We start from the raw sequence: 72,089 nt of genomic DNA, 5'->3' as shown, positions 1-72,089 counted from the left end.
GTGATTCCTATCAATGTAGATGTTATGGAATTAATCCAATCTATTTTGGAGCATTGAAGTCTGAGAATAAGCCCAAGGATTAAATTGGGATCATGTTAGGGGATCAACATATGATGGTGCACTTAAAGAACGAAACGAATAATCGAGAAGGACACCACCTAGGTGCACGAGTGCGCGATGGGCGCGCATGTGAGGCAGGATAGTGTGAAAAATGCGCCGTCATATGCGCAAGCACACTCCCATATGTGCGACCGTGCACGTCCAACTTCGGAAAGTGTCATGTTTCACGTAGGAAAAGGTGTCTTCGCTTGGGCCCGACCCTACTTGGTACATATACATGCAAAAATAATATTTTTGGGACTTTGGACACATGTAAGACCTAAGGAGGCTTAGGAGAAGTTGGAGAAGAAAGAGCACAAGGAATCCATCATTCAATCTCAACTCAAGATAAGGGTTTGGATTGTTTTATGTTTTTCTTTACTTTAAACTTAATTGTGATGAATTACTCCTTGTCTATGGAGTAGTTATCTTTAGGGTTTGATGGATTTGGTGTCTTGATACTTATTTGTGGATTATAACTCTAGTTTTAATGTATTGAATCATTTTGGATATCTTAATCATTGCATCTATATTCACTAGTTCACGCAATCGAGAGAGACATAACTTGTGATATATTTGCATTATATTTTATTGGTTAAAGTCATTAATTCTTCTTAGTAATCGGAAGAGGTTAGTTGAATTGTTGATTAAACCTAGATAGGAGGATAATCGAGAGAGGTTCTCCTAAAGACCAATCCACTATGAATTCTTGCATATCTTCACGTACTTGAAATTGGTACATCTTGTGAGATTGAGACTTAATCGAGAGAAGAGTTTCTACTAAACAAATGAATTAATAACCAAGTGAATTCGAGAGACTCACTTGAATATTAGAAGTGAATTATCTAGAGGTAGATCCCAAACATTTGTCTTGCACCTATCCTATTAACCCTATCTTCTCCCAATTGATAACCTTCTTTGCTCATTATTTGTGTCGATTGTCATTAGCCATTAGTTTAGATTCTTAGTTAATTTTTGTATTAAACACAGAACACTAAATTGTTGATCATCTTGGATAGCAATCTAGCTATAAACTACGATAATACTGTTTAACTCCAATCCCTGTGGATACAATATTATTATACTAAATTTGACTAGCGAGCATATTTAAGTGTGCGTTTTGCGCTCATCAAATTTTTGGTGCCGTTGTCGGGGATTGGCAATCAACAATGTTTGAAATAGTTTGTAGTGTTAATTCAGGAATTTTTCTTTTTATTATATTTTAATTTTTTCTATTTTTACGTTTGGTGTTTTTTTAATGTACGCAGGCTACATGTTAGATTGGTGCATGACTCAATATTCTAGGAAAAAGTGCAAGCATGCAAACTAGAAATCGAGAAACAACTGCGACAGTTGAGGAAGGGAAGAAATCTCCCTAAAAATATAGACAAGGTTGGGCAATCCTCAACCAAAGAAACTATGGTGGGAGATGATGATAATGTTGATTTGGCTGTGAGAGAGGCAGCCCAACATAGAGAGAAAGCTGCAAGGGAGAGGGCTCGAAGAATGGCTCAGGTTCAACCCTTGGGTGTAGACCAATTCGGAAAACATAGCTCCCAGATAAGGGAGACCACTTGGTGATTATGCTAGACCGGTCTACAACCAAGGCTTATCAAGTGTGAGACCACCTCTAGTTGCAGCTAAAAATTTGAGCAGAAGCAAGGGTTGCTCAAAATAGTTGTGTTTTCAGAGGAAAGATGAAAAAAGATCCTAACAATCATTTGATGGATTTCGAGGAGATTATGAACACCTTTCAATATAATGGTGTGTCACAAGATGCAGTCTACTTAAGGGCATTCCCCTTCATACTTAAAAATGATGCAAAGCACTAGCTTCAAAGCTTGCCCTAGGGATCAATTAGAACATGGAAGGAGATGACCAAAAATTTCTTGCTAAGTATTTCTCCTCAGCTAAGACGGGCAAGTTTAGAAGAGAAATCCATAACTTCTACCAGAACGAGACTGAAACTGTGTTTGAAGCTTTGGAGAGGTTTAAAGAGATAGTGCGAAAGTTTCAACTTAGAGGAATTGAACTCTGGATGTGACTTCAGGATTTTTGGGATGGACTGACACCGGCCTCATGCAGAACATTAAGCAATGTAGCTGGAGTCCCATTGATAAAGAAGACTCTAGAGGACATAGTCACTATTCTAGGTGAGTTATTTGAAGATGCAAATCACTGGCCCTCTGAAATTGTTGAAAGAAGAAGATTAACTGGTGTTCACCTAGTGATACTAATACATTTGTGCAAGTATAGCTTGATTTCATGGCCAAAGAAATAAGGAAGTTGACCTTAGCCTAGATACACAGTGAGCCCCACGCAACATGTGACATATGTGGAAGAGGACACCTTACTCATGAGTGTCAAGCCTCAAAGGAGGAAGTGAATGCAGTGGGTAATTATAACTTCAATGCAATGGGTAAGAAGCACTCCGATTTTTCATGGAGTTCACCTGGGGGTACTGCAAATGCATGGCAATAAAACAACCCCAGATTTTAGTGATAAGGAGCTCCTGGTTTTGTAAATCAGTCAAGGCCGCAGTTTCAACCTCAATAGCCAATTCAGTATGGGCTAGAAGATCTGATGAAGTCCTTTATTGTCAAAAAGGATGAGAGGCTAGATGCTCATGGTGCAACTATCAAAGAACTTAGCACAGGTTTGCGAAACATGGAGAAGAAATTGGGACAAATTGCAACTATATTGTCTAAGAGAATCCCAGGTACTCTCCCATTTAACACGTAGAGAAATCCCAAAGAGACAGTAAATTTTGTGACCTTGAGAAGCAGGAAAGTGATAAAGAAGCCCACTCCAATCCAATAAGAGGTTGTACCTGAAAAAGAAAGTGGGAAGGAGCTGAAAATTGAAGATTATATGAAGAAGAAAGACATGAAGGGAGTAGAGCAAAGAAGAAGGAAGAAACTTCAAGAGGGGATGAACATGATGTGAGCAAGCATATGCCTGCTCTAACTTTTCCCTAAAACCTATATAGAGAAAAGCTGGACAAGCAGTTTGAGAGATTTCTGGATGTACAGAAGTCCTCCCCCAAATGCAAGCTTATACCAAATTCTTGAAGGAGATCCTTACAAAGAAAAGGAAGATAGAAGAGACCTCAGTGGTGAAGCTCACAGAGCATTGTAGTGCAATCTTACAAAATAAACTCCCACAAAAGTGTGGCGATCCAGGGAGTTTTACTATACCTTGCTCTTTAGGCACTCTCATCTTTGATAAATCTTTATGTGATTATCGTGCCTTAATTAATCTAATGCCTTTGTCTATTTACAGGAAGCAGAATAATGATATTGGAGAGATAAGGTCTGCACCAATATCTTTGCAGGTATCAGACCAAACGACTATAATACCCGAGGGGATAGTCGAAGATGTCTTAGTGCGGGTAGATAAATTCGTATTTCCTGTAGATTTCATAGTGATAAATATGGGAGAGAACAAGGAGGTACCCCTTATCTTAGGAAGAACATTCTTATCTACGGGTATAGCTATATTAGACAAACATGATAGAAAACTCATGCTTAGAGTAGGTGATGGGATCGTAACTTTTGAGATAATGTAGAAACGGGGGTGAAAAAGGAGAAGCCAGTTGCAAGTGTTTAGTTGAAGGTGAAGAGTTCAAAAGAGAGTGCTCTAGTGATTGAGAAAGACAAGTGTGGGGTATACCCCAAGAAGAATGAGAATAAGTTGTCTACATGGATGTGTGCACTAGTTCGAGCTAGAAGAATGAAGCCCGACTTTGATTCAGACCTCGACTAGAGATTCAAGGAAGTTTTATGTTACAACCCATATCCACATGCATTAGTTCATGTCATATATTAGATAACATAAATCCAAGAAGGAATTACCTTTGAGATGATAAGAAGTTAATCCTATTGGTCTTAAGTGATACAAGGGTGTATAAGGGTGATTAACAAGTATTAGAAGTTAAACGAATCAAGGATGTTGTAACTCGTGTTTTCAGGTAAACCTAGAGGTTCTTAATACACTCAAGAGGTCATGTATTAAGGTATTTGAATCATATAATATCCGTATCATAAGTCTTGAAGTCAAAAGAGTTATGAAACAAAAGTCGACAAACGTTGTCGCAACTTAGGTTCATAATTTTACTTAAATATTAGGTCAAATGTTTCTAAGCTTTTCTCTCAATTTACAAGGAATTACGGGGTGATCTACCCATAATAATAAATATCTATGAGTATAGTTTTCAATTCATTAAACCATTTGTCAATACGATCTCGAAGTATATAGATATTCGTATTTTCGCAAGTCTACGCAGATTGGTAGGTGACAAGTAGGTGCATCACCTACTTGCCAAAATGAGAGGACAAAAGTAAAAGTCCCAAAGTCGGCAAAGAGAGGACTTTTACGGGATTGTAAACTCAGTTATTTCACCCTTATTTCAGACCTTCAAAACCAAATCCCTACAACTCCTCCCCAAAAATCCCACACAAACCCTTTTCGATTTTCCCTCTCTTTCAAGTTCTAATTGAAGATAAAACCTAGAGTTTGAAGAACCAAGGGAAGGGCTGAGTTATCCAACAAGTAAGGTAAGTTACTACTCTCTTTCATACATTTTGTTCTTCTATGAATTCATGGTAATTCGTTCTATACATGTAAGAATTCATGGGACGGTGATCGGAAGCCGTGAGTTCAAGTTATTCACTTGTAGCGGACTGTTTTGTGGACTGTTTTGTGTTGTTGTTGGGCTGCATGGTTTACTACTATTTTGTGGAGTTTTGGAGGTGGAAGGGGGTGGAGAAACACCATATATGTGTAGGGTTGTGGGCTGATAGTTCTTCATAACATTTCTGGGTCGTTTTACACGACTATGGTGGCCGTCGTATGTATGAAGTGATTAGGTTGTGTGTGGACTGTTTTGGGAGGCTCATTATGATTATTATTGATGTTGTTTGTGCTGTTTGGTAATTGTTTTGAATTGTGTGAAGTCATATATATAGGGGAGGTGTTGTCCGTTTCATCATAAAATAGGTTGTGGTCGATACATAATAGTTATGACACTTAAATGATAACGATAGTATTGTTTATCTTATTGTAGACTAAGGAGTTGTGACAATTGCATAGCTTGAGATTGGGGCAGTATATACAAGGTATGTGAGGCTATCACTTTCCTTCTTTTGCACGACTCCGATTGTACATAATGCAATGAACGAGCTTCCAAAGATACTCTACTCTTAGAAGCTAGTAGTACTTACATTGTTTTCCCTCTTATGCAACGATTGATGTTAATGTTGCTTCTGTTATTCTTATGTTATCAATGTTGTTGGTACTTCTTGATTCTTATAAGGTTCATAGTGAAGAGTTAGTCCTAATAACGTGTACAGAGGTTACCGACCTTACATCACTCCGAAAGGTTGAGAATTTGATTCCATGAGTTGAGCATGCATTATATATATATGTATCTATTTTACTCTACCGAGCCGCGCTATAGTCGGCCGGGTACGACACCTATTGTGCAACCACTGATCAGTTGGATTTTACCGAGCTCCACGTGGCCGGGTACGATACTACCGAGCCATATGATGGTCGGGTACGTTTGTTTTACCGAGCCTATTACGGCCGAGTAAGATATGCTGATGATGATGCCCACAGAGGCATATGATTTTAAAGTTTATGTATTTATATATATGTATCATGCATTTAATGTCAGTAGCCCTCAGAGGTACTCAGATGTTACAGGTTGTATATTCTTTATCCCTGCTTACATTACTGTTCGTATTTATGATTCCCTGCCTTACATACTCTGTACTTTATTCGTACTAACGTCCTTTTGTTTGTGGACGCTGCATGTCGTGCTGCAGGCCCTGATAGATAGGCAGGTGCAGCTCCCCACCATAGTAGGCTGTCCAGTTCAGCAGTGATTGGCGAGATCCCTTCTCCGTACTTGTCGTGGTCTTGGTATGCATTTTTGTTATTGACATTATGGGTATGTCGGGGCCCTGTTCCGGCTATGTTGCAGCACTTATGTTCATTTAGAGGCTCATAGACATTTGTCGACTCATGTGTAGTTTGGTATGCCTTGTTGGCTGGTTTTTGTTGTATAGTCTTTCATGGTAGCGTGGTAGCTCGTACCTTATATGTAGTTTCTTGATTGTCTGGTCATCCCATATTATGTATGTTCATGCCATCATATTTTATTGTTGGTTGTCCATGATCCATGTCTACCATTTATATTGATCTCGTCAACCCTAAAAGATAATAAAGAAGGTTAGATAAAATGTATGTTGGTGCTCGGCAAGTATGGTCGGGTGCTAGTCATAGCCCTCCAGTTTGGGTCGTGACAAACTTGGTATCCGAGCAAGTGTGTCCTAGGGGTTGTCTATGAGCCGTGTCTAGTAGAGTCTTGATTATGGATGTGTAGCGCGCCACATTTATACTCAGGAGGCTACATGACATCTAGGGTTGTTAACTTCTTCATGAATCTAGATTGTGCGTAGAGTTGAGTTGTAAGTGTTCGTCTCTAATATTCACCTTATTTTCTTTCAGTGATGCCTTCGACTAGGAAGCAAACGATTAGTACACGGCTTGATACAGCAGCGGGAGAGGGTACCAGTCAGGTGCCCCAAGCTAGAGCAGGACAAAGTGAGGCTCAGAGTGAGATGCCCTCTCATACCTCATCTACTTCGTCTTCTCCAGAGGATATTAGGAGGCACCCAGCACCTCCAGTTCCTCCGTCTGGCACTACAGACCAGGATATGCAGAGTGCTTTGCCGTTGTTGACTAGCTTGGTAGCTTCTCAAGCTCATAGGCAGAATACAGGTGTTGCTGATAAACCAGTTAGTACAAGAGTTTATGATTTTATTAAATTAGACCCTCTAGTGTTTACCGGATCAGACCCCAAGGAGGACCCGCAGACTTTTATTGACCAGGTTCATCGTACACTGCGGGTTATGCATGCTAGAGATACGGAGGCAGTAGAATTGGCTTCTTATCATTTACGGGATTTAGTGGTTTTCTGGTATGATAGTTGGGAGAGATTCAGGGGTCTGAATGCTCCTCCAGCTATGTGGAAGGAATTTTCTGAGGCCTTTCTTCGTCACTACTTGCCAGTTGAGATATGACGAGCTAGAGCTGATAAGTTCTTGAACCTTCGATAAGGTAATATCAGTGTGTGAGAGTATAGTATGCAGTTTGATTCTTTGGCAAGGTATGCTCCCCATATGGTGGCCGAGATGAGTGTTACGGTGCATCTGTTTGTGAACGAGTTGGGACCACATCTAATAAATGAGTGTACGACAGCCTCCTTGGTGGGGGGCATGGATATTTCCCGTATTCAGGCTTATGCCCAAAACCTAGAGGATCGTAAGCGCCAGCAGAGGGCTGATAGGGAGAAGGATAGGGGCCAGCATAAGAGGGCGAGATTTGCAGGGTATTCTGATGACTTTAGAGGCAGCGTCGGACCCCGGTCTTCAAGGAGTTCGGTGCCACCTGTAGCTAGTGATCCTCCATAGTTTTAGAGGCCTCGATATGATCGATTTACCTATTCTAGTCCATGTCAGAGTTCGCGGGCATCAGGCTCACAACATCATAGGCATACTAGTTAGACGAGACCCCCAACACCACGTTGTGATCAGTAAGGCAAGGCCCACTTTGGACTGTGTCGTCGAGGTTCTGATGCCTGTTATTCTTGCGAACAGCCTGGCCATATGATACGGGATTGTCCTAATAGAGAAGGTGATGGTATGGCCCAGCCAACTGGATCTGTGTCAGATTCTTCTTCATCAGTTCGACCTCCAGCACGGGGTTTTTAGTAGTTGACAGGTCGTAGTAGAGGTAGAGGTGCAGTGCCGAGTTCGAGTGGTGCTCAAAATTGAACTTATGCTCTAGTAGGTCGACAGGATCTCGAGTCATCTCCAGATGTTATTACAGGTATATTGTCTGTGTTTTCTTATAATGTATACGCGCTGATTGATCCGGAATCTACATTATCATATGTTACACCCTTTGTGGCTAATAAGTTTGGCATTGAACCTGAATTGATAAGTAAATCCCTTGCGGTATCTACTCTGATATGAGATTCGGTGATTGCTAGAAGAGTATATAGAGATTGCACTGTGATGATTTATAGTCGTTAAACCTCGGCAAATTTATTTGAGTTGGAAATGGTTGATTTTGATGTGATAATGGGAATGGACTGGTTGGCCTCATGCTATGCAAATGTTGATTGTCGTATGAAGATAGTTAGGGTTCAATTTCCTAGTGAACCCGTCATTGAATGGAAATGGAACATTGCTACACCGAAAGGTAGGTTTATTTCCTATCTTAAGGCAAGGAAAATCATCTCAAAAGGTTACATATATCATCTCATTCGCGTTAGGGATGCGGAGGCGAAGCCGCCTATTCTACAATCAATCCCCGTGGTCAACGAATTTCCAGATGTTTTCCCAGATGCACTCCCAGGCCTTCCTCCTGAAAGGGAGATTGTGTTTAGCATTGATGTGTTGCTTGACACTCAACCGATCTCTATCCCTCCATACAGAATGGCTCCGGCAGAGTTGCGAGAGTTGAAAGTGTAGTTGAGGGACTTGCTGGATAAGGGCTTCATTAGGCCTAGCACTTCACCCTGGGGTGCACCAGTCCTATTCGTGCGGAAGAAAGATGGGTCGTTACGGATGTGTATTGACTATTGACAGTTGAATAAGTTTACTATAAAGAACAAGTATCCACTTCCAAGAATTGATGACCTGTTTGACCAACTCCAGGATGCCAAGTATTTCTCCAAGATTGATTTACATTCAGGGTATCATCAGGTGAGGGTTAAGGAGAAGGATATTTCAAAGACGGCCTTCCGGACAAGATACGGGCACTTTGAGTTCTAGGTGATGTCGTTCGGGCTAACAAATGCCCTAGAAACTTTTATGGATCTCATAATACTGTATTTAGGCCCTATCTTGATGTGTTCGTGATTGTATTCATTGATGACATTCTAGTATATTCTCGTTCGGAGGCAGAACATGCGGGCCACTTGCGGATAGTATTATAGACACTTCAGGATCGTAAGTTATATGCTAAGCTCTTCAAATGTGAATTTTGGATGAACTCAGTAGCGTTCCTTGGCCATGTGATATCTAACGAGGGTATTAGTGTCGACACTCAGAAGATCGATGCAGTAAAGAATTGGCCGAGACCTACAACACCATCAGAAGTCCGCAGCTTCCTGGGGCTAGCAGGAAATTATAGGCGGTTTGTAGAAGAGTTTTCCTCTATATCATCACCATTGACTAAGTTAACACAGAAAGCTACCAAGTTTCAGTGGTCTGACACTTGTGAACATAGTTTTCAGGAGCTGAAGAATCGATTGACATCCGCACCAGTGCTCACTCTCCTTGAAGGAACATAAGGTTATGTGGTATATTGTGATGCCTCAGGTATAGGTTTGGGATGTGTATTGATGCAGCGTGGGAAGGTGATTGCTTATGCATCAAGACAATTGAAGAAACATGAAAAGAATTATCGAACCCATGATTTGGAATTGGCTGCAGTAATATATGCTTTGAAGATATGGCGGCACTACTTATACGGCGTCCATGTTGACATCTACACAGATCACAAGAGTTTACAATACATCTTCAAGCAGAAAGAGTTGAATTTGAGGCAGCGTAGGTGGCTTGAATTACTGGAAGACTACAACGTCGAGATATTGTGTCATCCCGGTAAAGCCAATGTTGTGGCAGACGCTCTCAGCCGTAAATCAATGAGAAGCTTAGTACATATTGAGGTAGGTATATGGGGGTTGACTAAAGAGCTTCATCAGCTAGCCAATATGAGAATCAGATTGTTAGACTCTGATGACGGATGTGTTACTGTACAGAATACATCAGAATCATCTTTGGTAGCCGAGGTAAAAGCACGACAATATGAAGATCCTATCTTAGTATGATTAAGATAGAGCATTCAGCAGTGTAAAAGTACAACTTTTGAGATTGAAAGAGATGGGGCACTGAGATACCAGGGCCGATTATGTGTGCCTAATGTGGCAGGGTTGCAAGAGAAGATTATGAATGAGATTCATCAATCTCGATATTCCATCCATCCCGGCTCTACAAAGATGTATCATGATGTCAAGGAGCAGTATTGGTAGGATAACATGAAGAATTCTATTGCAGAATTTGTAGCCCAGTGTCCCAATTGTCAACAAGTAAAGATAGAACATCAGAAACCCGGTGGATTGCTTCAGAATATAGAGATTCCGACCTAGAAATGGGAGGTGATTAATATGGACTTCATTATTGGATTACCTCGCTCTTATCATAAGTTTGACTCCATTTGGGTGATAATTGATCGACTTACAAAATGTGCCCATTTTCTGCCAGTTAAGACAACTTACACGGCTGAAGATTATGCGAAGTTGTATATCAAGGAGATTGTTAGGCTTCATGGTGTACCGATATATATTATATCAGACCGAGGAGCTCAATTTACAGCTAACATTTGGAGGTCTTTTCAGAAGGGTTTAGGAACACAAGTGAATCTCAGCACTGCATTTCATCCGCAGACTGACGGACAGGCTGAACGTACCATTCAGACACTGGAAGATATGCTACGAGCATGTGTTCTAGATTTTAAGGGAAATTGGGATGACCATCTTCCACTCATAGAATTCGCCTACAATAATAGCTACCATTCCAGTATTAAAATGGCCCCATACGAGGCACTATACGGGAGGAGATGTAGATCACCAGTTGGATGGTTTGAAGTCGGTGAAACAGAATTATATGGGCCAGATTTGATTCACCAAGCTATTGAGAAGGTGAAAGTGATACAGGAGCGATTGAGGACGGCACAAAGCAGGCAAAAATCTTATTCTGATGTCCGACGTCATGATCTGGAGTTTGAGGTTAGTGATTGGGTTTTCCTGAGGATCTCACCAATAAAGGGTATTATGCATTTTGGGAAGAAAGGTAAGCTGGGTACAAGGTATATCGGGTAGTATAAAATTCTTCGACTGATTTGACAGGTTGCTTATGAGTTAGAATTGCCATCCGAATTGGAATTTGTCCACCCGGTATTCCATGTATCTATGTTGAGGAAATGTATTGGAGACCCTTCTCGAGTCGTCCCTATCAAAGATGTACAAGTTACAGAGGACCTATCATATGAAGAAATGCCATTGGCTATATTAGATCGACAAATCCACAAGCTGAGAACAAAAGATGTAGCTTCTGTCAAAGTATTGTGGAGGAACAAGAATATGGAAGAAATGACATGGGAAGTAGAAGAGAAGATGAAGTCTAAATACCCGTACCTATTCCAGAATGAAGATAACAAGGATACTGGTGGAACACATGATATATTGGAAGGTAAAATGGCTCTATGAGGTAAGCAATAACTTGAGAATACATGTCCATAATGCTTTGCATACTCTTGTAAAGCCATACGTTGAGTTAACTGCTTGCAAGTTCATCCCCTATTTATGGGAGAAACTTGGTTGGAATCCACGATGATTTAAACTCCCCATGAATCCTTACATTCGAGGACGAATGTTCCTAAAGGGGGGAAGGGTGTTACAACCCATATCCACACACGTTAGTTCATGTCATATATTAGTTAACATAAATCCAAGAAGGAATTACCTTTGAGATGATAAGAAGTTAATCCTATTGGTCTTAAGTGATACAAGGGTGTATAAGGGTGATTAACAAGTATTAGAAGTTAAACGAATCAAGGATGTTGTAACTCGTGTTTTCAGGTAAACCTAGAGGTTCTTAATACACTCAAGAGGTCATGTATTAAGGTATTTGAATCATATAATATCCTATATCATAAGTCTTGAAGTCAAACGAGTTATGAAATAAAAGTCGACAAACATTGTCGCAACTTAGGTTCATAATTTTACTTAAACATTAGGTCAAATGTTTCTAAGCTTTTCTCCCAATTTACAAGGAATTATGGTGTGATCTACCCACCAAATTAAATATCTATGAGTGTAGTTTTCAACGTATTAAACCGTTTGTCAATATGATCTCGAAGTATAGAGATATTTGTATTTTCGCAAGTCTGCGCAGATTAGTAGGTGACAAGTAGGTGCATCACCTACTTGCCAAAATGAGAGGACAAAAGTAAAAGTCCCAAAGTCGGACAAGAGAGGACTTTTAAGGGATTACAAACTCAGTTATTTCACCCTTATTTCAGACCTTCAAAACCAAATTAAACCCCTGCAACTCCTCCCCAAAAATTCCACACAATCCCTAATCGATTTTCCCTCCCTTTCAAGTTCTAATTGAAGATAAAACCTAGAGTTTGAAGAACCAAGGGAAGGGCTGAGTTATCCAACAAGTAAGGTAAGTTACGGCCCTCTTTCATACATTTTTTTTCTGATGTGAATTCATGGTAATTCATTCTATACATGTAAGAACTCGCGGGATAGTGATCGGAAGCCGTGAGTTCGAGTTATTCACTTGTAGCGGACTGTTTTGTGGACTGTTTTGTGGACTGTTTTGTGTTGCTATTGGGCTGCATGTTTTACTACTATTTTGTGGAGTTTTGGAGGTGGAAGGGGGTGGAAAAACACCATGTATATGTAGGGTTGTGGGCTGATAGTTCTTCATAACATTTCCGGGTCGTTTGACACTACTACGGTGGCCGTCGTATGTATGAAGTGATTAGGTTGTGTGTGGACTATTTTGGGAGGCTCAATATGATTATTATTGATTTTGTTTGGGCTTTTTGGTGATTGTTTTGAATTGTGTGAAGTCATATATATAGGGGAGGTGCTGTCTGTTTCATCGTAAAATAGGTTGTGGTCGATACATAATAGTTGTGACGCTTAAATGATAACGATAGTATCGTTTCTCTTATTGTAGACTAAGGAGTTTTGACAATTGCATAGCTTGGGATTAGGGCAGTATATACAAGGTATGTGAGGCTATCACTTTCCTTCTTTTACACGACTCCGATTGTACATAATGTAATGAACGAGCTTCCAAAGATACTCTACTCGTAGAAGCTAGAAGTACTTACATTGTTTTCCCTCTTATGGAATGATTGATGTTAATGTTGCTTCTGTTATTCTTATGTTATCATTGTTGTTGGTACTTCCTGATTCTTATAAGGTTCATAGTGAAGAGTTAGTCCAAATAACATGCACAGAGGTTACCGACCTTACATCACTCCGAAAGGTTGAGAATGTGATTCCATGAGTTGAGCATGCATTATATATATATGTATCTATTTTACTCTACCGAGCCGCGCTATAGTTCGGCCGGGTACGACACCTATTGTGCAATCACTGATCAGCTGGGTTTTACCGAGCTCCACGTGGCCGGGTACCATACTAGCGAGCCTTATGATGGCCGAGTACGTTTTTTTACCGAGCCTATTACGGTCGGGTACGATATGATGATGATGATGCCCATAGAGGCGTATGATTTAAAAGTTTAAGTATTTATATATATATGTATCATGTATTTCATGTTAGTATCTCTCAGAGGTACTCAGATGTTACAGGTTGTATATTCTTTATCCCTGCTTACATTATTGTTCGTATTTATGGTTCCCTGCCTTACATACTCAATACTTTATTCGTACTGACCTCCTTTTTTTTGTGGACGCTGCATGTCGTGCTACAGGCCCTAATAGACAGACAGGTGCAGCTCCCCCACCACAGTAGGCGGTCCAGTTCAATAGTGATTGGCGAGATCCCTTCTTCAAACTTGTCGTGGTCTTGGTATGCATTTTTGTTATAGATATTATGGGTATGTCGGGGCCCTGTTCCGGCTATGTTGCAGCACTTATGTTCATTTAGAGGCTCATAGATAGGTGTCGACTCATGTATAGTTTGGTATGCCTTGTCGGTTGGTTTTTGTTGTATAGTCTTTCATGGTAGCATGGTAGCTCGTACCTTATATGTAGTCTCTTGATTGTCTGGTCATCCCATGTTATGTATGTTCATGCCATCATATTTTATTGTTCGTTGTCCATGATCCATGTCTACCATTTATATTGATCTTGTCAAACCAAAAAGATAATAAAGAAGGTTAGATAAAATGTACGTTGGTGCCGGCAAGTATGGTCGGGTGCTAGTCATGGTCCTCCAGTTTCGGTCGTGACATTTTCTCTACCTTGTGCTTTTTAACTGTGTGTCATGGGGACATGCCACAACTTAAAGTGTGGGGTGGGGGATATATTTGTATGTTGTATGAATGTTAGTGTTATTGTTAGTTTTTAATTTTGTAGTTAGTAGTTAGAGATAGTTTAAAAAAATGAAAAAAAAAACATAAAAATTTTAAATTTCCGATTTTCCCGACGATGGATATCATTCGATAGGTTTCTTGAGGGATTAAACTCGAAAGAAAAATACAAAAAAGATTTTTATTTGTTAGGTAGTGTATTAATTCCCCCTTGGTTTTTTTGTGCAACGATTCTTTTTCAAGGGTTTTGTTTGAATCGGGTGTAGGTAGTTTTTATTTTTGTTAGGAGTGGGAAAGATTGTGCTTTGATTTAAATGGAAGCAACATCTCTGAGCTTTGTTATTCCTTGAGAATAGTGAGTGTTTTAGTTGTGATACTTAGGCTCAATTTTTGACTCTTGTGTAAGTACCTTTAATTGTATGATTTTAACTTTGCTTAACTGCTTTGACTATAGTGTCTTGGTGAGTCCAATACTGAGTATGTGCAATCTGTGTGAGAGGTTTTGTGTTATTCTGTGCATTGCATTTGATGTCTATAACTTGCCCTATGTATTTGCAAAGCGAAATAGTAGTTGTATTCAGTCTTGGAAGTGATGTAGGCATTTCTTTGTTGAGCCAGTTATATGCTTTTACCCACCTAATTGTTATGTATCTTAGTTAACCCCTTTGGGGTCTGTAATTTTATTTGTTTGGCAACCACATTACAAGCCTTACTCATTTGTTTGAATTGACCATAAATTTGAACCTTGTACCTCTCGTGAGCACTTGAATTTGTTATGAACTTTGTAAAAGTTGAGGTGTGGGGTGGTTTGTTTGGTTTTTGAGTGGAACTAATAAAATAAGGAAGAAGGTGCATTGTTTCAAAGTAAGAGCCACTTGAATTGAAAAAGAAAAAAAAATATATAGTTGTATTGTTGTGTAAAATATTCCTTGATAGTGGTGACTCTTGTTATATTTGTTCTTAAAGAAGAAGGGAGTTAATTGTATATTGATGTGAAGGTGGAATTTTGGTTTGACATAGGTGTGGGGTTTTGACTGTTAAAGTGTATGTATTAAAGTGCTTAGGGAGGTGTAGTCACTCTTATATCAAAATGTAACCTACCTGTCCCACAGCCTACATTTGTAACGAACCAGCTGGTCGTTTTAAGAATTAATGCTCCAATCCCCTATTAACTACTTTCCCCGTGTTTCTTTTTGCTATTTTGATTTGCTGGGATGTTTGATTTAGAGTTTCGGAGAGTTTTGGGACACTTAGTTCCTAAATGATAGTTTAAGTTTTAGAAATTGGACCGTAGTCGAAGCAGTGTGAAGACGGCCTCGGAATGGAATTCTGTTGGTTCCGTTAGCTCCGTTGGGTGATTTTGGGCTTAGGGGCATGTTCGGATTATGTTGTGGAGGTTCATAGCTAATTTAGGCTTGAAATGCCGAAAGTTCAATTTTTGAAGTTTCTGGTTCGATAGTGAGATTTTTATATTAGGGTCGGAATGGAATTCCGGAAGTTGGAGTAGCTTCATAGTGTTGAATGTGATGTGTGTGCAAAATTTCAGGTCATTCAGACGAGGTTTGATAGACGTTTTGATAGAAAGCGTAATTTGAGAGTTTTTGGAATTCTTAGGCTTAAATCCGATGTAAAATTGGTGTTTTGATGTTGTTTTGAGAATTCCAATGATTGGAACAAGTTTGAATGATGTTTTAGGATTGGTTGTCATGTTTGGTTGAAGTCTCGGGGGCCTTAGGTGTGTTTCGTATGCTCAACGGACCATTTTTGGACTTGGAGAAGGATAAGATTTTTGCTGGTTTTTGTTGCAGACTTTTCTTCATCGCGATCGCGTGAGGTCATCCACGATCGCGAAGGCTTGGATGAGGCAGAGGGGATTTTGTTCTACGCGATCGTGGGAAGAGGAGTGTGAACGCGTAGTATTGGCATAAGTTGAATCGCAAACGTGTGGGCTATGTCGTGTTCGCGAAGAGGAAGAAGTGAGGCAGATGAGGAGTGGAAGTTGCTCTTTGTGATCACGTGAGGTCATCCACGATCGCTTAGAGATAAGCAGCGGAAGCATCGTGTTTGCATAGGATAAATCTGGGAGCCAGCAAAGTTTCTCTTCACTATCGCGTGAAAGCTTCCGCGATCGCGATTAAGGATTATCTGGGCAGAATATTAAATTTCAAAGACGAGGGTTTGGTCATGTTTATCAAAACTAAGTTTGGGAGCTCGGATTTGAGCGAGGTTTTGAGGGATTTTCAGAGATATCGATTGGGTAACAATTCGTAACTCCTTTTTGCTTGTAACCCATTAATCTAAACCTTAATTCATCATTTAATTTCAGAATTTGTATAAAAATTGGGGGAAAGTTCTTAGACCAAAAAATTCGAGTTTTGATTGGGGAATTGACATTGGATTTGGATAATTTTGGTATGGATGGACTCGTGAGAGTATGAGGATTCTGAAAATGTAAATTTTACCCGATTCTGAGACGTAGGCCCAAGGGGAGTTTTGGTCAATTTACCTAATTTCGCGTATTAGCTTAGAATTTATTTGTAGAATCAGTTACTTGAAGTGTTATTTATATTATGCAATTGAATTGAATAGATTTGGGTCATTTGAAGTTTAGTACTCGTGGCAACAACGTGGTTTCGGGTTGATTTTGAACTGGTTCGAGGTAAGTGGCTTTCCTAACCTTGTATGGGGAAACTACCCTTAGGATTTGGTATTATCTATATTTGAAATGCCTTGTACGTGAGGTGACGATTGCGTACTTGTGCTAATTATTGAAAATCCGATTTTCTTTAAGTAAATTTAATTATGTTTCTTTTTCTGTGTACACTACTTGCAATGTAAGCCTGCTGTTAGCTTAGAGAATCATGCCTAATTGACTTAATTGCTTTATTTACTCAAACTGTCTTATTTGGACTATGTGAAGCATGCTAGGTTAGAAATACCTGTTTACCTTGGTGTGAAATTGAATTTAATTGAGTGTTTCTTCATGTTGTTGCTGCGTGTTTACTTTGCGACTACGGGGCGGTACCCCGGGAGATCTCCTGCATATATATATATATTGATTTGGAGTGTAGTGCGGGATACCAAGAGATCCCCGGCACGCATTGATGATACTAAGAGATCCTTGGGATACCGAGAGATCCCCTGCATAGATATTGAGGATACTAAGAGATCCCCGGCACACATATTGAGGATACTAAGAGATCCTCAGGATACTAAGAGATCCCCGGTTGTTATCTCCATGTTGAGCTGTACTTTCTTCCGCGATTATTCCATTTCTGTTGGAGTTGATGTTGTTCTTTCTATTCTATATTATTTCTTACTGTTGCACTTAATTTTATTGTCTTATTCTATACTGTCATTCCTTATATTTCATTTAATCTCAGTAGGGCCCTGACTTTCCTCGTCACTATACGACCGAGATTAGGCTTGGCAGTTACTGAGTACCGCTGTGGTGTACTCATGCCCTTTCTGCGCATGTTTTTTATGTGCAGATCCAAGTACTTCGAATCAGTCCTATCACCCTTGAGGCGAGGTGACTTTCCCAGAGACTTCGAGGTATATCTATCACGCCCGCAGACCAAGGAGTCCATTTCTATTCTCTCTTTAAGTATTAGCCCTTCTGCACTTACTTTTGTTAGACATTCTGGAGTTAGAAACTTGTAGACATTCGAAGGCTTGTGGTTTCATGAGATTCCAGATTTTGGGAATTGTTGTTAGTTTCAAGAGTTGTATTGTATATGCCGAGCGGCATCTTAAATACTGTTTCATTCGGTTATTTTGGGTTTTAATTATTTATTTCCGCATTTGTTAGGCTTATCTAATCGTACAAACTAGGTGCCATCACGAGAGTTCACGGAGGGCGATCTGGGGTCGTGACAAGTTGGTATTAGAGCTCTAGCTTCATAGGAGTCATGAATCACAAGCCAGTTTATTAGAGTCTCACGGATCGGTACGAAGACGTTTGTACTTATCTGCAAGAGGCTATGTAACTGTTAGAAAAAGTCCACTTCATTTGATTTCCTTGTCGTGAGAGATTTTGATGTCACAACTCTAAACTTCTATCTTTTATTCTCTCACAGATGGTAAGGACACGTGCTACCCGAGATAATCACGCACCTGCACCCCCTACTGTAGCCGTTAGAGGCCGGGGCCGGGGTAGAGGCCAAGGACGTGCACGTGCTGCAGCCAGAGCATCCGCGCGAGCTACCACCGAGGTACCACCAGCAGTTCAGCCGAAGTCCAGGCACCTGATACACCTACTGCTACTACTACTCCAGCTCTTCAGGAGACTCTTGCGTAGTTCATGAGCATGTACACCACTCTGGCTCAGGCAGGGTTGCTTCCCATTGTTGCAGCCATATCTCAAGCTGGGGGAGGAGCACAGACTCCCGCCATCCGCACTCCTGAGAAGTGAGTGCATGTTGATCAGGTTCCAGAGATTATTCTTGTACAACCTGTAGTCCCAAGTCAGCCCGAGGACAGGGCAGCGACTTCAGAAGATGAGCAGCGGAGGCTTGAGAGGTTCAAGAAGTATGATCCTCCTGTATTCAGTGGGTTAGCATCAGATGATGCCTTGGGATTTCTGGAGGAGTGTCACCGTATCCTCCGCACTATGGGTATATCAGGATCGAGTAGGGTTTCTTTCACTGCCTTCCAGCTTCGAGGAGCCACCTATGAGTGGTGGCGTACCTATGAGTTAAACAGTTCCAATGAGGCTGCTTCACTGACTTGGACTAGGTTTTTAGATATTTTCCTAAGAGAGTTTGTGTCTCAGAGCCTCAGGGACGCATGGTGCGCAGAGTTTTAGAATTTGCGCCAAAGTGTTATGACTGTCTCGGAGTATGCTATTAGTTACACTAGCTTGGCTAGACATGCCCCAGCCTTGGTTTCTACTGTTCGCTATAGGGTTCGCTGGTTTATTGAGGGTTTTATTCCCAGCATCAGGTCTAGCATGGCTCGTGAGTTGGATATGGATATTTCTTATCACCGGGTGGTGAGCATTGCGAGGAGGATTGAGGGTATGCATGCTAGGGAGAGATAGGAGAGGGAGGCCAAAAGGTCTCAAGAGTCGGGCCATTATTCAGGTGCCCTTACCCTAGCTGCAGGTCGTCATGATAGGGGTTATATGAGTCGCCCTGTTCATTCAGCTCTTCCAGAAGCTAGTGGTATCCTGCGTGGGGTGTTTTCAGAGGTCAGTCCAGCAGACCTGGACCGAGCTAGTCACAACCGCCACGTCCTCCCAGAGCTTGTTTTGAGTGTGGTGACATACGCCACGTGGTGAGGGATTGCCCTAGACTTGGGAGGAGTACGCCTTTACAGACTTCTCAGCTACAGCGTGCCCCACAAAGTTCTCAGGCTATGGTTAAATCTTCAGTTGCTACCCCATCTGCTCAGCCAACTAGAGGTGGAGGTCGGGGAGGTAGAGGTCGCCCTAGAGAGGGAGGCCAGGCCAGATACTATGCCCTTCCTACCCGTACCGAGGTTTTTGCCTCTGATTCTGTCATCACAGGTATTGTACTGGTTTGTCATAGAGATGCATCGGTTCTATTCGATCCAGGCTCCACTTATTCTTATGTGTCTTCTTATTTTGCTCTACATTTGGGTATACCTCGGGTTTCTTTGAGTTTCCCTATTTATGTTTCTACTCCTATGTGAGATTCTCTTATTGTGGACCATGTTTATCGGTCGTGTTTGGTTGCTCTTAGTGGTTTTGAGACTAGAGCCGATTTATTATTGCTCAGCATGGTGGATTTTAATATTATCTTGGTCATGGACTGGTTGTCACCCCATTATGCTATTCTTGATTGTCAAACCAAAATCGTGATGCTGGCTATGCCAGGTGTACCGCATGTTGAGTGGAGGGGTGCTTTAGATCACACTCCTAGTAGAGTTATTTCTTTTCTTAAGGCTCAGCGAATGGTTGAGAAGGGGTGTGAAGCGTATGTAGCTTATGTGAGAGATGTCAGTATTGATACCCCTTCAATTGATTCAGTCCCAGTAGTTCGGGATTTTTCTGATGTGTTTCCAGCTGACCTTCCGGGCATGCCGCCCAATAGAGATATTGATTTTGGCGTTGATATGTTGCCAGGCACTCAACCCATTTCTATTCCTCCGTATTGTATGGCTCCTCCTGAGTTGAAGGGGTTGAAGGATCAATTACAGGAATTGCTTGATAAGGGTTTTATTCAGCCCAGTGTATCACTTTGGGGTGCTCCTATCTTGTTTGTGAAGAAAAAAGATGGATCTATGCATATATGTATTGATTATCGCTAGTTGAACAAAGTTACAGTGAAGAACCATTATCCTTTGCCTCGTATTGATGATCTGTTTGACTAGCTTCAAGGCGCATGAGTGTTTTCTAAGATTTACTTACGCTCAAGTTACTATTAGTTGAAGATTCGGGAGTCAGACTGCTTTTAGGACTCGGTATGGTCATTACGAGTTCCTTGTTATGTCATTTGGGCTGAACAATGCCCCAACAACCTTCATGCATTTGATGCACAGTGTGTTTTAACCATATCTTGACTCATTCGTCATTGTCTTTATTAATGATATTCTGGTATACTCTCGGAGTTGGGAAGATCATGGGCAGCACCTGAGGACAATGCTTCAAACCTTGAGAGAAAATAAGTTATATGCTAAGTTCTCGAAATGTGAGATTTGGTTGGATTCCGCGGCATTCTTAGTCCACGTGGTGTCGAGTGAGAGTATTCAGGTGGATTCGAAGAAAGTAGAGGCAGTGTAGAGTTGGCCCAGACCATCCTCAGCTATAAAGATCCATAGTTTTCTTCGCTTGGCGGGTTAGTACGGTCATTTTGTGGAGGGGTTTTCATCGATTGCAACCCCTATGGCCAGGCTGACCCAGAAGGGTGCTCCGTTCCAGTGGATGGAAGAGTGTGAGGCGAGCTTTCAGAAGCTCAAGACAGCTTTAACTACAACCCCAGTTTTGATATTGCCTATAGGTTCGGAGTCTTATAACGTCTATTGTGATGCCTCGAGGACTGGCCTAGGAGCGGTATTGATGCAGAACGGTAGGGTGATTGCCTACACGTCCAGATAGTTAAAGGTACATGAGAAGAATTACCTCATCCATGATCTCGAGCTAGCTGCCATTATTCACGCCCTGAAGATCTGGCACCATTATTTGTACGGTATTCCTTGTGAGATTTATACTGATCATTGGAGCTTGCAACACCTATTCAAGAAAAAGGATATTAATTTTTGCCAGAGGAGTGGTTAGAGTTGCTAAAGGACTATGATATCACTATTTTGTATCATCCGGGCAAGGCCAATGTGGTGGCCGATGCTTTGAGTCGTCGTGTAAAGAGTTTGGGGAGATTGGCTTATTTATCGGCATCGGAGAGGTCTATGGCGATGGATGTTCAGGCCTTAGCCAGCTAGTTTGTGAGATTGGACTTTTGGGGCCCAGTCGAGTTCTAGTTTGCGTGGTTTCTCGATTTTCCTTATTTGATCATATCAGGGAGCGTTAGTATGATGACCCTCATTTGCTTGTCCTCAAGGATAAGGTTCAGCATGGGGATGCCAGAAATGTGACTATTGGTGATGACAGGGTATTGAGGATGCAGGGTCGGGTCTGTGTACCCAATGTTGATAGGCTTCGGGAGTTGATTCTAGAGGAGGCCCATAGTTTGTGATATTCCATTCATCCGGGTGCCGCAAAGATGTATCAAGATTTGAGACAGCACTATTGGTGGAGGCGGAAAAAGAAAGATATAGTTGGATTTGTAGCTCGGTGCCTCAACTGTCAGCAGGTGAAGTATGAGCACCAGAGATCGGGTGGGTTGCTTCAGCAGATAGAGATTCCGAAGTGGAAGTGGGAGTGGATCACCATTGACTTTGTAGTTGTGCTCCTACAGACTTTTACAAAGTTCAATGCTATTTGAGTGATTGTGGATTGGTTGACCAAGTCCGCGCACTTCATTCCTATGTGTATTACTTATTCTTCGAAGCGGTTGGCGGAGATTTATAGCCGAGAGATTGTTTGTCTGCATGGTATCCTAGTTACCATCATTTCAAATAGGGTATTCAGTTCACATTACGATTCTGGAGGGCCGTTCAGAATGAGTTGGGTACTCGGGTAGAGTTGAGTACAACATTTCACCCTTAGATGGACGGACAATCCGAGTGCACTATTCAGATTCTTGACGATATGCTCCATGCGTGTGTGATTGAGTTTAGAGGGTCTTGGGATCAGTTCTTTCCACTGGCAGAGTTTGCTTACAACAATAACTATCAGTCCAGCATTCAGATGGCATCGTATGAGGCTTTATATGGGAGGCGGTGTAGTCCCCGGTGGGTTGGTTTGAGCCGGGTGAGGCCATATTATTGGGCACAGACTTGGTTCAAGATGCTTTGGAGTAGGTTAAGGTGATTCAGGATAGACTCCATATAGCCCAGTCCAGGCAAAAGAGTTACGCGGATCGGAAGGTTTGTGATGTTTCCTATATGGTTGGAGAGCGGGTTCTGCTTTGAGTTTCGCCTATGAAGGGCTTTATGAGATTTAGAAATAAAGGGAAGCTAAGTCGGAGGTTTATTGGTCCTTTTGAGATATTGAGACATGTTGGGGAGGTTGCTTATTAGCTTGCCTTACCTCCCAGCTTGGTAGGAGTTCATCCGGTATTTCATGTTTCGATGCGCTGGAGGTATCACGGTAATCCATCGCACGTGTTGGATTTCATTTCAGTACAGTTGGACAAGGATCTATCTTATGTTGAGGAGCCAGTGGCAATATTGGACTAACATGTTAGAAAACTGAGGTCAAAGAATATTGCATCAGTGAAGGTTCAGTGGCGGGGTCAGCCGGTCGAGGAGGCGACCTGGGAGACCGAGCAGGATATGTGCAGTCGTTACCCTCATCTTTTCATTACTTCAGGTATGTCTCTATGCTCGTTCAAGGACGAAGAATGTTTAAGTGTGGGAGGATGTAACGATCCGGCCGGTCATTTTAAGAATTATTGCCCCGATCCCCTATTAACAGCTTTCCCTGTATTTGTTTCTGCTATTTTGATTTGCCGGGATGTTTGGTTTTGAGTTTCGGAGAGTTTTGGGACACTTTGTCCCTAAATGAGAGTTTAAGTTTTAGAAATTGGACCATAGTTGGAGCAGTGTGAAGACGACCTCGGAATGGAATTTCTTTGGTTCCGTTAGCTCCATTGGGTGATTTCAGGCTTAGGGGCATGTTCGGATTGCTTTTTGGAGGTCCGTAACTAATTTAGGCTTGAAATGCCGAAAGTTGAATTTTTGAAGTTTCCAGTTTGATAGTGAGATTTTTATATCGGAGTCGGAATAAAATTTTGGAAGTTAGAGTAGCACCGTAGTGTTGAATGTGACATGTGTGCAAATTTTCAGGTCATTCGGACGAGGTTTGATAGACCTTTTGATCGAAAGCGTAATTTGTGAGTTTTTGGAATTCTTAGGCTTGAATCCGATGTAAAATTGGTGTTTTGATGTTGTTTTGAGCATTCCGAAAACTGGAACAAGTTTTAATGATGTTTTAGGATTGGTTGGCATGTTTGGTTGAAGTCCCTGGGGCCTCGGGTGTGTTTCAGATGCTCAACGGACCATTTTTGGACTTGGAGAAGGATCAGATTTTTGCTGGTTTTTGTTGCAGACCTTTTTTCATTGCGATCGCGTGAGGAGGCTCGCGATCGCGAAGGCTTGGATGAGGCAGAGGAGATTTTGTTCTACGCGATTGCGGGAAGATGAGTGTGAATGCGTAGTATTGGCAGAAGTTGAATAGCGAATGCGTAGGCTACGCCACATTCCCGAAGAGGAAGAAGTGAGGCAGCTGAGGAGTGGAACTTGCTCTTCGCGATCACGTGAGGTCACCCGCGATCGCATAGAGATGAGCAGCAGAAGCATCGCGTTTGCATATGGACTGTCGCGTTCGTGTAGGGTAAATCTTGGAGCCAACGAAGATTCTCTTCGCGATCGCAAAGCTTCCACGATCGCGATTATGGAATATCTGGGCAGAATATAAAATTTCAAAGATGAGGGTTTGGCCATTTTTATCAAAACTTAAGCTTGGGAGATCGGATTTGAGCGAGGTTTTGAGGTATTTTCAGAGATATCGATTGGGTAACGATTCTTAACTCCTTTTTGCTTGTAACCCATTAATCTAAACCTGAATTCATCATTTAATTTCGGAATTTGTATAAAAATTGGGAGAAAGTTCTTAGACCAAAAAATTCGAGTTTTGATTAGGGAATTGACATTGGATTTGGATAATTTTGGTATGGTTGGACTCATGAGAGTATGAGGATTTCTGAAAATGTAAATTTTACCAGATTCCGAGATGTGGGCCCGAGGGGCGTTTTGGTCATTTTATCTAATTTCGCGTATTAGCTTAGAATTTATTTGTAGAATTAGTTACTTGAAGTGTTATTTACATTATGTAATTGAATTGAATAGATTTGGGTCATTTGGAGTCGAGTACTCGTGGCAAGAACGTGGTTTCGGGTTGATTTTGAGCCGGTTCGAGGTAAGTGGCTTGCCTAACCTTGTGTGGAGGAAACTCCCCTTAGGATTTGGTATTATTGATATCTGAAATTCCTTGTACGTGATGTGACGAGTGTGTACTTGTGCTAATTGTTGAAAATCCGATTTTCTTTAAGTAAACTTAATTATGTTTCTTTTCCTGTTTACACTACTTGCAATGTAAGCCTGTTGTTAACTTAATGAATCATGCCTAATTGACTTAATTACTTTATTTACTCAAACTGTCTTATTTGGATTACGTGAAGCATGCTAGGTTAGAAATACCTGTTTACCTTGGTGTGAAATTGAATTTAATTGAGTGTTTCTTTGTGTTGTTCCTGCGTGTTTACTTTGGGACTACGGGGCGGTACCCCGGGAGATCCCCTGCACATATATATATATTGATTTGGACGGTAGTGCGGCATACAAAGAGATCCCCAGCACGCATTGAGGATACTAAGAGATCCTTGGGATATCGAGAGATCCCAACATAGATATTGAGGATACTAAGAGATCCTCAGGATACTAAGAGATCCCCAGCACACATATTGACGATACTAAGAGATCCTCGAGATATTGAGAAATCCCCAGTTGTTATCTCCGTGTTGAGCTGTACTTCCTTCCGTGATTATTCTATTTTTGTTGTAGTTGCTGTTGTTCTTTCTTACAGTTGCACTTAATTTTACTATCTTATTCTATACTATCATTCCTTATATTTCATTTAATCTCAGTAGGTCCCTGACTTTTCTCGTCAGTACCCGACCGAGGTTAGGCTTGGCACTTACTGAGTACCGCTGTGGTGTACTCGTGCCCTTTATGCGCATGTTTTTCATGTGCAGATCCAGGTACTTCGACTCAATCCTATCACCCTTGAGGCGAGGCGACTTTCCCAGAGACTTCGAGGTATATCTACTGCGACCACAGACCAAGGAGTCCCTTTCTATTCTCTCTTTAAGTATTAGCCCTTCTATACTTACTTTTGTTAGACATTCTGGAGTTAGAAACTTGTAGACATTCAAAGGCATGTGGTTTTATGAGATTCCGGATTTTGGTAAATGTTGTTAGTTTCAAGAGTTGTATTGTATATGCCGAGCGGCATCTTAAATACCATTTCATTCGGTTATTTTGGTTTTTAATTATTTCTTCCGCAAATTATTTATTTCCGGATTTGTTAGGCTTACCTAGTCGTAGAGTCTAGGTGTCATCACGACAGTTCACAGAAGGCAAATTGGGGTCGTGACAATATTACAACCAGTTAAAAGTCCTACTTGATCCTTGACTGAATGAGCTTGAATTAGTAGAGTAGTACACTACGGGAAAGCCTATGGTTCATCTTTTGTGGCATATGAATGTTGTTTCTGAGAATGAGTGAAGTCTTTCTATCTTGAGTTCCTGATTGTTCTTAAATATTATTGTGTGTGGAACTACTCTGTATTGTCGTGTGAGAGCACATGATTCATGAAGGAAATGTAACGTCGTTGACCTCTGTGTTAGAGTAAGTGAGTAAGTTGTGAATAATGTGTGGTACTTGTGATTCAATTCTTGAGGTGAAGATGTTACACTAACGTGTTTAGTCTATTTTAAATATTCATGGTGTGATGAGTTGGGAGAGTTGTTTAATAAGGTTGTATATTTATGAAGTGTAGTTTGATTTCTCGAGGACGAGCAATGGTTTAACATCACGACTAGTTAGATTTTGGGTCATGACATATGTGTAGGAACATCGGAAGAAATATTCGAATGAAAGTTGCACAAAGAAAAGAGCGCAAAAGCATCAAGTATTCAAATAGTGCTACAGACCAAGTAAAGCTTGTTCTATAGCCAACATGACTGCGCTACAGACCAGGCTTCGCGGAGTGTATAGCCAGCTTGACCGCACTACAGACCAGGCTTTGCGAGGTCTATAGCCAAGTTGACCGCGCTATAGACCAGGCTTCGCAAGGTCTATAGCCATCTTGACCACGCTACAAACCAAGCATCGTGAGGTCTATAACTAGGTAATTAAAAGTCACGGGTTAAAAGATTCCAACATGGATTTGGACTCAAGGACATCAACCCTAGCCTATAAATACTCTGTATACATGTCTGAACGGGGGAGAGCCATTTTTAGGGCAGATTCAACCAAAGAGTACATTTTTGGAGATGGGATTTCGACCTTAGGAGGCAAGAACACACCAGGAGCGAGGCAAAGAATTCTTCTATGAGTTTTTCATTTCCTTCTTCCTATTTACATTATTAGTTATGAATTCTAGTATTTTAGTTTTACATACTGTTATGAATAGCTAATTTGTTATCTAGGGTTTTGATAGAACCTTTTGTAGGATAAATTCTTGTTATGTTTTTATATAATTAAGCTATTGGATTTCTCTAATTGTTCAACTACATGTTTATTGTTGTTGATTGAATGACCATCAATTAACTGTGCCTATTTAGTGTGTATATTGCGAGAGAGAGAGAGTACGCATTTAGGTAGTTGTTGAACAAAATCACTGCTAACGTATGTGAGAGATCAATATGGAGGGTTTAAAGGTGGTATTACATATGACGAAACCTAGGTGGGATCGTAGTGAGCGGTGAATTAGTGCCGGCTAGCTTAGTTCAAGAGAAGACGTCTAGTAAATTGTGGTAGTTGCTCGAGAGAGAATTACGACACCCGAAGTACTCACGATCGGTAGAGAATACTTAGGTGAAATTACAAAAGACGTAGCGGAAAGGATTCCGACAATTGAAAAAATTATAACTCTAGACCTCTTTAGTCTTGTCACAAATTTCATCCTTGTTAGTTGATAATTTTCCTGTTTTACAATAGTTTTTAGTTAATTAGTTAGAAATAAATATTATAATCTTTATAATTAGAAAATTGGTTGGACCTGTGTTTCTTAGCAATATTGAGAAAACTGTAGCTAAGCCTTAGTTCTTTGTAGGATTCGACTTCGGACGTGTAAACCGAATTATATTTGCAACGATCACTTAGTCCTTTTTATATGACATAGTTGGGTGTGATCAGTGCTCCTTCCTCTGCATACATGGAGGCTTCTTTCCATTAGGTTTGGTTGTGTTGCTGAAGGGTGCTGGCGACTTCCTTAGCCTGGGGGATGGAGTAGGGGTCATCGCTTCATCCTGGATTTCGTACCCTTCATTGATGGAACTCATTATATTGAGCGGGATATTGTCTGTTATTCCAGGTCCCTTTCTTCGATCGATTCATCCCTGGTTACCTGTCATGGAGTTTTTGTATACAAAGAAAAAGGGACAGCCTTACAATGTACTAGGTTAGCAAGTTATGAACATTGTATATCTCAATGAAAACTAATAATTTGACTATGAAATTCCAATAGACGGCGGCAAATTGTATGACCCAAAAAATAGATCTTGATTTTATACAATTAGATTTGTCGAAAAACAAGGTTAATCATAGCCAATATTAATATTTGATGATAGATCTAGCACTTTACGGCGGTATTTAATGTTTAATACTAAATAGGAAAACTTGAAATTATAATGGAGCAATAAATGCTTAGAGATATAAAGAAGAGTAATAAATGATAATAAATGACTTCCAAATAATAAATAAGATAAAGATAACCCGACAAGGATGACATCCTCAGAAGGGTTTTCAGACAATGATGGAAGATGATAGGTAATTGTGTATTCCAATCCTTCTTGGATCGAGGGAGAGGAATAAAAGGAGGAAAGTCTAAAGTGAGGCTTTGTTTCTAATCAATAAAGTGAGAATCTTGTACAGAGAATGTTGATGAATTTCTTTACAAAAGGTCCCCTCCCCATGTGATCTACCTCTCTTCCTACGGCCTACCAAACCCTAGATAGTACAATATAAGAGAATATCTATTAGAATATTCTCTAGGAAATCTAAATCCTAAGACTGCTCATCACTTCTCACTGAGAATAGATGCTCGTCCTCGTCTTCTGCCAAGCCATTTCGACCTTGGCACCACTTTATCTTTCACATCTAACCACTTTATTAGCGTTGATCAGGTCAAACGTGTTAAATAAAGTTTTCACCCATACAGTTGATTTATTAATAATTTAACACTTATAATATGCTAGTCTTAGCGTACATGCATTGCGCGTATGGCTCATATTAATATATATAACTTTAAAAAGCACATTAATATTATATTAATTAATAGTGTTTAAACTATAAAATATTACACTAAAAGAGTAAATCCTAGAAATACTGATTGTTAATCCCATTTTGCTACATTAATAAAGAAAGATACAGTGATGCATAGAGGCCCTCAATCATCTTGGTCAATATGTTCAACTACAAAATTATTCTATTTTTATAATTTCATTACTATTTTCACAAGTTTTCATGTTTTTTTTTAAGTTTCAACAAGAATAAAAGTTTAAAATTTTTTATGATTTTTCAGAAATCACTTTTGAAAGTATACATTCTTAGGTTCATTCAGGGTTGACAATTTGTTTTTCCTCGAGAACAAAATACAAACTATTCTATTTTTTAATCAATAAATAATATTATCTTTCGAGAGTTTTGCCGAACATGCACATGTAATGTTGAAGTCGTAAAGCCTAGGGTGGGGATCAATTAAAAATCAAGTTTTTATCAAGCTGGAAAAATAAATATAGATCATCAAGGTGCATATTTATTTTATATGTTCCAAGATTGTAAATTATTGTGGGATTCATATCCCTAGCATCTCCAATAATAAGTCCAATTTCATCTCTTCGGTATTCTTTAGACTTGTATAGCATCTACCGTACTAATTTGTTATATCTTTCTCTATGAAGTTTGATTACTTTTTTCTTAAATACTTAAGGCTCATTATTTTTTTATTTTCACGTAACTACTTTTTTGGCAGAAATTTTAAAAAAAAAAAAAACGCAAATACATGTTCATGGAAAATAAATATGCTAAGCGCAGATATTTCTCATGTACTATTACACATAATAACCAACAAGAATATCTATTTAATTAATATAGACTTGAACAACTATTTAAGTTTTAAATTACATACTTGAATTGATAGTTATGTAGAAAACTGCAAGAACTTTTGTCACTATAAAATTTAAACAATCTAAAACTTAAAAAAGTTTACCTCAAAGCACAAGCAAATTTGCACCTTCGCATACATGAAAAGTATCAAGAATACATGATAAAGAATATGAAATTGGGCTTCTTTTATAAATGTCTTTTTCTAAATGATTTTGGTTCAAAATTCTAATTTAAGAAGTCTAGCAACAAACAAAGTGGGTATATGAAATGGTATACTAACTGATTTTTTCTTTTTTCTTAAACTCTTTAATAAGGGTATATTATTAATGAATGAGCTTCCTACTTATTACTACTATCTTATTCTTCTTTTCCTTTTTAACCTATGGGGTTCGACCACTTTAATATGGATATTAAATAATGAGTTTCCTATTTATTGTCTTATTTTATCGTTTATAACCTACAGAAATTTTCACCATTTTAATAGGAATATTAAATAATAAATTCCTTTATGTTGTAAATAGTGTATGGATGTCACGACCCGGATTTCCCACCGTCGAAATTGTGATGGCGCCTAACTTTTCAAAATGCTAGGCAAACTAATAGACAAAGATCTAATATGCTGACTACTATCCAAAACAATAAATAGCAATAATTAAACTGAAACAAAGTAAAGAAGTGCAGAAATTTATAATAGTCTAAATACTAATATACAACTACTCAAAATCTAGTGTCACAATTCACGAACTTCAAAGAGTTACTACAAATACTAGTTTAAAAGAAATACATCTGTTCTCGAAATACATGAAAACAGGGAAACTAGGATATAAGGAAGGGGACTCTAGGGTCTGCGAACGCCGATAGAACTACCTTGAGTCTCCTGATGGACTGAAGGTAGCAATCCAACTCTGATCAATGCGGTCCAGTACCGAAATCTGCACAGAAAGCGCAGAGTGCAGTATCAGTAAAACCGACCTCATGTACTGGTAAGTGCCGATCCTAACCTCGGCGAAGTAGTGACGAGGCTAGGACACGACAATAACATGAACCTGTGCAGTTAAATCATATACGAGAAAATAACAACAAACGAAAATTTAGCAGATAATAACGCGAAGGGGAAAAACATGCTGGGGGAAATATCAAATCCTGAAAATAGTATAGTAAAGAAACACAGTAAAAATCATGATTTGCACCAACGAAAATAATAACATAGTAAAACTTGTGCATGACATCACCCTTCGTGCTTTTAATCTCGTCCTTACCATAAGAAATAATAGAAACGGCACGGCATCACCTTTCATGCATTAACTCTCTCATAACATGGCACGACATCAGGATAAATGATGAAAAGTGCATATTTCTGAGTATATTTGCATATTAATTCTTGTGTGAGTCGCGGGAGATTAAATAATTTTTGAAATTAAATATACTCATTATTTTTTCTTATTTATAGGAATGAGCTTGAATGATAATGGAGCAAAAGATATCAAATTATTGCAAAAAAAGAAAAAAACAAAAGGATTGGGAACTCGTCTTGTGATGACCTTTTGGTCATCACTTGTTTTAGAAATAAATTTTATTTTTCGAGACCTTAAAAACCTCTTTCTGTCTCACCTCGATTTGTGTGTGCAGTCCGGACGCATAGCCGGAAAGCCATTATGTGAAAATCTGTGAAAAATGATAAAAAGTGCCTTTAAAATAAATTTAAGTTGACTTCGATCAACATTTTAGGTGAACGGACCCAGACCCGTGAGTTGATGGTCCCGAAGGATCTGTAGGAAAATATGAGACTTGGAGGTATTCCCGGAATTAAATTCCGAGGTCCCAAGCCCGAGAAATGAATTTTTAAAGAAATTGTTTTCTGGAATATATATGAGTTTTTGAAAATGAAAAATGTGTGGAAGTTGACGGTATCAGGCCAGTATTTTGGTTCCGGAGCCCTGTACAAGTCTTATATATGATTTAAGTCGAGCCTGAAAAATTTGGTAAGAAACGTACTTGAAATGACGTGATTCGGAACCGTAGTTGAAAAATTTTGAAACTTTGAAAGTTCATGAGATTTCCTTTGATTTTGGTGGTAAATTCATAGTTATTGATGCTATTTTGAGGATTTGATTGCATGACCAAGTCCGTATGACATTTTTATGTTGGTGTGCATGTTTGGTTTGGAGCCTTGAGGGCTCGGGTGAGTTTTGGATAGGCCACAGGGTGGAATTTTAACTTAGGATGTTGCAGGTTTTTTAGCAGGTATGTTGTAGGTCTGCAGGCTTCGCATTTGCGAAGCTTGGCTCGCAAATGTGAGAAAATCGTCACAAATGCGTAAAGACTTGGTCTGCCTTGGGGTTGCAAATACGACGCATTCATCGCAAAAGCGATGTCGCAAATGTGAAAGGCCAATTGCAATTGCGAAGTGGCCTGGACTCCTTCAGTGTCGCAAATGTGACAATTTCATCGCAAATGCGAACATCAGTCGCAAATATGAGAGTAGCAGTCTGAGGGAACCCTGGTCGCAATTGCGACACCTGCAACCAGTAAATTCATAACTTTGACGCATTTCACACATTTTTCAAACCCTTTCAAAACCAAAACACTCTTGGGCGATTTTTCAAAGACAAGTACTCTTCCAAATCGATTGTAACTCATTTCTAACTTGTTTTAGTCAAACTTTAACATCTTTCCTCATGATTTCAACTCAAAATCAAATGTTTTCATAGGGGGAATTGGGTGTTTTGGGTAGAACCTAGGTTCTTCAAATTTTGGGGATTTGGACCTCGATTTGAGGTCCAATTTTAAAATAAATCATATATTTGGGTTCGTGCAGGAATGGGTAATCAGGTTTTGATTCGAAACTCGGGTTTTGACCATGTGGTCCCGGGGTTGATTTTTGACTTTTTTGGGGAAAACATTGAAAAACTTATTTTCATGCATTAGAATTGATTCATTTAGCATTTATTGATATAGTTAAGTAACTTGTGGCTAGATACGAGAGAATTGGTGGTGGAATCAAGAGGTAAAGCGGTAGTTGAGGCTTGAATTATGTTCGTGGCATCGAAGTAAGTGTTTGGTCTAACCTTAGCTTAAGGGATTAGGTGTCGAATCCTATTTGCTACGTGTTATTTGTTGAGAACGACGTAGAGGCATGGTGACGAGTATCTATGCGTCGTTGTCAAGCATGCATGTGAGTCTTAAATTAGTCGTTGTGTTCTTAATAAGTACTGCAAATGCCTAAGTTGTTGATTCTCTGTGTTGGGCAAGAATTATGATTATTCTCGTGGAAATTACTTATGGTTGAGTATTAGTGCTAGTTGAGGTTTCTTTTGTGAAGTTAAATGTTGGAACAAGTTTGGTTATAGCTGATTCCCTTGACGTATTTACTTCTTACTGTCGATTTCCTTGACGGGATATTGTTGTTCCCTTGTCGGGACTCTTTTGTGATTGGTGTTGAATTGTACATTGGGATCGGGTTGCACGCCACAATAATATTATATGGGGTCGGGTTGCACGTCGTGACAATATTATATTTGGATCGGGTTGCAAGCCGCAACAATATTATATTTGGATCGGTTTGCACGCCGTACCAATCCTATATTGGATCGGGTTGCATGCCGCAATAGTGTTTTATGATTGGGATCGGGTTGCACGCCGCAACAATAAAGGATGAAAGTGGATATTGATTTGTTACAATTTCCTTATTCTTTCTGCTGTGACTTTTAGATTGTTCTTTATGCTTTTCCCCTGAGTTATTGTTGGTAAATGATATTTTCCCACAGCATGTCCCCTTTCTATCTTTAATTGCTAGTTTCCTTTATCATTACTTGCTTTAACTGATAGTTTCCTTTATTATTACTTGCTATATATATATATATATGCTTTAACTGCACAAGTTTAGTTAGTAGACTTGTCCTAGCCTCGTCACTACTTCGTCGGGGTTAGGCTAGGCACTTACCAACACATGGAGTCGGTTGTGCTGATATTACACTCTGCACTGTGTGCAGATCCCAGAGCAGCAGCTTTCACACCGTAGTTTTAGGTGGCTGCCTTCAGTCCAGTCAGAGATTCCGAGGTAGTCCTGCAGGCATCCGCAGGCCTTAGCGTCTTCTCCTATCCCTTTGTCTGTTTCTTTTACATATTTCAGAGACAGTGTTGTAATAAATCTTTCAGACTTTTAATTGTAGTATTCCTAAACAATCTGTGAAATTGTGACACCAGTCTTGGGTAGTTTTTGTATGGATTGGTATTGGCATAATTCTTAAATTATTACATTTCAGTCTTCCGCTTATTAGATTTCTGCTGCTTATCAATTGTTGGTTATTCATTATAAAAGGGCTAAAATAGGAGAAAGGAAATAATTCGAATGGTTGGCTTGCCTAGCTTTCACCAGTAGGTGCCATCACGACTCCCAAGGATGGGAAATCCGAGTCGTGACAAGTTGGTATTAGAGCTCTAGGTTACATGGGTCTCACAATTCACAGACAACCTTAGTAAAGTCTGAGGGATAGGTATAAAGACATCTGTATTTACCCCCCAGATGCTACGGAGTTAGATAAAGCTTCACATCTATTCTTTCATGTCGTGCGATTTGGTTTCTCAATGCTAATTGAATTGCTACTCTCTTCTTTCATAGATGGAGAGAACACGCGCTTCCTCATCAATCGATCAGCAGCCCGAGCTCCCAGCAGCAGCTGCCATGAGGGGTAGAGGACGAGGCCGAGGCCGTGCTAGAGGATGAGGTAGGGGCAGAGCGCAGCCTAGAGCAGCAGCACCAGCGACGGAGCCTGAGGTTGAGTTTGATGATGAGGTTCCAACTCAGACAATTCCGGTAGGCCCAGCTCAGGTCCCAAAGGGGTTCATTGCTACCCAGTACTTCGGGATGCTCTAGTCCATCTACTGGGCCTTATGGAGAGTGTCATCTAGGCAGGCTTGCTTCCTGTAGCACCAGTCGCCTCTCAGGCTAGAGGAGGAGCCCAGACTCCTGCTACTAGCACTCCGGAGCAGATGGCTCCCCAGTTTCAGACTCCAGCAGCTCAGCCAGTTGGAGTAGTTCAGCCGGGTGTGGTAGCTCAGACCGGTGATGGAGCAGCTATGTCTGCCGATGCTTTATGGAGATTGGACAGGTTCACCAAGCTATTCACTACTACTTTCAACGGTGCATCTTCTGAGGATCCCCAGGATTACCTAGACAGCTATCATAAGGTTCTCAGGAACATGGGGATAGTGGAGACCAATGGGGTCGACTTTGTTACTTTCGCTTATCTGGATTCGTCAAGGCTTGGTGGAATGATTATTGCTTGGCTAGACCAGCCGGATCATCAGCTTTGACTTGGGAGCAGTTTACTCAGCTATTTCTGGAGAAGTTTCTCTCTATCACTCAGAGAGAGATCTATCAGAGGCAGTTCGAGCGTCTCAAGCAGGGTTCTATGACTGTCACTCAGTACGAAACCAGATTCATCAACTTGGCCCGTTGTGCTCTTATTATACTTCCCACTGAGAGAGAGAGGGTAAGGAGGTTCATTGAGGGACTCATTCAGCCTATTCGACTTCAGATGGCTAAGGAGACGGGGAGTGAGATTTCTTTTCAGGAGGCGGTCAATGTGGTCAGGAGAGTTAAGATGGTTCTATCGCAGGGAGGTGGTCAGGGGTTTGACAAGAGATCTCGTCATTCAGGTAGATTCAGTTGTGCCTCGTCTGAAGGCAGAGATTTTTATGGTAGAGGCCATCCTCCCAAGCCTTTTCATTCAGCACTTCGGGTTTCTCATGGTGCTTTAGGTGGTCGTGGTTCTCATATGCAGTATTCTGATCAGCAATCCTACAGTGCACTACAAGCTCCTATCAGTGCACTGCCGCTCCAGAGTTTTTGGGGTGGTCATTCAGGTCGCCAGGGTCAGTCTCAGTTTCCTCAAACGTAGCACTCAGGTGGATACTTTGAGTGCGGTGAGTATGAGCGTATCCGGAGGGCTTGTTTAAGATTAGTGGGTATTCAATCGTAGCAGCAGGGTTCCCGTACCATGGTTCAGGTGCTAGGTGTTCCCCCGCCCGCTCCGCCAGCTAAGGATGGGGTAGAGGTGCTAGAGGTGGATGTAGAGGTATTAGAGGTGGAGGTCAGGCAGCTAGAGGTGGAGGCCAGCCAGCAGCAAGCCGTCCTAGAGATGTAGTTCAGGGTGGAGGGGCCCAGTCCCGATGTTATGCTCTTCCAGCCAGGCCTGAGGCTGAGGCTTCCGATGCAGTTATCACAGGTACTGTTCTGGTTTATAGTAGAGATGCTTCAGTTTTATTTGATCTAGGATATACATACTCCTATGTGTCATCTTATTTTGCACGGTATCTAGTTATGCCTTGTGATTCTTTGGGTGCTCTTGTATATGTGTCTACACTGGTGGGTGATTCTATTGTGGTAGATCGAGTCAATCATTCGTGTATAGTTGTGATTGGGGGTCTTGTGACTCATGTAGATTTGTTACTTCTGGACATGGTTGATTTTGATATCATATTGGGGATTGACTGGTTATCACCTTACCACGCTATCTTAGACTGTCATGCCAAGACTGTGATCTTAGCCTTTCCGGGTGTACCTTATTTGGAGTGGAGAGGGACTCTTGGGCATTCTACCCGTAGTGTTATCTCATATATGAAGGCTCGATGTATGGTCGAGAAGGGATGTTTGGCCTATTTGTCATATGTTCGTGATTCTAGTGCCGAGGTTCCTTCTATTGATTCTATGCCTGTTGTTTGTGTGTTTCCTCAGGTATTTCCTTCAGACCTGCCAGGTATGCCACCCGACAGGGATATTGACTTCTGCATTGATTTTGCTCCAGGCACTCAGCCTATTTCTATTCCGTTGTATCATATGGCCCCGCCTGAGTTGAAAGAATTGAAGGAGCAGTTGCAATACTTGCTTAAAAAGGGCTTCATTAGACCTAGTGTCTCGCATTGGGGCGCGTAGGTATTGTTTGTTAAGAAGAAGGATGGATCGATGCGAATGTGTATAGATTACCGGCAGTTGAACAAGGTTACAATTAATAATAAGTATCCATTGCCGAGAATTGATGATTTATTTGACTAGCTTCAGGGTGCCGAGGTATTTTCGAAGATTGACTTGAGATCTGGCTACCATTAGTTGAGGATTAGGGCATCCAATGTCCCTAAGACAGCTTTCCGCACTTGGTAGGGGCATTATGAGTTCTTGGTGATGTCATTCGGGTTGACAAATGCCCTAGTAGCTTTTATGGATTTGATAAATCAAGTGTTCAGGCCTTACTTGGATTCGATCTTGGTATTCTTCATTAATGATATTTTGATCTATTCCCGTAGCCGAGAGGAGCACGAGTAGCATCTTAGAGTGGTTCTTCAGACTTTGAGAGATAGTCAGTTGTATGCTAAGTTTTCGAAGTGTCAGTTCTAGTTGAGTTTATTTGCATTCTTGGGTCATGTTGTATCAGTAGAGGGTATTCAAGTAGATCCGAAAAAGATAAAGGCAGTAAAGAATTGGCCTAGACCAGCATCAGCTACAGAGATCTGGAGTTTTTTTGGATTGGCAGGCTATTATCGTTGGTTTGTAGAGGGGTTTTCGTCTATTGCAGCCCTGATGACAAGGTTGACCCAGAAGTGTTCCTAGTTCAGGTGGTCGGACGAGTGTGAGACGAGCTTTCAAAAGCTTAAGACAGCTTTGACTACGGCGCCAGTGTTGGTTTTGCCCACAGGTTCAGGGCCATATACAGTTTATTGTGATGCATCTCATATTGAACTTGGTGCAATGTTGATGTAGGATGGTAAGGTCATTTCCTATGCTTCATGGCAGTTGAAGATTTATGAGAAGAATTATCCGGTTTATGATTTGGAGTTAGTAGCCATTGTTCACACGTTGAAGATTTGTAGGCATTATCTGTATGGTGTTGCATGTAAGGTGTTCACGGATCACAAGAGTCTACAGTATTTGTTCAAGCAGAAGGAGCTAATTTGAGGCAGAGACGGTGGTTGGAGCTATTAAAGGACTATGATATCACCATCTTATATCATCCGGGAAAGGCCAATGTTGTGGCCGATGCTTTGAGTAGGAAGTCAGCCAGTATGGGCAGTCTTGTGTATATTCTGGTCGGGGAGAGACTGCTTGCTTTGGATGTTCAGGATTTGGCCAATCCATTCATGAGGTTGGATGTTTTTGAGCCCAGCCATATGTTAGCTTGCACAGTCGCTCGTTCTTCATTATTGGAGTGTATCCGAGATCGACAGTATGATGATCCTCATTATGGAGTTTTGAGGATGCAGGGTCGAGTTTGTGTGCCTAATATGGATGGGCTCCGGGAGTTGATTTTAGAGGAGGCCCATAGTTCCCGGTACTCTATTCATCTGGGCGCCGCTAAGATGTATCAGGATTTGCAGCAGCATTATTGGTGGAGGAGAATGAAGAAGGACATTGTTGCATATGTGGCTCGGTATTTGAACTGTCAACAGGTTAAGTAAGAGCATCAGAGGCCTTGTGGTTTGTTCTAGAAGATTGAGATTCCTGAGTGGAAGTGGGAACATATCACTATGGACTTTGTTGTTGGACTCCCACGGACTCAGAGGAAGTTCGATGCGGTGTGGGTTACTGTTGATAGGCTGACCAACTCAGCACATTTCATTCTGGTAGCAGTCTTTTATTCTTCTGAGAGGTTAGCTAAGATCTATATCCGGGAGATTGTTCGTCTTCATGGTGTGCCCGTGTATATCATTTCAGACCGAGGTACGCAGTTTATCTCGCATTTTTGGAAAGAAATTCAGTGAGAGTTGGGCACACGGGTTGAGCTGACCACAGTGCTTTATCCTCAGACGGACGGGCAGTCTGAGCGGACTATTTAGATTTTGGAGGATATGCTCCTAGCGTGTGTCATTGACTTTGGAGGATTGTGGGATCAGTTTTTGCCTTTAGCAGAGTTTGCTTACAACAACAGCTACCAGTCGAGTATCCAGATGGCTCCTTATGAAGCTTTATATGGTAGGCGGTGTCGGTCGCCGGTTGGATGGTTCAAGACGGGAGAGGCTCAGTTGTTGGATACATATCTAGTACAAGATGCCTTGAACAAGGTCAGGATTATTCAAGATAGGCTTCGTTCAACTCAGTCCAGGCAAAAGAGTTATGCCAACCATAAGGTTCGTGTTTTGGCACTCATGGTTGGTGAGCAGGTATTGCTTCGGGTGTCGCCTATGAATGGTATGATGAGATTTAGGAAGAGGGGAAAGCTTAGCCCTAGGTTCATTGTCCCGTTTGAGATTCTTGATCGAGTGGGAGAGGTGGCTTACAGACTTGCGTTGCCGCCGAGCTTATTAGCCATGCATCCAGTGTTTCATGTGTCCATGCTTTGGAAGTACCACGGCGATCCATCCCACTTGTTAGACTTAAGCACTGTCCAGTTGGACAAGGACTTGTCCTATGAGGAGGAGCCAGTAGCTATTCTAGACCAGCAGGTTCGTCAGTTGAGATCGAAGAGTTTTCCTTTTGTTTGTGTTCAGTGGAGAGGTCAGCCTGCTAAGGCATCGACCTGGGAGTTCGAGTCTGATATGCGGAGCCGTTATCCCCATCTTTTACCCGACTCAGGTACTTTCTTCTTATGTCCGTTCGAGGACGAATGGTTTTTTTAAAGGTGGAGAATGTGATGACCCAAAAGGTCATCACTTATTTTAGAAATAAATTCTGTGTTTCGAGGCCTTAAAACCTCTTTTAGTCTCACCTCGATTTGCGTGTGCAGTCCGGGCACGTAGCCGTAAAGCCATTATGTGAAAATCTTTGAAAAATGATAAAAAGTGCCTTTAAAATGAGTTTAAGTTTACTTCAGAACATTTTGGGTAAATGGACCCGGACCCATGATTTGATGGTCCCGGAGGGTCCGTAGGAAAATATGGGACTTGGGTGTATGCACGGAATCGAATTCCGAGGCCCCAAGCCCGAGAAATGAATTTTTAAAGAAAATTATTTTCTAGAATATATATGAGTTTTTGGAAATGAAAAATGTGTGGAAGTTGAGGGTATCGGGCCCGTATTTTTGTTTTGGAGCCCGGTACATGTCTTATATATGATTTAAGTCGAGCCTGTAAAATTTGGTAAGAAACGGACTTGAAATGACGTGATTCAGAACAGTAGTTGAAATTTTTGAAACTTTGAAAGTTCATGAGATTCACTTTGCTTTTGGTGTTAAATTCATAGTTATTGATGTTATTTTGAGGATTTCATTGCATGAGCAAGTCCGTATGATGTTTTTAGGTTGGTGTGCATGTTTGGTTTGGAGCCCCGAGGGCTCGGGTGAGTTTTGGATAGGCCACGGGGTAGAATTTTAACTTAGGTTGTTGTAGGGTTTTTAGCTGGAATGTTGCGAAGCTCACAAATACGAGAAAATCACCGCAAATGTGAAAAGACCTGGTCTACCTTGGGGTTGCAAATGCGACGCATCGCAAAAGCGATGTCGCAAATGCGAAAGGCCAATCACAATTGCGAAGTGGCCTAGACTCCTTCAGTGTCACAAATGCGACAATTTCATCACAAAAGTGAGTTCGCAAATGCGAACATCAGTCGCAAATGTGAGAGTAGCAGTCCGAGAGGTACAACTGCAACACCTACAACCTGTAAATTCATAACTTAGACGCATTTCAACTATTTTTCAAACCCTTTCAAAACCAAAACACTTTTGGGCAATTTTTCAAAGACAAGTACTCTTCAAAATCGATTGTAAGTCATTTCTAACTTGTTTTTATCAAACTTTAACATCTTTCCTCATGATTTCAACTCAAAATCAAAGGTTTTCATGGGGGAAATTGGGTGTTTTGGGTAGAACCTAGGTTTTTCAAATTTTGGGGATCAAGACCTCGATTTGAGGTTCGATTTCAAAACAAATCATATATTTGGGTTCGTGGGGGAATGGGTAATGAGGTTTTGGTTCAAACCTCAGGTTTTGACCATGTAGGCCCGGGGTTGATTTTTGATTTTTTGGGGAAAACATTGAAAAACTTATTTTCATGCATTAGAATTGATTCATTTAGCATTTATTGATATAGTTAAGTAACTTATGGCTAGATACGAGTAAATTGGTGGTGGAATCAAGAGGTAAGGCGGTACTTTAGGCTTGAATTGTGTTCGTGGCATCGAGGTAAGTGTTTGGTCTAATATTATCTTGAGGGATTAGGAGTCGAGTCCTATTTGATACGTGTTATTTGTTGAGTACGATGTATAGGCATGGTGGCGAGTATCTATACGTCGTTGTGAAGCATGCCCGTGAGTCTTAACTTGAAGTCGTTGTGTTCTTAATAAGTACTGCAAATGCCTAAGTTGTTGATTCTCTGTGTTGGGCAAGAATTATGATTATTCTCGTTGAAATTGCTTATGGTTGAGTATTGGTGCTAGTTGAGTTTTCTTTTGTGAAGTTAAATGTTGGAACAAGTTTAGTTATAGCTGATTCCCTTGCCAGGACGTATTTACTTCCTACTGTCGATTTTCTTGCAGGGATATTGTTGTTCCCTTATTGTTCCCTGTTAGGACTCTTTTGTGATTGGTGTTAAATTGTACATTGGGATCGGGTTGCACGCCGCAACTATATTATATTTTGATCGGGGTGCACGCCGCAATAATATTATATTTGGGTTGGGTTGCACGCCGCAACAATATTATATTTGGATCGGGTTGCACGCCGCAACAATATTATATTTTGATCGGGTTGCACACCGCAACAATCTTATATTAGATCGGTTTGCACGCCGCAACAGTGTTTTATGATTGGGATCGGGTTGCGCGCCGCAACAATAAAGGATGAAAGTGGATATTGATTTGTTACTATTTCCTTATTCTCTCTGCTGTGAGTTTTAGATCGTTCTTTATGTTTTTTCCCTGATTTACTGTTGGTAAATGATATTTTCCCACAGCATGTCCCCTTCCCATCTTTAATTGCTAGTTTACTTTATCAATACTTGCTATATATATATATATATATATATATATATATATATATATATATATGCTTTAACTGCACAGGTTTAGTTGGTAGTCTTGTCCTAGCCTCGTCACTACTTCATCGGGGTTAGGCTAGGCACTTACTAGCACATGGGGTCGGTTGTGCTGATACTACACTCTGCACTGTATGCAGATCCCGGAGCAGCAGCTTTCGGACCATAGTTTTGGGTGGGGCCTTCAGTCTAGTCGGAGATTTCAAGGTAGTCATGCAAGCGTCCGCAGGCCTTGACGTCTTCTCCTATCCCTTTTATCTGTTTCTTTTACATATTTCAGAGATAGTGTTGTAATAAATCTTTCAGATTTTTAATTGTAATATTCCTAAACAGTTTGTGGAATTGTGACACCAGTCTTGGGTAGTTTTTGTATGGATTGGTATTGGCATCTTTCTTAAATTATTATATTTCTGTCTTCCGCTTATTAGATTTCCGCTGCTTGTCAATTGTTGGTTATTAATTCTAAAAGGACTAAAATGGGAGAAAGGAAATAATTTGAATGGTTGGCTTGCCTAGCTTTCACCAGTAGGCGCCATCACGACTCTCGAAGGTGGCACGAAAATGGACACGAAAAAGGAGAAAAATGAAAGCGCAAAATAGCGAAGAGAAACAAAGTCACGGATCGCTTCGTGAAATGGTAGAATTTAAAAGCTGAATATGCGTTAAAGTACGCGCGTTGCGCGATGGCAGACATGGATTCCAACTTGCCCTAGCCGAAATGGGATTGGAAAACTCCGCCCTTTATCAACCCTAAGTGATAAAAATACATTAAAGAATGACTTTTGGAGGGTTACACAATATTTTGAGATGCAACAATACAAAAGGAACAAGACGGAGAATCCTCTACGATTTTTTTATCATCTTCTTCTTAATTTCATTATTGGTGATGAATTTTTACATTGTAATCTTGTTTAATAGTATGAGTAGCTAAACCCGTCATCTAAGGTTGATGGAACCAATTGTTGGATGAAGTCTTGATTACGTTTTGATATAATTGAGCCGTTTTTACTCTATAATTATTCAACTATGTGTTTTCTTGTGATTAATTGAAAGGGCCATTGATTAATCGTATCTAGTTATCTTGTGTTGCTTGAGAAAGAACACTTGATTAGATTGTTGTTGACCAATGCCACTTTCGGGTAAACTAAGAGATTAAATACTTGAATTTAAAAGCGGGATTAGAGATAATGAATCTTTGGTGTAATAATTATGAGTTGTTTAAATTGTCAACTAGAGTAGTTTGAGAGAATGCTTCTAGTAAATTATCGTAATTGATTGAGAGATAATTACGGTAACCAAGAACTCATCATCCTTACAGTGTATTTGCGGTGAGATTATAGCTAATGTGTCAGGAATTAAGTCGACAAATGGGGAAATCAATAATGCTAGATCCTTTTACCATTGAATTCAACTTCATTCTTGCTTATTGATAGTTTTTATTGCCATTTTTCCTTATTTAAATAATTCCTACTCATGATCAATTAAAATCTTGCATCCAGAAATTGTCTGAGCTTATCATTAGCGGTACTAAAAGTTGTAGTAAATAGATTAGTTCCCTGTGGGATTCGACTCCGGACTTGAACCAGACTATATTTGCAGCGACCGCGTAGTCCTCTTTGCAAGGCGTAGTTGGGCGTGATCAAATTTTGTCGTTGTTGTCGGGGATCTAACGGTGTTATTTATTACAACTTAAAAGAATTGCTAGGATTTTTAGTTTAGAACAATTTTCTGTGAAATTTCCATTGAAATTCTCACGTTTGAACACTTTTGTGACTCAGGTGCATGCCTAGAAGCTCCTTGGGGACTGGTGAACTTTTTGAAGGACTCTCAGATCCCAAGAAAGCATTCAGGGCATTGAATCGGGCTAACAAGAAGGACAAATAGTTAAAATAAAAAGACCAAGTCGAAATTGAAATGGACGACGTGGACAACATCAGCGGAAACATTAGAAATGATCGTGTTGACCCAAAAAATAGAGTGGTAGCACCTCTTGTGTCGGAAGCTTCTCTTTATGATTGGGCACAACCAACTGCTGATAACATGGTCACTGCAATTGCAGTTCCTCAGATACAAGCGGAGGCATTTCAAATTACCAACAACATGTTGCACCTGTTTCAGAATAAGGTGTTGTTCTCCGGGTCGTACATCGAAGACCCACAAAAATATCTGAAGAACTTTCTATTTATTTGTGTCACTCAAAGACAGCCGAATGTGACTCCTGAAGCAATTAAACTATTATTGTTCCCATTCTCAGTGACTGGGGAGGCTCAAACATGGCTGAATTATCTCCTAATAAACTCCATTGCTACTTGGGAGGAACTAGTCATGCAGTTCTTAAACAAGTTCTATCCTCCCAACAAAACTGCGAGGCAAATTGATGAGATATTGCAGTTCAGGCAGAAACTGACTAAGACCTTACAAGAAACCTAGGAGAGGTTTAAGGGTATGCTGGTGAAGTGTCCACACCATGGCATCCCGGATCAGATGTTTGGACAGAGATTTTATATGGGTTTGGCTGACGGTCTGAAGGCCAATGTAGATGCTTCATCTAGGGGTGCATTCTTGAGCAAAACATTCATAGAGTGTAAGATTCTTCTTGACAAGATGGCTCAAAATTTAGGCTGGATGACGAGAGGTACGACACTCACACCAATAGTGCATTTTGTTGCTATTGACCTAAACAATTCAAATGCAGAAAACATAGCCACTCTTATGACCCAGATGAGCTTACTGACAACGAAAATTGATGAGATGGGTACGAAGTAGGTGCACATTGTTGATACGACAAATGGCGGCTTATGCACTCCCTGCATAAACCAGTCATATGTGTGCTCGTGGAGTGGAGAGAATGACAACCAAGGCTTCATAAAAGAAATGAATTATGTTAATAATTTCGGAGGTCAGAGGCAAGGTGGGCAACAATGGGGATCTCAGAATCAGTAGTACAGACCAAACGAGCCACAACACAGCACTAATCCAGGGGGAGCACGACCACAAGGCCAAGTCGTGCCTTATCAAAGGCAGAGGGCTATAATCAATAGCACCAGCAACAATTGGCCTACCAACCGCATCATCAACAGCAGGACAGTAACATGATAGAAATTAGGGGCATGCTGCAACAACTCATTGGGACAAATGGAAAGATGCAAGAAAAGTTAGTTTCACATGATTCGGCTATCAAAGGCATTGAAACTCAATTGGGACAGCTATCTATGGCCTTGAACAAGCGCCCATAAGGAATATTGCCCACAGATACAAACATCAATCCAAAGGAGCAAAACCCAAATCAGCCAATGGCAGTGAGTCTCAGGAATGGAAGGGATTTAGACAGAGAGTAAGAAGTTGCTCAATCTAAAAGAGAGACAATGCCAACTACTCCAGTGACATTAGAGACCGACGAGTCAGCACAGCTCACAGAGGTTATAATTGAGTAGGCCCAGGTTGATAAGGGTAAGGAGAAGGAAAGTGAACAACTCTCAGAACCAGTGATAGAAAAAGCTTCTAGTAAAGAAAAGACACAAAGAAATGGGCAGAGGTTGACTCCTGCACCATTCCCTCAGAGGTTGGCAAAGCAAAAGAAAGATGATCAATACATGAAATTCATGGAAATGCTCAGGCAAATTAAATTGAATATTCCGTTGATGGATATTTTGAGGGAAATGACAGAATATGCAAAAATGATGAAGGACCTGATGTCTCGAAAATTTGACTTCCAGGACCTGTCTACTGTAGCTCTAACTCAGACCTATAATGCGGTAGTGACAAGACCTATTGCTCAAAAATTGTCTGATCCGGGTAGTTTCACTATCCCATACACCATTGGGAGTTATGCTTTTACTAAATCATTGTGTGACTTGGGAGCCAATATCAACTTAATGCCCTTGGCAATCTATACAAAACTGGGCATTGACAGAGTTAGACCAACCTCAATGTTACTTCAACAGGCTGATCTCACAGTCAAAAGACCGACTGGAATTTTGGATGATGTGCTTGTTCAAGTGGGGAACTTTGTATTCTCTGCAGACTTCGTTCTTCTTGACTGTCAAGTGGATGCAGAGATACCAATTATTCTAGGTATGCCATTTTTAGACATTAGGAGAGCATTGATTAATTGTGAGACAAAAGAGTTAAACATGAGGTTGAATAATGAAGAAATAATATTCAACGTTCAACAACTTATGAGGAGACCTAGAGAATTTGCAAATTGCTTGCTAGTGGAGGCCATGGATGTAATACTGCAAGAAGAGGATGAGACCCTTAACATCAGAGATCCGTTAGAAGCCTACTTGATGAATTTAGAAGAGATGGATGGTGAAGAGCTGGTAGAGTGGGTCATGACCCTCGAGGTGAAGGGTTCTGAAAAAGGGAACCACAGTTTGAGCCCCTACGCTTAGAAGAAATAGCAATACTACCTGTGAAACCATCGATAAAGGAGCCACCACAGTTGGACCTGAAACCGCTTCCAGCTCACCTAAGGTATGCTTTCATAGGGCCTAATTCTACTTTACCTATTATTATATTATTTGGTTTGCTAGCTGTTCAGGTAGAGCAACTCTTACAGGTGTTACAGGAATGTAACTGCTATTGGTTGGACCATGGCAGGCATAAAGGGTATCGGCCCAGCCTTTTGCATGCACAAGATTCTCTTAGAAGAAGGGCACAAACCTTCCAGAGAACATCAATAAAGGCTGAACCTGAATATGAAAGAGGTGGTGAAGAAGGAAGTGATCAAGTGGTTAAATGCCGGTATCATTTTCCCTATCTCTGACAGCAATTGGGTCAGCCCTATTTAGTGTGTGCTGAAGAAGGGAGGAATGAAGGTCGTACAAAATGAGAATAACGTCTCGACTCGACAGTCACGGGGTGGCGAATTTGCATGGATTATCGAAAATTGAACACAGCCACCCAGAAGGACCATTTTCCCTTGCCATTCATTGACCAAATGTTGGACAGGTTGGTTGGGCGATCTCACTTCTATTTCTTGGATGGATATTCGGGGTACAATCAAATCTCCATAGCCCCTGAAGATAGAGAGAAAATATCCTTTACTTGTTTATATGGCGTTTTTGCCTTTCGGAGAGTGCCTTTTAGCCTTTACAACGCACTGGATACATTCCAGAGGTGTATGTTAGCCATCTTCACTGATATGATTGAAGATATTATGGAGGTATTTAGGGATGATTTCTCCGTGGTGGGGGATTTATTCGAAGACTATCTTCACAATTTAAGAAGTGTGCTAAAAAGATGTGTGGAGACAAATTTAGTGTTGAACTAGGAAAAATGCCATTTTATGGTACAAGAAGTGATAGTGTTGGGGCATAGAGTGTCCAGTAAAGGAATTGAGGTCGACCATGCTAAGGTTGGCGTGATTGAGAAGTTTCCACCGCCCACTTCGGTCAAGGCGGTGAGAAGTTTCCTTGGGCACACTGGGTTTTACAAGTGATTCATAAAAGATTTCTCTAAGATTGCAAACCCTTTATGTAAACTCCTTGAAAAGGATCAGACTTTTGTGTTTTCTAATGACTGCCGCTTGGCAATTAAGGAGATGAATAAGAGACTGGTGACTGCACCCATCATTGTTGCACCCAACTGGGAGCATCCGTTCGAGTTCATGTGCGATGCAAGTAAATTTGCTACAGTACAAGTATTGGGGCAATGAAAGGACAAGTTGATGCACCCAATTTACTATGCAAGTAGAATGCTAAGTGGTGCACAACTCAATTACACCATGACGGAAAAGGAGATGTTGGCTGTAGTTTTTGCATTCGACAAATTCAGGTCGTACTTGATTGGTTCAAAAGTTATTGTTTATACTGACCATGCGGCAATTAGGTACTTGATAGCAAAGAAGGATTCAAAGTCACGCTTGATCCGCTGGGTTCCTTTGCTACAAGTTTTTGATCTGGAGATCCGTGACAGAAAAAGGACAGATAACCAAGTAGCAGACCACCTCTCAAGGTTGGAAGCAGCTGAAAAGAAGGTAGAAGTTGAAGATATAACCGAGACATTCCCAGATGAATAGTTAATAGCAGTGACATGGATGAGACGCCATGGTATGCTGATATTGATAATTATTTAGCAAGCGGTATTGTACCTTATGAACTCTCTTCAATTCAAAAGAAAAAGTTCTTTCGTGATTGTCGGTCTTATTATTGGGATGAACCTCTACTTTTTAAAATATGTGTAGATAACATGATCCGGAGGTGTATCCTCGAGAAAGATCAACATTTCATTTTGCAGGCTTGCCATGCTTGAACATATGGTGGACACTTTGGAAGAATTTAGATAGTGGCTAAGGTGTTGGAATCAGGTTTGTATTGGCCAAATTTGTTCAAGGATGCTTATGCTTGGGTGAAGAGTTGCGTTGAGTTCCAAAGGACAGGCAACATATCTCGACGTCACGAGATGCCGATGACTACTATTCAAGAGGTGGAGGTATTTGACATGTGGGAAATTGACTTTATGGGGCCATTTGTCAGCTCGCATGGTAAAAAATACATACTGGTAGCAGTTGACTATGTCTCCAAATGGGTTGAAGCTATGGCTCTCCCAACCAATGATGCAAAAGGGGTGACAGGCTTTCTAAAAAAAATATTTTCACACGTTCTGGCACCCCGAAAGTTATAATCAGTGATGGTGGAACCCATTTTTGCAATAGAGCATTCGCACGGCTGTTGGAAAAGTATGGAGTTTTCCATAAGGTGACCACACCTTATCACCCACAGTCGAGCAGGCAAGTTGAAGTGTCAAAACGGGAAATCAAAAGTTTCCTAACCAAGACAGTGAATGCGACAAGGACTGATTGGGCAAAGAAGTTGGATGATGCATTATGGGCGAACCGCATAACATTCAAAACTCCAATTGGTATGTCACCACACATGTTGGTGTTTGGAAAAGCATAACACCTTCCGATGGAGCTTGAGCATAAAGCCCTTTGGGCTCTGCGACAGTTGAATTTGGATATGGAGACCGCAGGCACCAGTAGAGTCACTAAGTACATGAACTCAAGGAATTCAGGTTCCATGCATTTGAGAATGCAAGATTGTACAAAGAAAGGATGAAAATGATGCATGATAAGCATACTCTAGATCGGAACTTCCAACCCGGAGATCTAGTGTTGGTATACAACTCGAGGCTAAGATTGTTTCCGGGTAAATTGAAGTCCAGATGGTCAGGACCCAGAGTGGTGCAAGTGTTCTCAAGTGGAGCTGTAGAAATTGAATCCGAAGATGGAACAAATAAGTTTAAGGTGAATGGGCAAAGGTAGAAACATTACCTTGGAATGGTCGAAGAGAAGGGGGATAAAGTTGTGATATCTTTGGAAGAGCCCCAATACGCGAGCGAAGAGAAATAATGAAAGCTTGCATCATGTCGTGATGTTAAATCAGGCGCTTCCTGGGAGGCAATCCATGTTTTTTTGTAATTCATCGTGTCGCGACGTTAAATCCAGCGCTTGTTGGGAGGCAACCCAATTTTTGTGTTTTTTTATTTTCGGTATTTGATTTTGAATTGTGAAAATATTGACTTGTTTATAGATGCTGCAGGAATGAGATTGTACAAATTGGAATGATTCGGGGCGAAGACATGATAAAAAAGGGCCAAAAGTGGCTAAATTGGAACAACTAAAAAAATGGCCAACACTAGGCTCGTCTAAATCCGCGTCTAGCGCGAAGGAAGATGCAGCCCGGGCCAGCCTGTCACGACCTGGACTTCCTACCCTAGGGAGTCGTGATGGAGTCTACTCGTGAAAGCTAGGCAAGCCGAGTGTTATTGATCTTATAACCATTTTTCCTTAACCTTTTTAACAATTTCAAATTAACATACTATCAACGGCAGAATATTAATAATAATAAAAGAAATGCGGAAGACAAAATCTGATAACTTAACCAAATACTAGTGTGAAAAATACAAAATACAACTATACCCAGATCTGGTGTCACAATATCACTGACCATCTACGAATACTACAAACAATGGTCTGGAAAGAAAGATACAAGTATGTCTCTTAAGTAAATGAAAATAGAATATAAAAGATAGAAGGGGATGCCAAGGCCTGCTGATGTCTGCATAACTACCCCGGATCTCCACTAGACAGAAGGCATCAACCTTGCTATGGTCCAAAAGTTTCGGTACCGAGATCTGCAAAAAGTGCAGAGTGTATTATCAGCACAACCGACCCCATGTGTTGGTAAATGTCGAGCCTAACCTCGGCGAAGTAGTGACGAGGCTAGGACAAGACTACCAAATAAACCTGTGTAGTTAAAGCATATGAGACAAGTAATAATAACAGTAACTAGCAGTTAAAGATGGGAAGGGGAACATGCTGCGGGGAATATCAAGTACCAATACAATCTCAGTACAAAAACATAAAGAACATCTTAAATTTCGCATCGGTAAGAATGAGGAAAATAGTAATGTATCAATGTCCCCTTTTATTCTTTATTGTTGCGGCACGCAACCCGACCCAAATCATATAACACAGTTGCGACGTGCAACCCGATCCAAATCATAGAATACTATTGCGGCGTGCAGCCCGATCCAAATCATATATCACTGTTGCGGCGTGCAACTCGACCCCTCATGTCCTCCCTTATTACTCCTTGTTGCGGTGTGCAACCCGATCCCATATAATATTATTGCAGTGTGCAATCCGATCCAAATATATAAATAAACACCAATCACAAAAGAATCCCGGCAAGGGAACAATAAGGAAACAACAATATTCTGGCAAGAGAATCAACAACAAGAATAAACACATCCCAGCAAGGGAACCAACAGTAAAAATTAAATACGTCCCGGCAAGGGAATCAGTTATAACAAAACTTGTACCAATAATTAACTTCACAAATGAAACTTCAACTGGAGTCAATGCTCAAAAATAAACAAATACCACGAAGATAATCATAGTTCTTGCCCAACACGGAGAATCAACAATTTAGGTATTTGTAGTACTTATTAAGAAACACAACGATTACAATTTAAGACTCATGGGCATGCTTGAAAACGACGTATAGATACTCGTCACCACACCTATACGGCATACACTACACTAGCACATAGCGAATAAAGCACAATACCTATTCCCTCAGGCTAAGGTTAGACCAAATACTTACCTCGAACTTCCACGGCCAAATCAAGCCCCAAACACTGCTTTTCCTTTAGAATTCGCCTCCAAGTTACTTGTATCTAGCCTAAATTAATTTAACAACATCAATAAATGCTAAAAAATTCATACCCAATACTTAATTATAGGTTTACTATCATTTCCCTCAAATAGTCAAAAATCGACCCTGGGCCCGCTTGGTCAAAACTCGAGGTTCGGACCAAAACCTGATCACCCATTCACCCACGAGCCCGAATATGCAATTAGTTTTGATATCCGACCCCAAAACGAGATTCCAATTTTTCAAAAAGCCCTAACTCTACCCAAATTCCCAATTTCTACCATGAAAATTCTTGATTTTTGACTAAAAAGTGATGAAAACGATGGGTAACTAAAGGAGTAAAGTTTAGAATTGATTACCAACACTTTGGGGATGAATTTGAGTGAAGAAAATAGCCTCTACGTCTTGGTAGTTCAAAAATATGATAAAAATGAGTTCTGCGCATTTTTTGTTCTGTTTTAAAAAGACTGGGCAGGCCTTCTTCGCGTTCGCGAAGGGCCTGCGGCGTTCGCGAAGAGCAGCCCTCCTCAGGCTTACGCGATCGCAAGATCTCCTATGCGTTCGCAAAGGGTAAGACCCCTAGCCTTCACATTCGCGGACAATAATACGCGTTCGCGTAGAAGAAATGTCAAATTCCTAGCCCACCTCCATTTTACACTACGTTCGCGTGACACCAGTCTCGTTCGCGATGAGCAACCCCCTAGTGCTCCGCGTTCGCGACTGTGGCTACACGTTTGCGATGGACAAAACCCTCCCCAGCCCAGCTTGTACTTCGCGTTCGCGTGAGATGCATCGCGAACGCAAAAAGCAACACATCAGTACACTAGAAGCAGCAAAACAGTAGAAATTCCTAAGTCCAAAACACCCGAAACATATTCGAAACTCACCCGAGCCCTCGGGGCTCCAAACCAAACATGCATACTAACTCAAAAATATCAAATGAACTTACTAGTGCGATCAATTGCCAATTTAACATCTTTAACAACGAATTTAGCATCAAAATCAAAGAAAAATCTCAAGAACTCTTAAGTTCAAATTTTAACAACTGAGGGTCCGATTCACGTCATATCAAGTCCATTTCTTACCAAATTTTACAAGCTCAACTTAAATACCATATAAGACCTGTACCGGGCTCCGAAACCAAAATATGGGCCCGATACTATCAAATTCAAACACATTTAAATTTCCAAAAACTCTAATAATTTCAGTTAAACAATTTTCTTCAAAAATTCATTTCTCGAGTTTGGGACCTCGGAATTCGATTCCGGGCATACGCCCAAGTCCCATATTTTTCTACGGACCCTCTGGGACAGTCAAATCATGGGTCTGGATCCATTTACCAAAAAGTTTGACCGAAGTTAACTTAAATTTAATTTTAAAGGCCAAATTAGCATTTTTATCAAATTTTCACATAAAAGCGTTCCGGATATATGCCCGGACCACGCACGTAAATCGAGATAAGATAAGAGGAGGATTTTAATACCTTAGAACCTAGAATTTAACTTGTAAATCAAGTCATCACATCCTCCACCTCTAAAACAATCGTTCGTCCTCGAACGGACATAGAAAACAAGTACCTGAGTCGAGGAAAAGATGGGGATATTGGCTTTGCATATTAGACTCGGACTCCCAGGTAGCTGCCTCGGCAGGCTGACCTCTCCACTGAACATGAACAGAAGGGTAACTCTTCGATCTCAACTGACAAACCTGTCGGTCTAGAATGGCCATCGGCTCCTCCTCACAAGTCAGATCCTTGTCCAACTGGACGGTGCTGAAGTCTAACACGTGGGATGGATCATTGTGATACTTCCAAAGCATGGACACATGAAATATTGGGTGCACAGCTGATAACTCGGCAGCAACGCAATTCTGTAAGCCACATCTCCCACTCGATCAAGAATCTCAAAAGGACCAATGAACCTAGGGCTTAGCATGCCCTTCTTCCCAAGTCTCATCACGCCTTTCATGGGCAACACCCGGAGCAACACCCGTTCTCCGACCATAAATGCCACATCACGAACCTTGCGATCGGCATAACTCTTCTGCCTGGACTGAGTTGTACGAAGCCTATCCTGAATGATCTTAACCTTGTCCAAGGAATCCTAAATTAAATCTGTACCTAATAACCGAGCCTCACCCGGCTCAAACCATCCAACTGGCGACCGACACCGCCTACCATATAATGCCTCATAAGGAGCAATCTGAATGCTTGGCTGGTAGCTGTTGTTGTAGGCAAACTATGCTAATGGCAAAAACTGATCCCAAGAACCTCCAAAGTCCATAACACAAGCTCGGAGCATATCCTCCAAAATCTGAATAGTACGCTCGGACTGTCCGTCCATCTGGGGATGAAATGTTGTGCTCAACTCGACCCATGTGACCAACTCACACTGAAATTCCCTCCAGAAATGAGAGGTAAACTGTGTACCTCGGTCAGAAATGATAGACACGGACATACCATGAAGACGAACAATCTCCTGGATATAGATCTCAGCCAACCACTCCGAGGAATAGGAAACTGCCACAGGAATGAAATGCGGTGACTTGGTCAGCCTATCAACAATAACCCATACTATATTGAACTTTCTCTGAGTCCGTGGGAGTCAAACAACGAAGTCCATAGTGATACGCTTCCACTTCCACTCAGAAATCTCAATCTTCTGGAACAAACCAACAGGTCTCTGATGCTCGTACTTCACCTACTGACAATTCAAACACCGAGCTACATAAGCAATAATGTCCTTCTTTATTCTCCTCCAACAATAATGTTGCCGCAAGTCCTGATACATCTTAGCGGCGCACGAGTGAATAGAATACCGGGAACTATGGGCCTCCTCTAGAATCAACTTGCGAAGTCCATCCATATTAGGCATACAAATACGACCCTGTAGCCTTAAAACTCCATCATCTCCAACTGTAACCTGCTTGGCACAAATGTGCCGCACTCTATCTCTAAGGACAATCAAATGAGGATCATCATATTGCCGATCTCAGATACGCTCAAATAATGAAGAACGAGTGACTGTGCAAGCTAGCACACGGCTAGGCTCAAAAACATCCAACCTCACAAACTGATTGGCCAAAGCCTGAACATCCAAAGCAAGCGGTCTCTCACTGACTGGAATATACACAAGGATGCCCATACTGGCTGACTTCCTACTCAATGCGTCGGCCACTACATTGGCCTTTCACGGATGGTACAAGATGGTGATATCATAGTGTTTCAACAGTCCAACCACCTCCTCTGCCACAAATTTAGCTCCTTTGGCTTGAACAAGTATTTCAAACTCTTGTGATCCGTGAACACCTCACACGACATGCCATATAAATATTGCCTCCAAATATTCAGCGCGTGAACAATGGCTGCTAACTCCAAATCATGAACTGGATAATTCTTCTCGTGGATCTTCAACTGTCGCGAAGCATATGCAATAGCCTTGCCATTCTACATCAACACCGCACCAAGTCCAACACGCGATGCTTCACAATATACTATATATAGCCCTAAACCTTTGGGCGAAACCAACAATGGCGCCATAGTCAAAGGTGTCTTGAGCTTCTGAAAGCTCACCTCACACTCATCCGACTACCTGAATTGGGCACTCTTCTGGGTCAACCTAGTCATCGGGGATGCAATAGATGAAAACCCCTCCACAAACCAACGGTAATAACTCGACCAAGAAACTATGGATCTTTGTAACTGACGTGGGTCTAGGCTAGTCCTTGACTGTCGTAATCTTCTTAGGATCCACCTGAATACCCTCTACTGATATAACGTGACCCAAGAATGCAACTGAACTCAACAAAAACTCACACATTGAAAATTTGGCATACAACTGACTATCCCTTAGAGTCTGAAGAATGACTCGAAGATGCTACTCGTGCTCCTCCTGGCTGCGGGAATAGATCAAATATCATCAATGAAGACAATCACGAAGGAATCCAAATAAGACTTGAACACTCGGTTCATCAAGTCCATGAAAGCTACTGGGGAATTTGTCAACCCAAATGAGATCACTAAGAACTGATAATGGACTTACCGAGTGCGAAAAGTTGTCTTAGGGACATCAGATGCCCTAATCCTCAACTGATGGTAGACAGATCTCAAATCAATCTTCGAAAACAATTTGGCACCTTGAAGCTGATCAAATAAATCATCAATCGGAGGCAATAGGTACTTATTATTGATTGTGACCTAGTTCAATTGCCGATAATCTATACACATCCTCATCGATCTGTCCTTCTTCTTAACAAACAACATCGGCGTACCCCAAGGTGAGACACTAGGTCTAATGAAGCCCTTGTCAAGCAAGTCTTGCAACTCTTCTTTCAATTCTTTCAACTCTAGCGGGACCATACGATACGACAGAATAGAAATGGGCTGAGTGCCCGGAGCCAAATCAATGTAAAAGTCAATACCCCTATCGGGTGGCATACCCGGAAGGTTTGCAGGAAATACCTCTGAAAACTCACAAACAACAGGCACAGAATCCATAGAAGGAACCTCGGCACTAGAATCACAAACATACACTAAATAAGCCAAACATCCTTTCTCAATCATATTCTGAGCCTTCATATATGAGATAACCCTATGGGTTGAATAACCAGGAGTCCCCATCCACTCTAAATGAGATAAACCTAGAAAAGCTAAGGTCACAGTCTTGGAATGACAATCCAAGATAGCATGGTAAGGTGATAACCAGTTCATCCCCAATATGGTATCAAAATCGACCATATCCAAAAGTAACAGATCTACTCGGGTCTCAAAACCCCCAATCACAACTATACATGAATGATGGACATGATCCGCCACAATAGAATCACCCACTAGTGTACATAAATATACAGGAGCACTCAAAGAATCACTAGGCATGAAAAAGATACGGGGCAAAATAAGATGACACATAGAAGTATGTAGATCCTGGATCAAATAGAACTGAAGCATCTCTACGACATACCAGAATGGTACCTATGATAACTACATCAGAGGCCTCAGCCTCGGGCCTAGCTGGAAGAGCATAACATCGGGGCTAAGCCCCACACTCTAAGCTACACCCTGGGATGGCCTCCTGCTGGCTGGCCTCCACCTCTAGTGGCCTGGCCTCTACCTCTAACGGCTTGACCTCCACCTCTAGTGGGTTGACCAATACCTCTAGCTGGCTGAGCAGGCGGTGCCAGGATCATGGCACGAGAACCCTGCTACTGCGACTGAACACCCACTAATCTCGGACAAGCCCTCCGGATATGACCATACTCACCGTACTCAAAGCATCCACCTAAGTGTTGTGGCTGAGGAGACTGAGACTAACCTTGGTGAGTCGGCTGGCCATGAGAATACCTTTGATGATGAGGTGCTCTGATAGGAGCTAATGGTGCACGGTAGGACTGCTGATAAGAATACTGCACATGAGAACCACGGCCACCTGGAGCACCATAAGAAGTCTGAAGTGCTGAATGAAGCGGCCTGGGAGGATGACCCCTATTAAAAGAATCTCTGCCTCCAAATGAGGCACCACTGAACCTGCCTGAATGACTGGGCCTCTTGTCAGACCCCTGACCACTCAGCTGCGATAGAACCATCTCAACTCTCCTGGCCATATTGGCTGCATCCTGAAAAGAAATCTCGCTCCCAGTCTCCTTAGCCATCTGCAATCGAATCAGCTGAGCGAGTCCCTCAATGAACCTCCTCACCCTCTCTCTCTCTCTCTCTCTCTCTATCGGTGGCATGTATAATAAAAGCAGGATGGGCCAAAGAATAGAATCTGGTCTCGTAGTGAGTGACAGTTACAAAACCCTGCTGGAGACGCTCAAACTGCCTCCGATAGTCCTCCCTTTGAGTGATAGGAAGAAATTTCTCCAGAAATAGATGAGAGAACTAATCCCAAGTCAAGGCAGGCGACCCAATTGGCCTGGTCAAACAATAATTCCTCCACCAAGTCTTGGCGGAACCTGACAGACGGAACGTAGCAAAATTGTCTCCATTGGTCTCCACTATCCCCATGTTCCGAATAACCTCATGACAGCTAGCTAAGTAATCATGGGGGTCCTTTGAAGATGTACCACTATAAGTAGTAGTGAACAGCTTGGTGAACCTGTCCAACCTCCACAAAGCATTGACAGACATAGTTGCTCCATCACCGGTCTGAGCTACCACACCCGACTGAACTGCTCAACTGGCTGAGCTGTTGGAGCCTGAAACTAGGGAGCCATCTGCTCCGGTGTGCAGGTATCAGGAGTCTGTGCTCCTCCCCCAGCCTGAGAGATGGCTGGTGCTACAGAAAGTAAGCCTGCCCAGGTGACACTCTCCATAAGGCCCACTAGACGGACCAGAGCATCCTAGAGTACTGGGGTAGCAATGAACACCTTTGGGACCTGAGTTGGGCCCACCGGAACTGTTTGGGCCGGAACCTCATTATCAAACTCTACCTGAGGCTCTGCCGCTGGTGCTACTGCTCTGGACTGAGCTCTTGCCCCTACCTTGGCCCCTATCACGGCCTCGGCCTCGTCCTTTGCTCCTTGTTGGAACTATTATTGGGGGTTCGAGCTATTAGTCAGTGGATGAAGAAGCACGTATTCTCACTATCTGTAAAAGAATAGAGTAGAAATTCAATTAGCATTGAGAAACAAAACCACACGTTAGAGATGAAAAGAAGTGAAATTATTCCTAACTCTGTAGCCTCTGGGGGATAAGCAAAGACGTCTTCGTACCGATCCCTCAGACTCTACCAAGCTTGTCTGTGAATTATGAGACCTTAGCAACCTAGAGCTCAGATGCCAACTTGTCACGACCCAGACTTTCTACCATCGGGAGTCGTGATGGCGCCTACTCATAAATGCTAGGCAAGCCGAGTGTTATAGATCTTATTACCCTTTTTCCTTAACCTTTTAAACTATTTCAAATTAATATGTGATCAACAATGGAATAATAATAATAATAAAAGAAATGCAGAAGACGAAATATGATAACTTAACCAATTACTAGTGCGAAAAATACAAAATACAACTCTACCTAGATATTGTGTTACAATATCACGGACCATATATGAATACTACAAACAGTGGTCTGGAAAGAAAGATATAAGTATGTCTCTAAAGTAAATGAAAACAAAATATAAAAGATAGAAGGGGACGCCAAGGCCTGTGGACGTCTACAGGACTACCTCGAGTCTTCGCTGGACTGAAGGCAGCAACCTCGCTATGGTCCAAAAGATCCGGTACCGAGATCTGCACACAGTGTAGAGTCTAGTATCAGCACAACCGACACCCATGTGCTAGTAAGTGTCGAGCCTAACCTCGGCGAAGTAGTGACGAGACTAGGACAAGACTACCAAATAAATCTGTGCAGTTAAAGAATATACGATAAGTAATAATAATGGGAACAAGCAGTTAACATGCTGCGGGGAATATCAAGTACCAATAGAATCTCAGGAGAAAAACATAAAGAACATCTTAAATTTCGCATCGGTAAGAATGAGGAAAACAACAACGAATCAATGTCCCCTTTTATTCTTTATTGTTGCGGCGCGCAACCCGACCCAAATCATATAACACTATTGAGGAGTGCAACCCGATCCAAATCATAGAATACTGTTGCGGCGTGCAGCCCGATCCAAATCATATATCACTGTTGCAGCGTGCAACTCGACCCCTCATGTCCTCCTTTATTACTCCTTGTTGCGGTGTGCAACCCGATCCCATATAATATTGTTGCGTTGTGCAACCCGATCCAAATATACAAATAAACACCAATTACAAAAGAATCCCGGCAAGGGAACAATAAGAAAATAACAATATCCCGGCAAGGGAATCAACATCAAGAATAAACACGTCCGGGCAAGGGAACCAACAGTAAGAATTAAATACTTCCCGGCAAGGGAATCAACTATAACCAAACTTGTACCAACAATTAACATCACAAATGAAACCTCAACTGGAGCCAATGCTCAATAATAAACAAATACCACGAAGATAATCATACTTCTTGCCCAACACGGAGAATCAACAATTTAGGCATTTGTAGTACTTATTAAGAAACACAACGATTACAATTTAAGACTCACGGCATGCTTGACAACGACGTATAGATACTCGTTACCACACCTATATATCGTACACTACACTAGCACATAGCAAATAAAGGACAATACCTATTCCCTCAAGCTAAGGTTAGTCCAAACACTTACCTCGAACTTCAACGGCCAACTCAAGCCTCAAACACCGCTTTTCCTTTAGAATTCGCTTCCAAGTTACTTGTATCTAGCCCAAATTAATTTAACAACATCAGTAAATGCTAAAGAATTCATAGCCAATGCTTAATTATAGGTTTTCTATCATTTCCCTCAAAAAGTCAAAAATTGACCCCCAGCCCGCTTTGTCAAAACTCGAGGTTCGGACCAAAGCCCGATCACCCATTCACCCATGAGCCCGAATATGAAATTAGTTTCGAAATCCGACCCCAAAACAAGGTCTAAATTCCAATTATTCAAAAAGCCCAAACAATACCCAAATTCCCAATTTCTACGATGAAAATTCTTGATTTTTGATGAAAAGGTGATGAAAAACATTGGGTAATTGAAGGACTAAAATTTATAATTGGTTACCAACACTTTGGTGATGAATTTGTGTGAAGAAAATTGCCTCTTGGACTTGGTAGTTCAAAAATATGATAAAAATGAGTTCTGTCCGTTTTTGGTTCTGTTTTAAAAAGACTGGGCAGTCCTTTTTCGCATTCATGAAGGGCTTGCCGCATTCGCGAAGAGTAGCCTTCCTCAGGCTTACTGGATTGCGAGATCTCCTATGCGTTCGCGAAGGGTAAGCCCCCCCAGACTTCGCATTCGTGGACAACAGTACGCGTTCACGTAGAAGAAATGACAAATTCCCAGCCCACCTCCATATATACTACGCGTTCGCGTGACATCAGTCGTGTTCGCAATGAGCAACCCCCCAGTGCTCCGCGTTCGCGACTGTGGCTACGCGTTCACGATGGACAAAACCCTCCCTAGCCCAGCTTGTACTTCCCATTCGCATGAGCTGCATCGCGAACGCAAAAAACAATACATCAGTACACCAAAAGCAGCAAAATAGCAGAAAATTCTATGTCCAAAACACCCTGAAACCTATCCGAAACTCATCCGAGCCCTCGAGGCTCCAAACCAAACATGAATACTAACTCAAAAACATTATATGGAGTTACTCATGCAGTCCAATCACCAATTTAACATCTTTAACAACGAATTTAGCATCAAAATCAAAGAAAAATCTCAAGAACTCTTAAGTTCAAATTTTAACAACCGAGGGTCTGATTCATAGCATATCAAGCCCGTTTTTTACCAAATTTTACAGGCTCAACTTAAGTACCATATAAGACCTGTACCGGGTTCCGAAACCAAAATACGTGCCCGATACCATCAAATTCAAACACATTTAAATTTCCAAAAACTCTTATAATTTTAGTTAAATAATTTTCTTCAAAAATTCATTTCTCGGGCTTGGGACCTCGGAATTCAATTCCAGGCATACGCCCAAGTCCCATATTTTTCTACGGACCCTCAGTGACTGTCAAATCACGGGTCCGGGCCTGTTTACCCAAAATGTTGACCGAAATCAACTTAAATTCTATTTTAAAGGCCAAATTAGCATTTTTATCAAAAATTTTCATATAAAAGCGTTATGGATATATGCTCGGACCGCGCACGCAAATTGAAGTGAGATAAAAGGAGGCTTTTAAGGCTTCAGAACACAAAATTTAACTTGTAAATCAAGTGATGACCTTTTGGGTCATCTTACAGCCACACAAAAAAACAATAAAGTGTGGGCATCATGAGCCCCACTTCACGAATGGTTAAAAAATTTTATTATTATTTTTTTCTTCTTCAAAGCTAATAGTTACTCCCGTATATTACTTCCAATACCCCAATCCCCTGTTTTATCTCCCTCACGCCCACCCCGTTAATTCCTCTGTCCCCAATCCCCAACCCTCGTTCTGCCCCAACCCTCGTTCTGCCTTTCCCCCTCAACACTCACGTGAGTCTTTTGCTTAATTTTTTTCTTTGTTTTGTTCTTTTACTTTTTAGGTTTTTGTTTTGTTTTCTCCAAGTTTCGATCTCATGTTTCCCCCAATTTTTACATTTTCTTTATTATGTTTTGACCCAGTTTTACACCCCCCCCCCCCCCCGTGTATTTGTAGTTATTTTTCTTGTTTGAAACTTTTTGTTATGGTTTATTTTTGGTAATGTAATTGAATTTTGAATTTTGGAGCATAGTTTTCTCTAGATTTTGTTGGTTGTTATTCATAGTGAGGTGTAAACTACAATTCCCACCACCTCACTCAAATTGGGAGGGAAAAACACATGTTACTTGAATTTATACATGACAGTAGAAATTACGCATATAAGATGTTTGAAAAATTGCCCAAATGAGAATTTTGATAGGTTTTGTGAAGTCAGAGTAGCAAGACTCATTGTTTTGGTAAAATGAACATCTCTGGGGTGTGGGGTAGCTGTTGGGGATCTTTGCACTTAAATTGCACTCGCTTTAGAACAAATGTAAACCTGTGGCCAACTTGGCACGACTCGCGTGCGACGTGTGTGTCGGCCTACCCACTTGATTTTCAATGATGGTAAGTAACCTTAAATCACTGTCATTAAGTTGTAGTAGGCACTTGTACCCTAGTTGCACACTTACGCTTTCAGGCTAATGTATACCACTATGACTTAATGCTACATATTTTACTAAAATGTCTTTTGTATCTTTTGCAGGTGATATGGCAGTTCTCGAAAACACCAACTAGAAGCCATAGAGCCGGTGGTAGTGGTAAGCCACCCCCAAAGAAATCACCAACTAACAACAATATAGCGGAGAAGGGTAATACCGAGGCACGAACAAATGCTAGGCATGATAAGGTAAAGACTGGAACTTCCGAGGTAAACCTTGAGGCCACCTATCTGAGCACTGAGCGGCCTACAAATATAGCAAAGGGCAGGTCAAGCACGGTTGTCTGGGCCAAGAGAGGTTCCGGTACAAATTAGAGAGGGGGCTTTAAAACTACCACTGGCCAAGAAACGGGAAGTAGATGAGGTAAAGGGAAAGGGCAAAGCGATAAGGGTTGTTGAGTCAGAATCTGAAGATGACTCAACTGATAAGGAGGAGGCAGTGATTCATTTGCCCGATAGTGAAGGGGAGCTGAGTGTTCCAAGTGCCTTGAATGTGTGGGAAACGAAGTTCGTGAGTGAAAGTTTGTGGAACAAATGGAAGAATATAAAGATTAAGCAAATCAATCTGATACTATTTCAAAGACCATTGAATTTTAAGGCTGCCAGATCAACTTCTCCGGATATTTTGCGAGTAATAAAGCATAATGGGCGGACACGCTTTTCTCAAGGGCCATAAGGCGATGCAAATTTGACTATTGAGCATGAATTGTATGCAAAGTGTGACCCTGACAGGGGCAATGACATTGTTTGGGCTCGTGGGACTCATGTTGATATCTCTACCTCGGCAATAAGTACTACCGCATACATGCACAGTCTGACTCAGAGTACTAGAGGAAAAAACAAAGACGGAATGTGAACCACATACTTGAGGTTTTGTGTAGGGGATCTGGACCAGCTGATTGGCAAGTGGCTGATGGGTTGGCAAAGATGTACTTGAACAGGGAGTCTCGAATATGGTTGAATAGGGTATCCAACAGATTTATGCTAGCAACGCACAAGTTTATGGTGATTTGGGAGCGAGTATTCTTGGTATATGCCCTCGTGACAGGTAATCTGGTGAACATTGGAGTGATCCTACGAAGTCAAATGGCGAAGACCAAAAAGAACATATAGTGGACACTCTACTTTATGCACACTTTGAATGTGTTACTTACTAAACACAAATTGATTGAGAAGGATGATGAGATTTGTGGAAGCACTAAGTTGGTGGGCCATGATTTTTGCTCTGTTCAGGATCCATCAGAAACTACTATAAAGAAAAAGGGCCATGGTGAGCGCATCACTGATTGGAGGGCACACTTCAATAGTTGCGAATGGAGTTAGAGACACGAAACCGTGCTTTGCTATCCGTACAGAAGACTAGAGATCAATGGATGCAAGAGTAGTTCACTATGTTACTCGAGGTTGTTCGTGGATAGAGACATGTATGGCACATTGGAATTTAGACAGACTTTGAGGAGCAGCGGGATGCGGAATTGTCTGCTTTAAGTGCTACGGATGGCACTGCTACTAAGGTTCGAGTGGTGGCTGTTGGAGAGGCTACTTCGACTAGGGAGGGTGAGATAGTAGTAGTCGTTGACACATCTGGTGTCACATTGGAGGATCCATCAGCATTGTGGACCGAGGGTGCTAACGGTCGCCACCCGCATCCTGAGAAATGATGAGGGAGTTTCTGACACCCACTCCATTGTTGATCGTTTGCTTTTGTGATATTGTGCTTTGAGGATAGTGCACTCTCTTAAGTGTGGGGTGGGGGCATCAGAATTTGATTTTTGTGGCATGTGTTTAATTGCTAGTGATACATTTTGTCATGATCACACTGAAGGCCATTGTAATTGTATAATTGTAGTCACCTTTTTATTGGCATAATCCCAAGTTTTCTTTAAACCATAGTTCTTTCCCAAGGATTCCATTTCATTGAATCAGGCAGTCTTAGGTAGTTTTTCTTTATCAAACTGTGTAAAAGAATTTGTGGAGTTTGCCCGACGATGGATTGCCTAGACAGTTTTCTTGAGGGTTTAAAGTCTAAAGAAAAATACAAAAAATAGTTTTTTTTTATTTTTTTATTTTTTACTGATAATAGAATGGGAAGAACTTGAGTATCTATGCTTTTTGACATATTTTATGTTGGGGCTTAAAGCTGGAGCATTTGCACTGAGTACATTCGTCTTTATTCTTGTGATTATATGCCTTGAGAGTATATGTGTTTCTTTTGACGCTTGGTCTCGTCTATTGACTCTTGTTGTTACTTCCTAGTGTTGAATTATATTATGACTGTGCTAGTTGCTTTAACTTGAGAGTCGGGTCTAAGCCGTCCTAAGTAAGTCATGTGCATTGTGTGAGGTGAGATTTTGGTTGTACTCGCCATCCCTTGTTAATCTAGAACTTACCTCGTGTGTGTGTCGAAGCAAAATAATTTAGTCTTGTGAGTTTAGGAAATGATATATGCGTTTCTTTGATTGATCCTTCAGTCTATTTGCCTACCAGTGATAAAAATTATCCTTTGTTAGCCCATTTGAGTCTGTAAGCCTTTTCTTTGGTACCCACATTACAAGACGAATCCCATTGTTCTGAATTAAATCTTGTTGAACCTTTACCTTCGAAAGAACGTAAGTCACTAGAAGTGAAGGAATAGAGATTAGTAGTTTTTGAGTGGAACCATAGAAAGGCCAAAAGGTGCATGTGTATATTGAGAGAGCCACTAGCTGGAAATACTAATTTATGGAGGGTGTTGAAAAGATTTTGAAAAAATAAAAATCCCTCCAATTCACTTTGATATGTGCTAGTGATTATGTAGATGATCTTAAAGTCAATGGGCTACGTTTATGGTTACGTAGCAATATGTTGAGTGATCATGAAGAGGATGTGCTTAAAAGTTAATGTGTATTGTATTAAAAGTGCTTAGGAGGGTTAGTTACTATTATCCGTATCTATCCTACCCACTCATAGCCTACATTACAACCCATGAAGACCTAATTGATCCTAGACTTTGTGAGCTTAAATTAGTAGAGACTTACATTACGGGAAAGCCTATGGTATGGGCATTAGAGAGCACATGAGTTTCTTTGCGAGAGTGAGTGAATTCTTTCATTCTGTGAGTCCTTAAATTATGCTTGAATTTATATTTGAGTGTGCGGACTGATTACTCTCCCTGTTTTGATGGTGAGGGCACATGCTTTACAGCGGATTGGTAAGGAACTCGTATCTTTAATTTGCACAAGAAGCGAGCCACAAAAAGGAATGTAGTCGAGTCAATTTTTGAGGCTAAGATGTTAGAAGAGTCACACGACTATTTTAAATAAACTTGGCGTGAGTTTAGAACTTGAGAAATGTATGAAGAGCGCATATGCTGGGTTCTAAGCATTGATATAAACCGTTGTCATTGGTGTGATGCTTGAGTAAGTTTGAAAGGGATTTCTTGCCTATGCTCTTAATTTTAAGTTGCTCAAGGACGAGCAAGAGTTTAAGTATGGGATGGTGATAAATGATGAAAAGTACATATTTCTGAGTATATTTGCATATTTATTTTTGTGTGAGTCGCGGGAGATTAAATGGTTTTTGAAGTGAAATATACTTATTATGTGTTTCTTATTTGTAGGAATGAGCTTGAATGATAATGGAGCAAAAGATATCAAATTATTGCAAAAAAAGGGAAAAAGGAAGGATTAGGAGCTCGTGCGTGGCATGAAAATGGACGCAAAAAAGGATAAAAGTGAAGGCGCAAAACAACAAAACAAAGAAAAGGCATGGATCGCTTCGCAAAATGGAGGAATTTCAAAAGTTGAATCTGCGTCAAAGTTCGCGCGCTGCGCGAAGGCAGACCCGGATTCCAGCTTTCCCTAGCCGAAGTGGGATTGTAAAATTCCGCCCTTTAGCAACCCTCAGTGATATAAATACATCAAATAATGACTTTTGAAGGGTTACAAAATATTTTGAGAGGCAATAACACACAAGGGACAAGACGGAGAATCCTCTACGAGTTTTTCATCTTCTTCTTCTTAATTCCACTGATAGTTATGACTTTTTACATTGTAATCTTATTTAGTAGTATGATTAGCTAAACTCGTCATCTAGGGTTGATGGAACAAATTGTTGGATGAAGTCTTGATTACGTTTTGATATAATTAAGTCGTTTTTACTCTATAATTGTTCAACTATGTGTTTTCTTGTGATTAATTGAAAGGGTCATTGATTAATCGTGTCTAGTTATCTTATGTTGCTTGAGAAAGAACACTTGATTAGATTGTTGTTGAGAAATGCCACTTTCGGGTAAATTAAGAGATTAATTACTTGAATTTAAAAGTGGGATTAGACATAACAAAGCTTTGGTATGATAATTATGAGTTGTATAAATTGTTAACTGGAGTAGTTCAAGAGAATGCTTCTAGTAAATTATTGTAATTGATCGAGAGATAATTACGGTAACCAAGAACTCATTATCCTTATAGAGTATTACGGAGAGATTATAGCTAATGTGTCAGGAATTAAGCCGACAATTGGGGAGATCAATAACCCTAGATTCTTTTACCATTGAATTCAACTTCATTCTTGCTTATTGATAGTTTTTATTGTCATTTTTCCTTAGTTAAATAATTCCTACAAGTTATCAATTAAAATGTTGCATCTGTAAAATGTCTGAGCTTATCATTAGCGGTACTAAAAGTTGTAGTAAATAGATTAGTTTTTTGTAGGATTCGACTCCGAACTATAATTGCAGCGACCACGTAGTCCTTTTTACAAGGCAAAGTTGGGCGTGATCACATCACCCTTCGTGCATTAACACTCACAGAATATGGCACGACATCATCCTTTGTGCATTAACACTCACAGAATATGGCATGACATCACCCATCGTGCATTATCACTCACTCACAAAATATTGCAAGACATCATCCTTCGTGCTTTACATTCTTCCTCACCCAAACAACAGAACAATAACAACCCGGCAACGGAAATCATCAATAACCAAACTTGTTTTAATGTTAAATTTCACAATATATTCTCAATTTGAATCAATACTCAACAAATATCTAATTCTAGTAAAACATGATATGATTTTTTTAACATGAAGAATAACCAGTTTAAGCATGAACAATACAAATAAAGAATACAACGGTCACAAGTATAAAACACACTCGCATGCTATGACTCGACGACAATGTATAGGTACTCGTCACCTCACCTATACATCATACTCATCAAACAATCATATAGCAAATAAGGCAACAACACCTAATCCCTCAAGCTAAGGTTAGCCACAATACTTACCTCGATTCCACGGCCCAACTCAAGCCTCAAATACCGCTTTTCCCTTAGTTTCCACCTTCGAACTACTCGTATCTAGTCATAATTAACTTAATAATATCAATTATCGCTAGATAAATCAATTCGAATGTAGAATTACAAGTTTCCCAACATTTTTCCCAAAAAGTAAAAAATGGACTTCGGGCTCGCTTGGTCAAAACTCAATGTTCGGACCAAAACACATTCACCCACGAGCCTAAATATGTAATTAGTTTCGGAATTTGATCCCAAATAGAGGTCTAAATTCCCAAATTTGCAAAATCTTCAATTTTTCCAAAAATCCCTAATTCTACCATGAAAGAATAAGATTTAAGGCCAAATATTTAATGGGTGTTGATGGAAATTGAAGAAAATGAGTTGAAGAACACAAACCTATGAATTAGTGTTGAAATGCCTCTTCAAAACCGCCCCTAGATCGAGTTCTAATGAAAGAGTTGTGTAATTTTGTATAAGTCATGTGCTGGTTTTGTTTTTTAAAAAGACTGGACAGGCCTTCTTTGCGTTCGCGAGAAGCCTGTCGCGTTCGTGAGACGCAACGACCAAAGGCCTTCGCGTTCACGAGATACCCATCACATTCGCGAAGGCATTCTCCCCTAGCATTCGCGTCCGCGGTCTACGTGTCACGTTCGCGATGAGTAAATTTCCCCTCCACCAGGTCTGATGTTTCGCGTTCGCGGTAGACGGGTCACGTTCGCAAAGGGTAGCCCCCTATTGCTTCATGTTCGCGACCTTTCCTTCGCGTTCGTGAAGAAGAAATTTCCCCCTGGCCCTCTTTACCTTTCACGTTAGCTTGACTACCTACGCGAACGCGAAGAATGGCATATCAGAACAACTGTTGCAGCAGAAATACCAGATTTTCTAAGTTTAAAATATCCCGTAGCCTATACGAAACTCACCCGTGACCTCGGGGCTCCAAACCAAACACGCTCACAAGTCTTAAAATATCATACGAACTTGCTTGCATGATCAAATCGCCAAAATACCACTTAGAACTATGAATTTAGCATCAAATTTTCAAGAAAGTTTCAAAATTTCTATTTTCTCAACCTAAGGTTCGAATCACGTCAAATCAGTCCTGTTTCTCACCAAATTTTACAGGTAGGGTATAAATATCACAACGGACCTGTACCGGGCTCTGAAATCAAAATACAGACCCGATACCAACGAGATCAACTAGTTACCATTTTCTCAAAACCATTATAATTTTAGTTTAATAAAATTTCATCAAAAATTCATTTCTCGAGTTAGGGACCTCGGAATTCGATTCCGGGCATACGCCCATGTCCAATATTTTACTATGGACCCTCCGGGACAATCAAAACACGAGTCCAAGTCCGTTTACTCAAAATGTTAACCAAAGTCAACTAAAATCACTTTTAAAGGCCAAAATTATTATATTCTCAAATTTTCACATAAAGGCTTTCTGGAAACGTGCCTGGACTATGCATGCAAATTGAGGAGAAGTAAGATGAGGTTTTGAAGGCCTTAGAACCCTGAATTGGGTTCTAAAACGCGAGATAACCTTTTGGGTCATCGCATTCTCCACCTCTAAAATAACCGTTCGTCCTCGAACGGACATAAAAAAGTACCTGAGCTAGGGAAAAGATGGGGATATCTGCTATGCATATCGCACTTGGACTCCGAGGTGGATACCTCAACAGGCTGACCTTTTCACTACTCACGAACCGAAGGGTAACTCTTCGACCTCAACTGACGAACCTACCGGTCTAGAATAGCTACCGGCTCCTCCTCGTAGGTCAAATCCTTGTCCAGCTGGACTGTGCTGAAATCTAACATGTGGGATGGATCTCCGTGATACTTTCGAAGCATGGACACATGAAACACTAGTGTACTATTGATAAGCCTGGTGGAAACGCAAGTCTGTAGGCCACATCTCCCACTCGATCAAGGATCTCAAAAGGCCCGATGAACCTTTGGCTTAACTTGCCCTTCTTCCAAAACTGCATCACACCCTTCATGGGTGACACCCGAAGCAACACTCTCTCTCTGACCATGCATGCCACATCACGGACCTTACGATCGGCATAACTCTTTTTCCTGGGCTGAGCTGTACGAAGTCTCTCCTGAATGATCTTAACCTTATCCAAGGCATCTTGCACTAAATTTGTACCCAATAATCGAGCCTCTCCCGGATCAAACAATCCAATCAGTGATTGACACCGTCTACCATACAACGCCTCATAGAGAGCCATCTGGATGCTCGACTAATATCTGTTATTGCAGGAAAACTCCGCTAATGGAAAGGACTGATCCCAAGAACCTCCAAAGTCAATAACATTGGCGTAGAGCATATCCTCCAAAATTTGAATAGTATGCTCGGACTGTCCGTCCGTCTGAGGATGAAATGTTGTGCTCAACTCGACCTATATACTCAACTCACGTTGTACTGCCCTCCACAAATGCAAGGTAAACTACGTACCTCAATCAGAAATGATAGACACGGGCACACCATGGAGACGAACGATCTCACGGATATAAATCTCTGCCAACTACCCCAAAGAATAGGAAACTTCCACAGGAATGAAACGCGCTAACTTGGTCAACTTATCCACAATAACCCATACTACATCGGACTTCCTCTGAGTCTGTGGGAGTCCAACAATGAAGTCCATGGTGATACTCTCCCACTTCCACTCAGGAATCTAAATCTTCTAAAGCAAACCACCATCTTTCTAATGCTCGTACTTTACGTGCTGACAATTCAAACACCGAGCTACATATGTAAAAATATCCTTCTTCATCCTCCTCCACCAATAATGCTGCCGCAAGTCCTAATACATCTTAGCGGCGCCCCGATGAATAGAATACCAGGAACTGTGGGCCTCCTCTACAATCAACTCACGAATCCCACCCACATTAGGCACACAAACACGACCATGCATCCTCAAAACTCCATTATCTCCAACTGTAACCTGCTTGGCATCATCGTACCGCACTGTGTCCCTAAGGACTAGAAAATGAGGATCATCATACTACCACTCCCTGATACACTCAAATAAGGAAGACCGAGCGACTGTATATGCTAGAACATGGCTGTGCTCAGAAACATCCAACCTTACGAACTGATTGGCCAAAGCCTGAACATCTAAATCAAATGGTCTCTCACATAATGGAAAATACGCAAGACTGCCCATACTAGCTGACTTCCTACTTAAAGCATCGGCCACCATATTGGCCTTCTCGGGATGAAACAAGATGGAGATGTCATAGTCTTTCAATAGCTCCAACAACCTTTTCTGCCTAAAATTGAGCTCCTTTTGCTTGAACAAGTACTGAAAACTCTTATGATCTGTGAACACCTCACACGATACGCTATAGAGATAATGCCTCCAAATCTTCAGCGCGTGAACAATGGTTGCTAGCTCTAAGTCATGAACTGGATAATTCTTCTCGTGAATCTTCAACTGTCGCAAGGCATATGCAATAACCTTTCCACCTTGCATACATACCGCACTAAATCCAATACGAGATACGTCACAATATACTGTATATAGCCTTGAACTTGTGGGCAACACCAATATCGGCGTTGTAGTCAAAACTGTCTTAAGCTTCTGAAAGCTTTCCTCACACTCTTCGACCACCTAAACTAGGCACCCTTTTGGGTCAACCTGATCATCGAAGCTGCTATAGATGAAACCCAATCCATAAACTAGCGGTAAATAGCCCTCCAATCCCAAGAAAATGTGGATCTATATAGCTGATATGGGTCCGGGCCAGTCCTTGACGATCCACCTAAATATCCTTTGTCGATACAACATGACCCAAGAAAGAAAATGAACTCAGCCAAAAACCCGCATTTCAAAAACTTAGCATATAGCTGGGTGTCTCTCAAAGTCTGAAGAATGGTTCGAAGATGCTGCTCATGCTCCTCCCGACTGCGGGAGTATATCAAGATATCGTCAATGAAGACAATCACAAAGGAATCCAAATAGGGCCTGAACACTCGGTTCATCGAATCCATAAATGTTGTTAGGGTATTTGTCAACCCAAATTACATCACTAGAAACTCATAATGCCCATATCGAGTGCGAAAACCTATCTTAGGGACATCGGATGACCTAATCCTCAACTGATGGTAGCCAGACCTCAAATCAATTTTTGAAAACACCTTTGTCACCCTGGAGTTGATCAAATAAGTCATCAATCCTCGGCAATGGATACTTGTTCTTAATGGTGACTTTATTCAACTACCGATAATCTATGCACATCCTCATCAGTCCATCCTTTTTCTTTACAAACAGCACTAACGCACCCCAAGGCGAGACATTGGGCCTAAGGAAGCCCTTATCAAGAAAATCTTGCAATTTCTCCTTCAATTCTTTCAACTCTGGCGGGGCCATACAGTCCAATATAGCATGATAAGGTGACAGCCAATCCATCCCCAAAATGACATCAAAATCAACCATATCGAGAAGTAGGAGATCTACGCTGGTCTCAAGACCCCCAATAATAACCATACACAAGCAATAGACACAATCTACAATGATAGAATCACCCACCAGTGTAGACACATACACGGGAGCACTCATAGAATCACGAGGCACAACCAAATATGAAGCAAAGTAAGATGATACATACGAATAATTGGATCCCGGGTCAAATAACACTGAGGCATCCCTACTCCAAACTGAAGTCGTACCTGTGATAACGACATCGGATACCTCAGCTTCAGGCCTAGATGGGAAAGCATAACATAGGGGCTGGGCCCTACCACTCTGAAGTGCATCCTTAGGATGGCCTCCTACTGGCTGGCCTCCACCTCTAGTGGCCTGACCTTCACCTCTAGTTGTCCGACCCCTACCTCTACTTGGTGGAACTCCCGGTGCTAGGACCATGGCACGAGAACCCTGGTGCTGAGACTGCTCGATGCTCGAGGACAATACCTGGCAATGTGCCTCGGATCGCCACAAGTATAATAAGAACTCGGTTGCTGAGACTACTGACCCTGAAACTGACCTTGACGGCCTAGATAACCACCTTGAAAACTTTGGAGCAGAGGTACACTGATAGTAGCTGGTGGTGCAATGTAGGGTAGCTAATCAGAATACTACATGTGAGAGCCACGGCCACCTGAAGCACCGTGAAAAACTTGAAGTGCTGAATGAAATTGCCTGGGAGGATGGCCTCTACCAAAAGAATCCCTGCCTCCAGATGAGGCACCACTAAACCTACCAGAATGATGAGGCCTCTTGTCAGA

This window comes from Nicotiana tabacum, chromosome 6, assembly GCF_000715075.1.
Source record: "Nicotiana tabacum cultivar K326 chromosome 6, ASM71507v2, whole genome shotgun sequence".
Taxonomy (NCBI): domain Eukaryota; kingdom Viridiplantae; phylum Streptophyta; class Magnoliopsida; order Solanales; family Solanaceae; genus Nicotiana; species Nicotiana tabacum.
Note: the sequence above shows the minus strand (reverse complement) of the source record.